Source organism: Pinus tabuliformis, chromosome X, assembly GCF_031772625.1.
Source record: "Pinus tabuliformis cultivar Carrire ecotype Pingquan chromosome X, CPIR1, whole genome shotgun sequence".
Lineage (NCBI taxonomy): Eukaryota > Viridiplantae > Streptophyta > Pinopsida > Pinales > Pinaceae > Pinus > Pinus tabuliformis.
In genome coordinates this window covers 1,708,264,738-1,708,336,826 of record NC_142308.1, presented here as the reverse complement: position 1 = coordinate 1,708,336,826, position 72,089 = coordinate 1,708,264,738, and the positions used below count along the sequence as shown (strand labels likewise).

The following is a 72,089-nucleotide window of genomic DNA, read 5'->3' as shown; positions in this document are numbered from 1 at the left end:
TCATCATTTTTCTGTACTCGCGCCACCCATCAAAACTGTCTTTATGTGTACCCCACCATCTTGTGGGTGTAGCACGCAATGCCAAATCCAAGGCTTGGAAGCGATGCTTCTCTGGTACTTCCTTTTCAAATGCATTCAAATATTTACCTACGTCAGTTAGACCATCATAATAAGGTAAACTTCTTATCTCAGACGATACGCAACGTAGTGATTTAGTCGTAATATTACAACGCATCATAGATACTTCGTTCAACCTATTATGCCAACATTCCAATTCCTCATCTGAATCTGATGTACAAGAACTTTCATGGTTTCATGAAATGTCTCCATCAGCTGTTAGATTAACCCAATATTGATCTCACGCTGTTATCTTCTAGATTTGGTCCAGATCATCGTCGCTCTCCTCATAATCGCAGACCGGTTCAGTATAGCACAGTCCTTCTGCAGGGTCCAAAGGTACTACATGGGGAGATATTTTCTTTCAAATGAAATCATCCACTTCTTTAGATTAATTACCCCATTCATGTCGATAGCCCAATCAATCCCAAGGAGCACGGGGTATGGATTGTTGTCATCAACAATCTCTATTACTTCAAAATTGGCCAACCTGCTCGGACCTTCTATGTCTACTGTTACTCCCTACAATATTCCCATGGGGATAATATTTTTTCCATCACCAATTGAATCGGAGACCACTGCAGTGCAGGTCTCCTCATTCTTTCCCACATTTGTTTAGGCAAAACGTTCGCATCCAACCCAAGATCCAAAATAACTTGATCCATTTCATACTCTCCTATTTGCATAGTGAACCTCATCTCACGCCTTTTTCTTGCCTTGTTCTTACCAATTTTTCTGACTATGCGAGGTCCTTCAGGAGCATTCTCTTTACTTGCACACTTATTTATCAACTCCTATAATCCTTTCACAACCTTGGTATCGCGTAGCAGCTCCATACAGGTCTCCAAGAAGGTAGTAAGCATGGAGGGGTCAACTTCTTCAAACAGCTTGTCCTGGCTTTCTAAGGTAGAAGCCTCAAAGAATTTTTTCTTTGCTTCCATGAACATTTCTTTCACACGCTCCGACTCAAACGCAACCTCTTTTTCTGTAGCTTTGCAGACCCACTCACTTTCTTTAGGTTGATTTACTTTATCCTCGCCAGGCGTCATTCCACTTCGCAGCATGATATTTACATTGGGATCTTCTTCGCAAGGTTCGACCCTCATCATCTGTGGGTTTTGGGTGGGCTACTCAAGCTGCAACCTCTTCCCCAGCATCTTAGCTATCAATACAGGGTAGTCTTCTATCGCGTGATCAAACTGAGTATAGTATCGGCACGACAAGCACATTTGGCTCGTACATTCCTGTGCGTAGTGTCCTGGCACTCCACAATTGTAGAAAATAACTTGTCACCGACCTCTACCAGGTCCTCCTACTCCTCGGCCTCGTCCACGGCCCTGATATCCTCCGCGCACTCCCCTGGTGCCTGATATAGAGGCCGAGTTCCTGTCTCCATCCGATATGCGGATTTTCTCTCCATCATCAACTCATAGCTACCATAGTTATGCTCATCGTGACACACCGATTTACAGAAGTTGCAGAATAACTGTTGCGGTGTCTGACAAATTTCTGCAAAAAGTGGCAATTGTCTGTTACATAGTTTCCAGCTGCTTGATAGATAGCACACCATAGCGTGGGCCCTGTACTTGGCCCTGCTTGAGTTTCCGGCCTTAGAGTAATTGGCCCTCCACTTGCAACGTAGTTTGTGGAGACAGGGCAGTGATGTTTATCATGCCCCTGGCTCTTACACTTCAAGCACCAAACTTCTTCACGCACCTCTCGCCGAGCTACTTTCTCCTTTTTCAAGATTTGAAACTCCAAACAGAGATTCTTCAACTCCACATGAATCTGTTGAACTCCCAACGTTGCGTCCTGGATAGGTGTCTCATGCAACCTCATTGTGATTTCCAGCACTTCCGCCTGAGTCCCTATCTTTTGCTGTGACAAGACAATTCTTAAGTGAGGCAAGAACGCGGATATAAACCAATCCCAGTGATGACTGTGTGTGAGATTCATATTTTCTTCATGGATTACACACTTCAGTATTTGATCCAACTCCCAAGATGTTTCACTGATTCTCATCACGATTTCCTTGAACCCCACTACCGACTGTATTTTAGACTTAGGCCTATCGAATTCCTTGTTCATCACAGTCTGAGTATCCTCTAGTGACTCCATCGAGTTATCAGTGTAGTACTTAATGTACCACGTCAACGTGTGATCTTGTAGAGCAGTAACCAACTGCACTTTCTTCATATGATCATCTGTAATATTCTATGCTTTCCACACGGCCTTCACCACGACCCAAAACTGGTCTGGGTCCTCATTTCCCAAGCCCTTGAAAACGGGAAACTTCATCGTATTCAACATATTGAATGGTGGTGGAGGTGGTGGTGATGTGGGTGGAGGTGTATGCTGTGGAGGTCAAGACGAAGGTGGTGTAGGCATATGAGGTATTCACGGAAACCCTTGTCTTATTAATTGGACATTGCTTTGTGGTGAAACCTGTGCTTCTCCCTCATCATCACTCAAAGGAGGCTCAATCAATGGGCTATATTCAAGGCTTGTTCTCCCTCTTTCCTTGAAAATCTTTCCACTTCGTGTAGCTCTAAACATCAAGGTAATGGCATAACATTCTTTTCACACAAGATAATTTTAATCCAAGTATTCAAAGATCTTAAATACTTACCTTGCGGTCCCTTGAAGAAGCGTCACTCTGCTTCATTATAGCTGACTGAGGTATCGACCGTGAATTCTATCACAAATCCTCCTATGATTCGATCAAGCCAGTAATCGACAACATGCGCAAGCTTATCTTCAAAAGCTTCCAATCTCCGCACTAGCTTCGGGGTCCACACTATTGGACCATCGAACCTCCACCTTCCCTGGTCATCTTCCAATTTAGCGATCCACTCATATAGTTGGATCGGGAAGGTGCATAAGAAGATTTCATGTATTTCTGTGTATAGGTATCTGAACAACCACTATTCTTTCATCAGGTGCGAATTTCTATTTTCTTGTGCCGCTAATTCATGGATCTTTCTATCTAACTACTCCTCAATTTCTTTCTTAGCTGAATTCCAGTGATGCGAAATCACACATCTCTTTATGCAGATCCCGGTATCCTCTTCGCAAGGTTCGACCCTCATCATCTGTGGGTTCTGGGTGGGCTGCTCAAGCTGCAACCTCTTCTCCAGCATCTTAGCCATCAATACAGGTTAGTCTTCTATTGTGTGATCAAACTGAGTATAGTATCGGCACGACAAGTACGTCTGGCTTGTACATTCCCGTGTGTAGTGACCTGGCACTCCACAATTGTAGAAAATAACTTGTCCCCAACCTCTACCAGGTCCTCCTCCTCCTCGGCCTCGTTCGCAGCCCTGATATCCTCCGCGCGCTCCCCTCGTGCCTTGATCCGGAGGCCGAGTTTCTGTCTCCATCCAATATGCATATTTTTTCTCCATCATCAACTCATAGCTACATCAGTTACACTCATCATGACCCACCGCTTTACAGAAGTTGCAGAATAACTGTTGCGGTGTCTGCACAAATTTCTGCAACAAGTGGCAATTGTTTGTTACATATTTTCTAGCTGCCTGACAGATAGCGCACCATAGCGCGGGCCCTATACTTGGCCCTACTTGAGTTTCCGACCTTAGAGGAATTGGCCCTCCACCTACAACGTAGTTTGCAGAGATAGGGCAGTGATGTTTATCATGCCCCTGGCTCTTACACTTCAAGCACCAAACTTCTTCATGAACGTCTCACCGAGCCACTTTGTCCTTTTCCAATATTTGAAACTCCAAATAGAGATTCTTCAACTCCACATGAACTTTCTTAACACCCAATGTTGCATCCTGGATAGGTGTCTCATGTAACCTCATTGCGATTTCTGGCACTTCCACCTGAGTCCCTATCTTTTGCTGTGACAAGGCAATTCTTAAGTGAGGTAAGAGCGTGGCTATAAACCAATCCCGGTGATGACTGTGTGTGAGATTCATATTTTCTTCATGGATTTCACACTTCAGTCTTTGATCCAACTCCCAAGATGTTTCACCGATTCTCATCACAATTTCCTTGAATCCCACTACTGACTGTGTTTCATACTTAGGCCTACCAAATTCCTTGTTCATCACAGTCTACGTATCCTCTAGTGACGCCATCGAGTTATCAGTGTAGTACTTAATGTAACACATCAACGTGTGATCTTGTAGAGCAGTAACTAACTGCGCTTTCTTCATATGATCATCTGTAATATTTTGTGCTTTCCACACGGCCTTCACCACGAACCAAAACTGGTCTGGGTCCTCATTTACCAAGCCCTTGAAAACGGGAAACTTCATTGTATTCGACATATTGAATGGTGGCAGAGGTGGTGGTGGTGTGGGTGAAGGTGTATGCTGTGGAGGTGATGACGAAGGTGGTGTGAGCGGATGAGGTATTCGCGGAAACCATTGTCTTATTAATTGGACAACGCTTTGTGGTGAAACCTGTGCTTCTCCCTCATCATCACTCAAAGGAGGCTCAATCAACGGGCTATATTCAGGGTTTGTTCTCCCTCTATCCCTGAAGATCTTTCCACTTTGCGTAGCTCCAAACTTCAAGGTAATGGCATAACCTTCTTTTCACACAAGAGAATTTTAATCCAAGTATTCAAAGATCTTAAATACTTACCTTGTGGTCCCTTGAAGAAGCATCGCTCTGCTTCGTTGTAGCTGACTGAGGTATTAACCGTGAATTCTGTCACAAATCCTCCTATGATTTGATCAAGCTAGTGATCGACAGCATGCGCAAGCTTATCTTTAGAAGCTTCCAATCTCCGCACTAGCTTCAGGGTCCACACTATTGGACCGTCCAACCTCCACCTTCCCTGGTCATCTACCAATTTAGCGATCCACTCATATAGTTCGATCGAGAAGGTGCAGAAGAAGATTTCATGTATTTCTGTGTATAGGTATCTGTCCAACCACTGTTCTTTCGTCAGGTGCAGATTTTTATTTTCTTGTGCCATGAATTCATGGATCTTTCTATCCAACTACTCCTCAATTTCTTTCTTAGCTGAATTCCAGTGATGCGACATCACACATCTCTTTATGCAGATCCTGGTCCCGGAAACGGAACCATTTGTTGGCTTAGTGGGTCCTAACCCAGGTTCAGAGTTAGTTTCGCCAAACAAATCCCTACACTACTGGCCCTTTCAGCATCAATCCGTAGAGCGCAAACTGAAGTCTCACCCGAAGCAGTATGGGGGGGTGCTGGAACCAAGTTTCCACACCTAGAGATGAGTGTGATGTCATTTATGCCCTAAATCTACCTTCCCATAGATCGATAAGTCTTTATGGCTTATCGATATAAATCTCTTAATCAGCCTCTAGACCTCCGCGAAGGTCTATGCCTATCTTTCACGGACCCTGAATAGGCAGATCAACTACGTACGTGCATCAAATATTTCCCTTAACCCTGTAATTACTCAAGTCGGCTTAAATGTTTGATAACTTTAACATGCAACAATATATTCTTCGCGTAAATAGTTAATATTATTTGTGTTCATATAACAATATATATCATGTAAATTCACGCATAAATACATTATTATCTCATAAACCCATCATTCATCACAACAGAAAAGCGCATTCATTCATAACATGAGTAAATAAACAAAAACGGGAATTCTAGGAATAATCTCTTTATTAATGCTTCAACTTTGCTTACAGACTCAAGACTTCCCTGTGCACTCAGCCCTAGGGGTTCGCGCACTCAGTTGCGGACTCTACTCTAGGCCTCTGCGCACACAGCTGCAAAGCCTATTTTCTACTCTAAGACTTCTTCGCTCTTCCCTCTATTGACCCTGTTATGAAACCAGCTCAAGAAAAAGATAGATCAACGCCTTAGAATTCAGCCTCTTCGAGGGGGCAACCTCCTTTACATTACATAAATGAACAATTCTTGGATGATACAAATGACAAAACCTCCTTTCTATATATAGGAGTCTAAGGAGTCACAATATAACCCAACCGACCTAACAATAATAATATAAAGCCACAAAAATAACAATAGAGGGATTCTATGGGGCACAGTAATAAAAATATGGGGACAATAGGGGCACAACAATATTAATAAGGGATACAACTACAATAGTAATGGGGTAATCACTAGTATTATATGGACCTATCATGCCCCTCTCCTTCAAAAAAAGTGGTGTCCTCAATGCTTGAGTAGTTCTGGATGCTTCTGTATAAAATTCTCATCCTCCCATGTGGAATCTTCAGTGGATAAGTTCTTCCACTTGATGAGATACTCCGAGATTGATCGATTTCATAGCTATCGAGTTCTTTTTTCTGTGACTGCTTCTGGTTCCAATATAATTTTTCCTTCCTCGTCAATTTCTGGAAATATTGTTTGAACTAGGAGCTTGTCGCCTATAACCTTCTTTAAACATGAAACATGGAAAACTGGGTGCACTCGAGATGTTGCAGGAAGCTCCAATTTGTATGCCATAGTACCAATCTTTTGCAACACATTGTACAGACCATAATACTTTGGTGATAATTTACTATCCTTCTTAGCTTGCTTGAGGGACATTTGTTTATATGGTTGTAGCCGTAGGAATACCCAATCACCTACATCAAAACTTCTTTCGCTTCGATGTTAATCTACCTATTGTTTCATTCTATTATGTGCCAACACGAGGTTATCCTTTAAGAGTTGGAGGACTTGTTGTTGATGCTCAATGTGATGTTCCACTGCTTGAACCTTAGAATTTTCTCTTAAATATGATGCGATGGATGGTGGCTGATATCCATAAAGTGCCATAAATGGGGTCATTTTTGTTGCTGTATGGAAGGAAGTGTTATACCACCATTCAACCAGAGGCAACCATTTGACCCATTGTGTCTGTTTATCGGATACAAAGCAACGAAGATATCCTTCCAAACATTTGTTTACTATCTCAGTTTGCCCATCAGATTGAGGATGATAAGATGAGCTATGAGCTAACTGAGTACCAAGAATTCTGTCCAAAAATTTCCAGTGAAAATGGGATCTCTGTCACTTACAATAATCTTTGGGTTTCCATGTAGCTTTTGAATTGTTTCCATAAATGCAGTAGAAATTGTACTGGCTTTCAATGGATGTGATAATGCACAAAAGTGTGCATACTTGGTAAGTCTGTCAACTACCACCATGATGACACTCTTTCCCTCAGACTTGGGTAAACCTGTGATAAAATCCATTGAAACCTCCTCCCAACGTTGGCTTGGAATGGATAAAGGTTGTAATAGACCCAGGGTCTTAATTGTTTTAACTTTATTTTGTTGGCAAACCAAACATTCCGCCACAAACTTTTGAATATCTAATTTAAGACCATCCCAAAAAAATTCCTTCTTAACCCTGTGGTAAGTTTTTAAAAATCCTGAGTGCCCTCCTAAGGGAGAAGTGTGCAATTCCATAAGAATATTTTGTTTGAGTTGCGAATTCTTACAGAGGTATAAGCAATCTTTGTACCATAACGAATCATTTTGCCAGCTAAATGTATCAGATGTACTGGAATCTTGTTGTAACTTTCGAATAATTTCCCACACTTCTTCATCATTCTTCCACTCTTCCCATGCTTCATTTATCCAATCTGACTGGATAATAGAAATGGCACACAACAACGCTTCCACATCCTCATCCTTTCTTGAGAGTGCATCTGCCACCACATTTTGCTTCCCATTTTTGTAGATGATTTCAAAGTCATAACCCAATATCTTTGTGACCCACTTTTTTTTGCTTTTCAGAGGATAATCTTTGTTCTAAAAAGTATTTAAGGCTATCATGATCCGTTTTTACCTTGAAGTGTCTTCCCATTAGGTAGGGTCACCATTTCTTAAGTGCATGTAGTATTGCCAACATTTCCTTCTCATAAATAGCTTTGTGTAAAAGCTTTCCCTTGATTGGACGGCTTTCAAAAGCAATGGGTCTTTCATCTTGCATTAAAATAGCACCAATTCCATTTCCTGAAGCATCACATTCCACAATAAAGGTTTTTGTGAAGTCCGGTGTAGCTAAGACCGGTGCTTGGCACATTGCCTCTTTAAGATGTTCGAAGGCCTTTGTTGCTTTTGGAGTCCATGAAAATGCATATTTCTTCAATAATGTTGTTAGAGGTGCTGCTATTTTCCCATAATTCTTAAAAACTTGTGATAATACCCTCTCAACCCGAGAAATCCTCGTAGATGCTTTATGGATGTGGGGATTTTCCATTCCTTAATGGCTTTAATTTTGCTAGGGTCTACCTTAACTCCTTCATGAGATACAATATGACCCAGATATTCCACCTCTTGTACTCCAAAGAAACATTTGGATCTTTTTTCATATAATTGTTTCTCCTCTAATAGTTGTAGCACCCTGTCAACATGTTCAACATGATCCTTCCAAGACTTGCTGTAGATTAGTATATCATCAAAAAATACTAAGACAAATTTTCTAAGGAAGGGTTTGAAAATAGAATTCATCAAACCTTGAAATGTAGAAGGTGCATTGGTAAGGCCAAAAGGCATGACCAAAAATTCATAATGACCCTCATGAGTTCTAAATTTTGTTTTGGAATGTCTTCAGTCTTCATTCTGATTTGATGATATCTTGAACGAAGATCCAACTTGGTGAAGTAAATTGATCCATGCAATTCATCCAATAATTCATCAATGACAGGAATGGGAAACTTATCTTTAATAGTGAGCTTGTTGAGCTCCCTATAATCCGGACACATGCGCCATGATCCATCCTTCTTGTGCACCAATACTACTGGAGCAAAGAAAGAACTTTGACTAGGTTGAATTATACCATCCTCTAGCATTTCTGCAACCATACATTCAATTTCACTCTTTTAGGCATAGGGATATCTGTATGGCCTGATGTTTGGAGGAACACTTCCTGGAATCAGATGAATAGCATGATCATGATCACGAATAGGTGGGAGACCTTTGGGAGTCTCAAATACCTTGGAATGATTGTCCAAGACTTTTTGGATATCTGGAGAAATAGATGATTCTGATGTGGAAACATCTAGTGAACATAATTGTGCAATTACACCTCTTTGTTCCTTTTTAGAAGCTTTGTCATACCGTTAGAGCTGATTATCTTTCCCGGTTTCCCTACAATACCCCTTAATTCAACTTCCTTTCCTTCTGCAGAAAATTTCATTAAAAATTCTTGAAAATTAAAAGCTATTGTACCCAAGGATTGCAGCCATTGGACTCCTAGTACAACATCAGCACCTCCCATTGGAATGGAGAGCATTGGGCTAGTCAATACATATTCTCCCATGGATAGCTTGATATTATGGCACTTTCCAGAGCAATTTATCATTCCTCCATTTGCAATCATCACTTGACACTCTGGTGCTGGATATAGGAAGCAATTCAATTCCTTTGCTACCTTACAATGAATAAAATTGTGGGTACTTCCAAAATCGATCAACACTATTACCTTTTTCTTCTTGATTTGCCTTTCTATATTTATGGTTTGAGGAGTGGTAATTCCAGCCAATGCATTAAAAGATATGGTTGGATTCATTTCTTCTTTATCTAGGATTTGTTCCTGGAGTATATCCTCTTCCTTTGACCTTTCTTGCTCCTTTTCTTCTTCCTCTTCACAATCTATGTAGAATAATTTCTTCTCAGCACACTTATGACCTTTAGTGTATTTGCTATCACAATTGTAACAAAGCCCTTTTGCTCTTTTTTCTTCCAATTATTGTGGTGTCAACCTTATAGGTTGTGGAAGGCTAGGGGTAACAACACTTCCATCTTTATAGTTGTGACTAGTATGCTTCTTGGTTGCCATAATTTTGCTTTCCATTTTTCTTGCTAACCTGAATGCGTTCTCTAATGAGTCAGGTTCCCTAAGGCGAACATCATGTTGGATATTATCCTTTAAAGTCCCTATGAACACATCAATCCTATGCTCCTCTGGAATATTTTTTTACCCTTATGTTCAATTTTTGGAACTCCTCAACGTGCTCCATTATTGAACCCTTTTGTTTGAGACTTATCAATTGGCTAAAAAAAAGTGTTGTTTTTTGTATCCTCATAATGTGTTGTCAATTCTTCCGTAAAAATTGCCCAAGACGAGAGCAAAGCCATTGATACCATACAAACTGATTTGGTTCCAAATATAAAGTTCAATACGTACCTTTTGTGTGTTTTTCACATTATTGAGATCGAAAAATTGCTCCATCTATAATATCCATGTTGCAGGATCCTTGCCATCAAACTTCCTCATATCGATTTTTGGAATATGGCGGGTCTTCGATCCAACATTAGAGTCTATGGAATCATGATTAACATTTATTTTTTTCTCATCATGAGTTTCCTTTACTACCCTTTCACCATTAGTGACCATTTCTTGTAGCAACTTATTCATATTTATCTTCAATTCTTCCATGTCTGTCTTCAAATCTATCTTCAAATCGTCCATCTTAGCTTCCACGTCATTCATCTTAGCTTCTACACCTTTCTTTAAACAATCCATCTTAGCTTCTACGCCCTTCTTTAAACCATCCATTTTAGCTTCTACATCTTTCTTTAAACCATCCATCTTAGATTCTATTCCTTTTTGTGCAAGTGACACTTGTTGCACTTGGTCTCGTAATTTTGATATATCATGTTACATTTCCTCCTCTTCGTCATGAGTCATGCTAGAGCTTTCAGGTTGCCTACTAGGTGTTTGCATTTTCTTTCCTCGGGGCATCAATTACTGATAATAATGCTTTACTATGCCCTTTGAATTCCTTCAAAATAAATTTTCAAACCAAGCTTATGCAAAAATTTAAAAAAACTACACACCTTTTTTCACTTTGTAGGAGCCTGATATTGAATCTAACGTATCTCTGTAATTTCATATCATCCAGTTCTGAAATTGCGATCTATAGTAGCCCTCTACGTCCTCTTTCCAATGCCACCAGTCTTATCCAAATTTGATTCTCCAAGAAAGAGTTATGCACAATCTCCCACAATGACCTGATTATAGACTAGTTTAGTAGAGCGAACTTGTACGATGTGCCACAAGTCACTGTTTCGACTTTTGGCTCTGAAAAATATATACAAGAAACTACAGTCTGTCCTCTTTCTATACCTTCTTACGAAATTTCAAGCCAATGCTCAGAAAAAAAGTTATGACGATTTTCCCCAGGTCACCTGTTTGGAATGTAATTTAGGACTCTACAAAAAGAACAACTTCCTCAGATCATATCTTCACAAATATAGCGTGAAAAGCTCTGAAAGTTGGACCCGAGATTCAGCGTGATTTCTTCTCAAATGGGTTTTTTTTTAGCTTCTGAAACGTCACAAAAAAAAGTTATAGCGCAAATGCCACGTTGACCTATTTGGAGCAGCGAAACCCTAGAATCCAAAGCTCTGATACCAAATGTTATGAAACCAGCTCAAGAAAAAGATAGAAAAGATAGATCAACGCCTTAGAATTCAGCCTCTTCGAGGGGGAAACCTCCTTTACATTATATAAATGAACAATTCTTGGATGATACAAATGACAAAACCTCCTTTCTATATATAGGAGTCTAAGGAGTCACAATATAACCCAGCCGACGTAACAATAATAATATAAAGCCACAAAAATAACAATAGAGGGATTCTATGGGGCACAATAATAAAAATATGGGGACAATAGGGGCACAACAATATTAATAAGGGGTACAACTACAATAGTAATGGGTTAATCACTAGTATTATATGGACCTATCAGACCCATTATATTTTTCTTCATTCTTATTCATCTCTCTATTAGACTCTCTAAGACACACCTACTTATACAATCCCATGGTCTATGGACCATTGGTAGATCTTCAAAAGCCAACGCTTTAACTATCTACGTTCTCCGCAACCACAATTTGCAGAGACTTTACATTTTATACAACAAAACTTGGGCTTTTGCCACAAAATTGACCCTAGGGAACACCATCCCAACGCACTTGATAAAAATAAATCAATTAACTAATTGCATGAAAGAAGATTCTAGCTATTTGTAAGAAATTATTGAAAGGAAAAAACATTGGACAAAAGGAAATTGACCTAGGTTTTACAAGGAACAAAATAAAAAAAAAATGAAATGAAAAACACACACACATAGAAATATAGCAAAGAGAAGAATAATATAGTGAAAACTCGACTTCTATTAATAAATAAAATAACACAACACTGTAGAACAAAAATTGGCTAGAATGGTGGTAGCTATCTCTAAAGAGAGATAGATGGTTATTATATGCATTTGTAAAAAGATATTACAAGAGTCCAAAAAATTGGCCTTTTAACATAAGAAAGAATCTTGCAAGTCCAAAACCATAACCCTAAACGATGAAGCACCAAAAGGTTTTTGGGCCCTGAGGTTGCTAGTTGGTATATCAACTTCCCAGGGGTGCAACTTTCACATATAATGTCCATTTGGGGCACACGATAACACATTTGAAAGAACTATCCAAGGAATATATCATTTGGCTATGGCCAAGGAGTTCCATGGCAACCTCAGCACCTTGAATAGCTGAAAATCATTGCTTGTGGCCTAAATTGGCCCTGGAAGTTTGGGATTGAAAAAACCATAAAAAAAATGCTAAGAAGATAACGAACCATTGAATCATTGGAGGAGGTGGTGGAAACTAATATCCACCTAGATCAATACTACCCACTTAGGAAGAAAAGCTATCCATTGTCAAGATCTCTCATCAAATAGGGAAACTTCTACTAAATTCAGCTCTTGGTGAGCCACTTTCCTTGGTGAAGAAGCCACCCTACTTTGATAACTCGATAGAGTTGTAGGTTTTACTAGCATGTATCTTTCATCTTGGTGTCCATAATGTAATATATTGTAGCATATTCAATGTATTTAGGATTGAATTATGTGAGGGCCAATTTCCTTAATGCCTTTGAAGTGTCCAACATGTTGAATAATGTGTTGTCATTGATGTAAAAGTCAAGAGAAACCCAAAGTTAGGGGGAAACTCATTCTAAACATTGGCCTCATAAATGTTACTAGTTCATATAATGAAGTGGAGTTGAGCAAGCACTAAGTCGGCTTAGCAAAGATTTAGATTAGTTGTATACAAATAAGATGTTTGTTGAGCGCATTAGGTCTGATTAAGTCAAAGAAACAATGTGATTTGAAGTGAGGAGCAAGAGTAAGGAATAGAGAATTTTGGAGCAATGAGGGGCAAGGAGCAAGGGGTGCATTTAGAAGCATGAGGAAGATCTAAGGCAGGGAGTAGGTCTATAGTGCTAAAGCTCATACATGGCATGAACTATATAAAAAATTTCAAAACCTCAAAATTTCATTATAACGTGAAATACCTCGAAATTTCAAATTTCTTAAGCCACTAATATTATCGATTAACAATAAAAAATTACTTATAATTGACAATCTTGAATCAAACAACTGGCATATATGGATTTTATACGAGATATGTTATTCCAATCTTATGATATTATGATGTCTATTAACACCCATTCACAAACCATAGTCACAAAGGCAGTAAGGTGTAGCACCTAAGGGTTAAAGGTCCTGAGCATATCACCATATTGGTGTTTTATCATAAGGTGCAGGTTCATGAATTTTCCAATATTCTCGTATCTAGAAGCCCCTGGTCATGAGGGTGCTAAGTTTTAGCACATAAGGGCTAAAAGGTATCAACATAACACCATATTGACATTTTTTCAAAAAGTGAATAATTTTGGTTTTTCCAACTTCATAATACCTAGTAATCCCTGAGTCATAGCCTTAGTCAAGAAAGAGCCTAGTTGTAGCATCGAGGGCTTAAGGCCCCTTGGCATATTTCCATATCAACGTTTTGTTAAAAGCACATAGTTTGTCAATATGTCGATATAGTCAACTAAGGGGAATTATTTCGTTAATTGAAGTCTTTCCAATGGGAAAAAACCATATTAGGAGTTTGATATAGTGATATTAATGGATTCATTGATATTTCAATATCTCAGTTCCCTATGACCGTCATTTGCAAGAAAGGTTTTCATATTATAAAAAAAAAAATCCATATTCCATACCCCTAGGAGTCTTGGTTTTGCGAGGATTTTCAATGTTATCCCATTTCGGGTGATTCTTGATATTGCGATATAAAATCCAAAATTCGTGGTTTTACCCTGAAGTGCCTAGTAACGTTGTTTTATAGGGATTTTGGAATAAATTGAAGATCATCACACTGGGAGCCCACCATATCAGAGTTTTTGGTTGTCCAACCATTTTGGATTTCTTTTTATCCTAATATACTGATATTTTTCAATTAACAAGTCCAATTGACAAATATTTTGTCGATATTGAAAAAAAATCCTTCTAAAATATACAAAAATATTGGATTTGCAAATGTTTCTAGTGCCAATGAATTTCAGGATTTTCTCTGATATACTGATATAAAAATGCTTGGACACATTATATGGGCATATGATATGTTTCTAGGGTGTATGATTGCTAATTCTTGAAATATTTTGATTAAAGGAAGTGTCAGTATTTCAAAGGGTAGTAAGAACTTGAGTATAGAGTAAGGTTGTATGTAGAGATTGTAAGTATGCATTTGGGTCCTATACATTGTGAACTAGCAGCAATAGATTTTTATGGTTAACATAAATCATTGGTTTTGTAAACTCCAAGTTTGCAAAGTGGGCTAAAGGAAGCGCCAAAATTACAAAAGTGTTACACTAATAAAGTATGTTTTTGAATAAGTGGGTTGAAGGAAGCACTTGATGCAAACTAACAAAGTAAAAGTGAAAACACAGAGATAAATAATATATTAGAATTTACAGAAGCATAGTGAACCATTGCAAAATAAATTGCATAACATATACCATAAGGGATTAGTGTCTCATGTAGGTTGATGTCTATGAATTCTTGAGGCTGAGGGGATTGGAGTCTCTTGCAGGTTGATGCCTACAAATTTGTGAAGAGTAGGGGAGTGGTGTCTCCCATAAATTGGCACCTCAAATTGTTGTAATAGTAGGTTGGTGCCTACAAATAACTATTATATAAAATTATTGTGGTTTTTCTCCTAAAAGGGTTTTCAAACATATCTTTTGTTTCATGAGCTACTTATGATATTATTTATTATTTTATTGAATGTCTAAATAAGTAATATTTATCTTATACAAGTTCATCCCCATCCCCTCCCAGTATAAGTGTGAATCCAATAATTGTTATCAAAGCAAGTTCCTTTGGAAGTATCCTAACCACTAGATGAAGGATCTCAGAGGGGCCATGGACATTCGCAAATAGAGCTCCACTATTTGATGGAAAAAATTATGAATTTTGGAAGGTAAGGATGAGTAATGTCTCTTGGTGTTAACACTTGGATATATGTAGTTGATAGTTATAAAGTTCTAGCAAATCTTCCATCTGATCAAGATGATAAAAGGATTTTTTGAATAATTAAAAATCAAGCAATGTCATCTTGAGAGGCCTATCAATGTCATATTTTGTCAATATAATGTACTATGATTCTGCAAAAGATATTTTAGACAAGCTTCAAAATAGCTATGAAAGAGATGAAAAGGTAAAGGGGCAAAGCTTCAAACTCATAGAAGACAATTTGAGAGTTTTCAATTGGATGATGAAGAAAACATTGCATACTTCTTCCTTCATGTGGAAATGATTGTTAATACTATCAAAGTGTAGAATTTCCCACTGTAGATCAATAGATTATGCAATATACTAAAGCAAAATACTAGATCTACTTCTATAACAAACTTGCAGAAGCTTAATCAATTTTGAACAAGATCAAATAGAACACATATAACAGAGAATGAGAAAGCAATCACACATGAGCACAGTAGAATACTCTGGGGAAAGCCTCAGCTAAAAACCCCGATCTCTGTAATATCATACAAGTGGAAATATGTCCAGATTACACAAAGCTTTAGCTCACAAGCTATCCAACTCTTAGTACAATCCTACAATGTTGCTCATAAACTGAAGAGACACAACATATGCCTTCCCTCAGTCCTCCAAGCCTCCTACTTCCTTGTGCAGTTTCTCTTGGGTTCTTTGGCTACCACCTGTGTGAATTGACCTCTCACACAACTCACCAAACTCAAAAGTAACTGCGCAATCTCCAAGGAATGAATTCCTTCTGCATGCAAGAGATATCCTCAATGGAATATTCCTGCAACTAGTAGTACACTGTCCCATCATCTGATCTCAACTGCGTCTCTGACTGAACTAACATGCATGAGTTATTTATGAGAGAATATTTAGTTATCTGAAGTGCAACAGTTACATGCATGCATGCATTAACTGACTGAACTCACAATCAGTACCACAAACTGTTTGGAACTAATCTAGCTGGACTTAACACAGTTAAATGAGCTAACTAATTACAACTCAAAGTACAACTCATCCTGATCTCCTTAATCAAGGGATAAATTCCTCAATCAAAGGGGAAATGGTTGCATGTCTTCATATAGACTTCATGTTTGATTTTCTACAACTAATTAACTCAAGATGAATTAATTAATTATTTTACAAACAGCTGCTAAGATCAAATTCTAATTTTAATTCTCAATTTTAGTTCAGGGACTAACTAAAATTGGAATGTATCCCAAAATGCTATTTATAGCAGCGCTATTTTTAGCACTTCTATTTTTAGCATTTCTTGTTGCTATTTTCAACACAAAGGACTTGGTGAAAATATTAAGGAAGCAAAGATTGTGCAAAAGGTGTTAAGATCTCTCCCCTTGAGTTTTAATGCAAATGTCTTAGCCATTAAAGAAATGAAAGGTTTAGAAAATATGAATATGAACGAACTACATGGAATCCTCACTACATATGAAATGAGAATAGAAAAACAAAATTCAAGATTAAAGGAAGTGGTTTTCAAAACATCAAATAAGACAAAAGGATAATGCAATGCCCATGACTATTCCATTTATGAATTAGATGAAGAAGAACCTTAATTTGTGAGAAATGTGAAAAGAGGATCTATCAAATACAAAGGTAATCTATCATTCAAATGCTTTAATTGTGGTGAATAGGTCATATTGTTGCTAATTGTCCCCATGTCAAATTGGAGGATAGTGATGATGAAAAAAAACATAAAAATAAAAGCAAATATTATAAACATAAAAAGGGAAGATATCTCAAGAGGAAAAGTATTTATTCCAAAGAAGATAGTATCTCATCAAAAGAGAGTGATGAATATGCATTTGATGATGATAAAGGAGAATTCTTATTCATAACTATGGGTGCTTAGAATGTTGATCAAAAAAATAAAGACAACACAAAAGAGAAAATATATTTCGAGGAAAGAGACATTGATGGGAAAGTAAACCTTAAAGTAGAACTTGTTGATTCATTAGAAGAAATAGATAGACTCAAAGGAAATATTAAAAAGAAGAATGAACTACTATAGAAATATGAAAAGAAAAACCATGACTTTCATGAAGCAACAATCATCCTCATAAATATATAGCCAGAAGAGGGAAAAAAATTAGAAGTAATGATAAGTCAGTTGAAAGAAAAGGAAGGAAATTGTGAGAAACTAGAAGGAAAGATCACTTCTTTGAGGAAGGAAATAGAAAAGGAAAAATTTCATTTTAATCATATCTTGAATTTAAAAAAAAAAAAAAAATCTAAAATCTTAGATGGCATTCTTAACTACCAAAGATCATCATTCATTGAAAAAGGTCTTGGGCATAAAGAAAATCATGGGACTTTCAACAGAGAATCGAGAACAAAGACGTCAACAAAGGAATGGAAAGAACAACCTATAAGCTATGCTAATATTCTCCAGCGTACTAAGAACAATGAAAGTAGCACTAGGAAAGAAAGCGAGGAACAATTGAGGCATGACATTTCCAAAGGCTCTATCAACAATATAAGCAACATAAAAAAGGAGGTGAGGGCTAGTAGATACATGGATTTTCAAAGTTATATGAGAAATACTAGTAGCATTAGAAATGGAGTTCAAGACCAACAAAGACTTGAGTTTTCTCACGAAAGCAATCAAAATGGGCTCAAAACATCTATTTCCCCAAGAAGGCCTTTCATATCCATTTATCAAAATCCTTTCTTGAGAAATTGATTGGCTTGCAATAATTTTGGTCATAAATTAATGAATTTTAGAGCTTATGTGTGAAATAATTATATGAGAGATAGATACATAGAATTTTGTAGGACTCCATGGAATGGTTATGTAAACAACAAACCTAGGAGTTTCAATGAGTGTTGTTAGAAATTACAATTCATTTTCTCCCCTTTTAAATCATGTTGAATGCTACAAGTGGAGTAACTATGGGCACAAGGAATGTGACTATAGATGTAGAAAAATAAGAGTTCCTCAACAAAACAAGCTAGAATAATTCACAAAACTATGCAAAAGGAAGCAAGAAAAACATGAAGAATGTGGACTTGTTTTATTTTCTCACAATAATGGAAGTCAATGGCATATTGATAGTCGGTGTTTGAAACATATGAGAGGCAATAAGAGAATATTTCTCTCTCTAAAGGAAAACAAAGGAGGTAGTGTCACTTATGCACGAGCAAGGATAATATGAAAGCGCACAACTAGTCTTGATATTAAAAAGATTAAAAATCAAAATGTCCTATATGTTGATGGTTTAAAATACATTCTTTTGAGTGTAATTTGATTTAAAATACAATCTCGGGCATTTCCCCTTGATAAAAAAATGGAAAGGGTGAAATTTTTATGTCTTGATATGGAAAAAGGACTCTTGCAGATGATGGAAAATAATTGGCATCCTATCAATTGATGAGATGGAATGCCACATGGGTGCCATGCGGCAAAGCGAGGTGATGTGGTAAGAGGTTATTGGTCAGACCTGTAAAAGGTCATATCTTTCGATTTAGAAGTTGGATTGAAGAAAAATTTATATTGCAAAAAAACTCTCGACGAGACAGACACAATGGTAATGTTTATTTCAAGTTTTGAGGAATTTAAAAAATGATGAAATTTTGAGACCCCATTACCATGACAAGACTATTGATGTCATGTCAGTGACAGTAACACCTCCTTTTACGCTTAGGATGGGCTAGGTGGTATGCTTACAATGAAGTATTCAACATTTTCCAAAATTTTGTAAATAAAAAAATGTCATTTTAGTGATACTATAGAACTTGAAGATGAAAAAGACTTCATACGTGCACCCACATTAAATCGAAATTTCAAAATATTTACTACAATAACCACATTTCTAACATTTTAACTCATCATAACTTTGGTGATCTATTAAAGCTTTTCAAAAATAAAAATAAAATTATAAGCAATTCAATTAGTTTCTTTCCTTTCTTCTTGTTTAATAAACCAAATTTAGTTTTAATAAAGGTTAATTGTCGTCATCATCATATAAAGTAAATTTACATTTTTCAAAAATTTAATTTATAAAGACTTCATGTATATAACTATGACATAAGTCAATTGAGTAGAGCTTGGGTAGCTGGGGAAATCATTGTCATCCTCTTCAAATATGTTGAAGTCCTGTAAGTTGATTTTTTGAAGTCTTGTAAGTTGAGAGAAAAGTCGATTTTTTGCTCCAAAATTTATCATGGAAAAAAATCTAAATATAGCATAAATCTAAATTCTGAATTAATACGTCAAATTTATAATCATATATATTTTAAAGTAAAGTGATGTATTCACATAACATATATATATATATTTTAAAGTAAAGTGATGTATTCACATAACATATATATATATATATATATATATATATATATATACACACACACACACACACGTGCGGAAACCCCAAGAACAAGAGGATTTTTTCTCATACAAAATGGAAATAATTTCCATGAATAATATATAAATATGATTTTGCCAATATCATCAATAAAAAAAATGTTCCATATTGGGTCGATCAGGGTAAATAAGAAATGGAAGTTACCACCTTGGTAAAATCCAACTTTATTGAAAAGTTTAAATTCATCCATATTTGGAATATGAAGTAAGTAGATGGATATGAACAAGGATCATGAGGAAGTCTTCGATTTATCTATAACTAGAACCAATTTCTCCATAACTAAAACCGAAAATACTTCAAAATTATGTCCAGATCATCTGTGAAATATGAAACTTGATATTCATGACCTTTCTCTCATTGATCATTATCTCTTCTCTTCATACGCACATCTGTATATGTATTTTCGGACAATTCGCACCATTATGGTCAAAGGTCAATTCGGTTCCTTGATTTCATTCATGAGCTATATATATATATATATATATTTGATGGAATTTTGCTATTTTTTTGGTGTATTTATCATTACTAATATGTATAAATATATATTTATCTAAATATATTGTAAATATTTTAATCTCAAAATATAAACTAATATTATAATTGTTATTGCAATTAATAATAATAATAAATTTATATTAAATTATTTCAAAAACTAAAAACACAATTTTATTAACCAAATATTAATATAAATTTGTACAATCTTTTTTTAAATTTCAATAAAATAATTAAAATTTAAATATAATACAATTTATTAAATAAATTTGATATATATATTTACTAAACTTCAAACATAATAATAAACTAATAGAATTATCTTAATCACTGAATTGTATTTTCATAAATAAAAAAATTATTACAATGAATGATAAACCTAAAACAAATTGTTATAAATAAAATAAAACTAAATGAAGATAATTAAAATTAAAATTTTATAGGTAATAAAATATCACTAATATAAAAATGAACATGATTGAGCGTAGACGTTCATTCTATAGCCAAGTATGATATTATGACCCTCATCAAAATTGAAATTTTGCTCATATCAACCAAAAAAAAAAAATTAACTATACAAAACATTTAAATAATATCGGCTCATAAAAAAATTTATAGGTGAAAAAATTGGATACCTCTCAACTCATATTAGATCCATATTTAAGATAGATCTAGACTAATTAAAATTCAATATGTACCAGCTAAAAATATCCCTACCCCTATATTTAAAGGAAATGCCCCATTGTACTCCAAAACCTGAAATTTTCATAGAAAAACAATCTTCAATAAAATATGATTGTCTCAAAACAATCAAATTTTCCTTTTTTTAAGGTTTACAATTGGACTAGGAATAATAATTGGCATATTTCATTGTGGAAAAATACTTTGAAAATACTTTTTCCTCTCCGTCATACTATATTGAAAATTTGAAACCATAAATTTCCAATGTGAAATTCATTTTATTACAAATATTTTAAATATAATTCTTAGTAATATTGAGAGCCCTCCATTAACGTCTGAATATTGGAGACATTATTGAAATAGATTGAAGACCTATGACAAGATTCTTATTGCTGAGATTGCATTCCTCTACAATTCTATGCAACAACCAACAACAACCTTTGGCTAAAAAAGTTATATAACTCTTGAATATGGTAATCTCCTTAGTGGAAGGATTCTATCTGTTGCAGGCAGATGAAAAACACTTCATATAGGGGAGCAGGCATATTTCATGAGTTGTCATGGCATGTTGGGCATACATGGGATTGTAGGATGATTAGCCTACTTTGGTAGGAGTTGGTAGGAGGAGGTGGCATCAGCAGGCCACCAGACAGGGTATTGTATGGAGACGGTGCTCTCTCACTAGTATATTGGACACCAGAGCTATTGAGGATAGGCTCAGTAGTGTTATTCACATTAGCATGTAAAGAGTTAGGCCGCTTAGGTCTATCTGGGCAGATGAGGAGATATAGCTCACATCGTGGAGGGCTTACCAGTAGAGTGGTAGTAGAGATGGTGACCCTGACAGGATGCAGGAGGATGCCTATGGACTCAGTCTTAGACCTTGATATCCAGGGGTGTATACAGGTATGCAGTGATGCACAACAATATGCGAAGGAGCACGAAGGTGTGCAGTGGTGCGCAGTGGTGTGCAGGGTTGCATCGTGGTGTAGGAGGAGTGGATCATATATTAATGCATTCCCTCATAGGGTGAAAGATACATCGATACAAGAGGGATACCAGTTGATCCAGGATGATGTAACAACATGTAGTAGGGTTCAATGGTGTATAGAGATGTGTGATTGGGTGCAGTTGTATGCCAGGAGACATGGGGATACATGGTTATATGCAGTAGTGTATGAGGTTTCACTATGAATAGAGGGAGTGCTACTAGCAGGGAGATTCCTTAACGAGGATGTTAGGTATGTCATTGGGGTGGACATACCTAGGTTGGGAGAGAGAATTGGTCGCAGGATGGGTCAGGAGCATCCACATGGGTTCTTAATCATACTCATTGGAACCCACACATCTTCCACTCATTGGCACCACGTGCAGTTGAGGGGAGCCTTGTTGTGTTTGATCCAGGCCCATAGTGTGGATAGAAGGACTTGTGGGATTTTCCTAAGATGACGCTATGAGATTCAGTGCCATAGGGGCATGATAGATATTCTACAATGGAGAAGCAAGGTCGTGTGCGAGTTGATAGCCACAGGTTGGGAGATGAGGGGATATTCTACAAGGGTGATACATCGTTCATCACTGAGATTATACCTTGGGAGCTGGTCATGGGGGAGACATGTGCCACTCTTTCCACAAGGCATGTTGGGATCCTGCATGAGCAGACGATACCATGTATGATTGAGGAAATTTTCCAGTGGGTTTCCAGGCTCTAGACATTATATCGGCACATTATCGAGAGGGTGGGTGGAAAAATTAGTGGTGATGGTTGGTAGGAGCAGGATGGATCCACACACATTGAGTCAATTGTGAGTATCAGAAACCCATTTATTGGCTGCATTCAGGGGGTAGCTATTTGGCACCTGCAGTTTTCAGTGGTCATCAATAATATGCAGTGGCAGGAACAGGGAAATTTAGCATGCATCAGATTAGTTCATGATATATGGAGCATATATATTGATTGCATGCAGGGACTAGAGATGAGGCACGGATGGATTCCAACAGTTGTCAGAGCTATGTCGTAGCAGGTCTAGCTATGGGATCCGGGGATTTAGTTGGTTGATATATCACTCTGTCTCATGATGAGCAGAGTCATGGCAAAGAGTGATCTAGTTCACTCTTCGGTTGACACATGGGGGTTCGTGGAGGCCTTCATCGTATGGAGAGGTAGGTTTTCCCTATTGTTGCACAGGTTCGGGGTTACCTTTGGATGGGTAGGCTTTGGCATCATGGAGATGCCTGGGCAGGATGTATTTGACATTTGTCAGTATTTCACTATTGGGTTTCAGGAGAGGAGGATACGATATGTGCATGATGGGCAGTCAATTGTAATCAGAGTGGTGCAGCATCGACATGGTGGCATATTTTTTAGATTATCATGGGACCCTGGTATCAAGGGATTCATTTATGATAGGATGGTGCAGGGATTTAGGGTGACTCAATGGCATGTTTGGGACCCCAGTATTGTTTGCGGTGATAGTTTGGTCAGCAGAGAGAGAGCACTTGTTCAAGCATTTCTTGAGGATAAGCAATTTTTGGTGGGGAGGACTGTAATATCCCCAATTTTTTGAGCATTGACCTAAGGAATTTTACCCAATTTTAGTATATTGATTAAAAGGGGGCAAATATTATTGGAAAAAGGTGGCTAGTATTACTTTATCATAGAATAGCGGAAAATTATTATTTTTTTAAATGGTGGCAAAAGTGACTTAGTAGAAAATAGCCCCCGCCAATAAAATAATATTAAAAGAAAAAAATTCTAGAGGAATGAGGAGAAATTATAAAAGGAGGATGGACTCATTTTGTGGATTATCTTCTACATTTGCAAACAAACACTCACTTATACACTTTGTTGTTTAGAAAGTATACTCGTTGTTTAGCCACGAATCTCTCATGCGGGAGATTCAACCTCTACTTCAGGGGACCATCCATGCCCTCCCTAGGGAGGTTGTTCTACAGTAGATTTCAGGGAGTTAGGGGCAGCAACACACATCAGTCACCAATGCATAGAGAGGGAAGTGTGTATTTTTAGGCAGCTAGAAAACACGCTGAGGGAACTAAAGATCAGCAGGAGACTCATTTTTTGTCGGAAGATCCGGGAGTTGAGGAGGCAGCATAGAGCAGGAATTTTCGTTGGAGTTTGCAGCTAGCTGAGCCAACTACCAGCAATTCACATTTCTGAGTAGAGGGACAGTGCAGAGGCCACCCAACAGATTTTCGTGGTACTTGGGAGAAACTAATTCGGGCCAAGAGATCATCCAGGAAGTCATGAGTGGGATAGCAGGGATGAACTCAAAATTTTGGAGGAGTTTTCAGCTGGATTTGCAGGCAATTTGCAGCAAGTCGAATTTGGCAGCCATAGCTAGGGCGAGGCTCCAAGGGGGTCGAAAATCAGAAGTCAAAACCAACCAAATTCTCTTTTGGGTTTTGTTGGCTTTTTGACAAGGATCACAGCCCTAAATTTTCATAATTATATGGGAATTTTTTAGGGGAAAAATCGAGGGGCCAAGTCAGCTAACAGTGTAGAAAAACTAGGCCAATCCCCAAGGGGTCGAATTTTGCAGGTCAAAACCAGGGAAAACCCTCTCTGGGTTATTCTGGGTTTTTTGAGAGGAGGACATCCCCAAATTTGCAAAAATTTCTGGGTTTATTTGAAGGGGTATATCAGAGCTTGAAGTCAACTAGTAGTATAGGTAACTTCAAATTCACAACAGTTGTGCACTTTGTATTGATCACATGAGGCTTGTAGCTTGCCTTGTGCAAGCCTAGGTGCACCTTATACAACTTTTATTGTACTCTAGTTTATTTATTAATGAAAAATGAGCTGATTTGGATGTTGTTGAGAAATTTATGTTCATATGTTCTTACTGAAATAAAATTTTATTGTGAATGTTATTACTTGCCTTTGTTATCACTGCAAATTTTCCATAAGGAATATTACAATTTTCTTCCCTTGCCACTGTTGATTGGTACATACTATGCACCCCAAACAAATTACACACTCAATTGAACATATTTGTTTAAGACTTCGAATGTAAATGAAAATGAATAAACTAAATGACCTGTGGCTATACAAAAACAGAAAACATTATATATGATCAAGGTGGATATTGGTTGCCACCCACCAATTACACTTGGACCCCCACCTTTGCTTCTTTCAGTTTTTCAGTTTCCTTAATTGTAGCACAATTTACTATTTTAGGAGTTTTTTGGGTCCTAAACTTCCAGAGCTGTTTTGAGGCCCTAAACGACGTTTTTTTGGAAATCTATCGCCAACGATTGCCTATTTAAAATCGTCCTCTCCATCATAGTCCTCGGAGATTCGGGTTATCATGCGCGTCAAACGGAGATAATATGACCAAGTCACGACCCCAGGAAGTTGGTTGTCCAACTCACCCCAACGGGGCCCATACACTCTTGGTGTTACATCTCCTCGGGTTAGGGTTTTGGTTGTTTAGGGCTTGCTCTTATTGTTCAATAATAAAAAGGCCCTTGAGCCTCATTATAAGGCATTTCAGAGGCATGTAGCCGCCACATCTCTTCTCAGAGATAAGCTACCATTGCCCTAGCTGGTTTATTTCCATTTCTGTTTGTAAGCATATTTCAATATTTTACATTAATGAAATGAAGTATTATTTCCACTGCATCTCTGTGTTTATGGTTATCTTTGTAATTTGTTGCGTTCCTGTTTAAATCCGGATTAGTGGTATCAGAGCGGTCTGCTTTTTTTTTCTCTGTTTTTCTTTGCATGTCCCCAACGAGGTCGGGATATAAGGAATTAGGGCTTGAACTGGTCGAACCTTTGCAAGACCAGCCTCGTAAATCCTGATGGCCTCCCATGGCGGATGAAAAGAAAGATGATGGGGCAGGAGATCCTATCAAAATCTTGCTTGAAGAAGCCCTTGAACGACAAAGGAACGCGATGATGGACAGCTTTGCCCCTCCTTCAGTGGCTACCCAGGGGCGATGCATCGGCTTCCAACAAATACTTTGGAAATGCCACACCATTTAAGGTACAAGTTAATTTTGAAATCCCCATATGCGAGGGTTAGATAGACACAGATGTCGTCGATAAATGGTTAAATCTGCTAGAGGGTTATTTTTGTGTTCATGATTTTTCTAGTCAAGAAAAGATTATTCTGCGCTCTTATCAAAGCAGCCCCCCACGTCAAGGACTGGTGGGAAACCTACTGCGAGAAGAAGGATGAAAGCATAGGCTCACTATTTTCAGCTGCATGCACTTGGAATTCATTCCGAGATGCCATCAAGGAGTAGTACTACCCTGTCGGAAGCTATGAGGATTAATACATAAAGTGGACCATGCTGTAGCAGGGAAGGGACCAAGACGTGCTGGAGTTTACCAATATTTTCCATACCCTTCGCACAAAGTTGGGTATCAAGGATTTGGAGTAGCATTTGGTACTCAAATACCGTGGCTGCCTGCACAAGTACATCCAAGAAGAAATAGAATTCCTGAAAATCCCCTCGTTCGACACGACATACCGATATGTCATCAAGGTCAAGCAAAAGTTTAAACAGAAGAAGCGAGACTTTGGATCTACGAATCTGAAGCAAGGGAAAGGTGCCCCCAAACCGCATAACAAAGGACAAAGCCAAGGCGGGGTGACCCAAGACAACTAGCCAAAGTTGCAAGCAAAGAACAGCACCGTGAAGCCGAAAAAGGACACAGGAAAGTGGTGTGAGTTCCATAAGATCTCCACTCACAACACAAGTGGTTGTCGAGTCAAGCAGTCACTGGTGGCCAAGCTAAAGGTTTCAAAATTAGATGAATGACAAAGGGAAGCATATTATCGATGCGGATCCCAATGCCACTATTGCCACCACGAAGATCCAAAAGGAGGAACCTGAAGATCCAAAGGAGGAGGAGTGTCTCTTCCACTCCCAGATGTGGGTAAAGGGCTCCCCGCTACAGTTCATTGTCGACAGCGGGAGCCAAAAGTGCCTCATTTCGACAGAGGTCGTGAAGTGGCTGGGCTTACCAACCACAGCACATCCACAACCATACACCATCGGGTGGCTTCACCAAGGATGGGATCTTTGCGTGATCCAGTAATGTCGCCTTCACGGATGAGGTATTGCGTGACATTACTCCCCTCGAAGTTTGTGATGTATTATTAGGACAACCATACTTGTGGAAGTGACATGCTATGTATGAATCAAGGCCTCGTGTTGTTATTATTACTTTGGGAAATAAGTTTTATAGGATATCGGAGGTAGCACCACCTACCGCCATCTCTTTGGTTACTGCAAAACAATGCAATAAGCTCATTTCCAAAACCGGGAAATTTGTTTTCCTAATGATACGCCCTCAGGGAAAGAAGAATATGATGGCCATGACCTCCAGACAGAGCCCCTCCGCATGACATCTATAGATGGACAAGGTTGTGGAGGAGTACGAGGACATCTTCACCTCCCCTGCAGGGGTTCCTCTGCACTGTCAGGTCAAGCACTCTATCGATCTGACCCCAGGTGCATCGCTGCCCAATGGACCAATCTATCGGCGCTCTATTCTGGAGAATGATGAAATCAAGAGGCAGATTCAAGAGCTACTGCAGAAAGGTCACATCCGTCTAAGTTCATTGCCCTATGGAGCCAAATCGTGTTGGTACAGAAGAAGGATGGGACTTGGAGACTCTCTATTGACTATCGGGCGCTGAACAAGATCACTGTCCATAATAGGTACCTGATCCCACGGATTGATGACCTCCTGGACCAACTGAAGGGGGAAAATATTTCAGCAAGATCGGTTTGAAGATAGGATATCACCAGGTACCAATCGAACCCTCTGATGTGTGGAAGACTGCCTTCAAAGCCAAGGAGGGCCTTTTCAAATGGTTGGTTATGCATTTTGGATTGATGAATGCTCCTATAACCTTCATGAGGCTAATGGATGACATCTTGCAACCATTCACCAACTCATTTGTAGTGATATACTTGGATGACATCCTGATCTTCAACCAGAGTTGGGAAGAGCACCTCCACCACATCCGATAGGTTCTCCAAACACTGCGGCAACACAAGTTATGTGCCAATTTGGAGAAATGCACTTTTGGCATGACCCAGGTTCAATATCTGGGATACATTATTAATGAACAGGGGGTGCATGTGGATCTAGCCAAGATCTAATTCATTCGGGATTGGCCATACCCAACCACTCTGACAGAGCTCCACAGCTTTCTAGGTCTTGCCAACTTCTACCGCAAGTTTGTGTTGGGATTTTTTCATATCACTTGGCCCTTGAGTCAAGTCACCAAGGGAGGAGTGAAAGAAATATTATTTTGGTCTAAATCTTAACAGAAGGCATTCACAGATTTGAAAGATTGCCTCTGCTCAGCACTAGTGCTTGCATTACCAAACTTGCAACAACCATTTGAGGTCGAGACAGATGCCTCTGACTATGCTATTGGGGTAGTCCTTACTCAACACGGGCATCTAGTGGCATATCACAGTGAGACACTTTCAGACACAGTCTAGAAGTATCCCACTTATGACAAAGAGATGTATTCCATTGTGCAGGCCTGCCAACAATGGAAGCATTACATTTTGGGGAAGGAAACAATCATCCACACAGACCACTGACCCCTGCAGTTCATACAGACCCAAGGGAAATTGCAGAATGATCTCCATCAGAAGTGATCCACATACCTACAACAGTTCCATTTGAATATAAAGTATAAGAAGGGCAGCACCAATAATGTTATAGATTGCCTCAGTCGACCACCGATCATGGCATTAACCATTGTGATCAACTCTTATGAGCACGAGACTTCTGATTGGCCACTTCTCTAAAAAAGCGACCCAGAATTCGGCCACACATAAAAGAAACTCTTGGAGGGTCAGCATGTTCCATATTTTCACCTCCAGGATGCCCCGTTATGCCACTTGGGTCACCTTTGTGTTCCTTCAAGCGAGCATGCCAAGATGATTTGGGAAGCACACTACAGTCGGGCTGCTGGGAATTTCAGGGTCGAGAAAATGGTGGCAGTACTGCAAAAGTATTTCCATTGGCCGAATCTTCGAGAGGATGTTAGGAAGTACATCAAATCATGCACTTCCTGCGCCATTGCCAAACCGACCATCAAGAAGCAAGGCTTCTATACCTCGTTGCCTACCCCTAGCCGACCTTGGGAATCCATCTCCATGGATTACATGTCAGGCCTTCCTTCGACTAAGCATGGAAATGACTATGTTTTTTTGGTCGTCGACAAGTTCTCGAAGATGGCCATTATGGCAGCCTGCAAGAAGAATATCACAGCCGAAGCCACTACTAAACTATTCTTTGAACGAGTGTGGGTGCACTTTTGGATCCCACTGTCTATCATCGCAGATCGGGATAGCAGGCTCCACAGTACATTTTGGTCCAGTCTCTGGTCAATGTTGGACACTAAACTCACTAAGTCCACATCCTTCCATCCTCAAACTGATGGCCAGACAGAGGTTGTCAATAGGATGATCGTACACATTTTGCGCGTGTACAACTCAAAGCATCCACGCACATGGGACAAGAGCCTCCCCTATGTTCAACACAGCTACAACTAGGCTCTCCACAGCTTGACTGGCCACAACCATTTTCAGGTGGGCTTGGGATTCCAGCCACTGTGTCCCATTGATGTGGCCATGCTATTTGCAACTACTCACGCAGATTCGGCTCATGTCCAGTCCGAAACAGATAAGGCAAACAACTTCATTGAGCACATCCAACATATTTTCCAACAGGTCCATGACATTTTGGAGAAATCAAATGCCAAGTACAAGCAGTGACATGATCAACATTGGGTGCCACACAAGTTTCAGGTGGGCAACAAAGTTTGGTTGCATTTGCAAAAGGAACACCTTACTGGAGCCTATCGGAAACTTAGACCACTCCGATATGGTCTTTACACCATTACCAAGGTTGTGGGAGACAATGCATTTGATCTCAGAATTCCCCCATTCCTTGGCCTGCTCCCAGTGTTCAATGTGGACCGCCTTCAGCCATACTTTCCACAATTACTAGACACATCCGACATTGCAAAATAGCTCAAACCCACATAGTTAAATCCAAATTGCATGGAACAAGCTACAACTGATTGGATCATGGACACACAGGTCAAACACACTCACCAGCAGAATATCCAACTGTATTGAGTTGTCAAAGCAGGCCAACTCCTTCACCAGTGCAAGTGGCTCACTAGGGACCAAGTTCAGCAGAAGTTTCCTCATCTCATGGAGGAACTCAACGCAATGGGGACCATTGCTTCCTAAGGGGGGAGGAATGATCCAGGTGGATATTGGTGGCCACCCGCCAATTCCACTTGGACCCCCACCATTGCTTCTTTTAGTTTTTCAGTTTCCTTAATTGTAGCACAGTTTACTATTTTTAGTAGTTTTTCGGGTCCTAAACTTTCAGAGTCGTTTTGAGGCCCTAAACGACGTTTTTTTTGGAAATCTACCGTGAGCAATTTTTTGAAATTATCTTTTCCTTCGTAGTCCTCGGAGATATCTTTCCAATGGGTTATCATGTGCATCAAATTGAGATAATATTACCAAGTCACGACCCCAGGAAGTTGGTTGTCCAACTCACCCCAACGGGGCCCATAAACTCTTGGTGTTACATCTCCTCGGGTTAGGATTTTTGTTGTCTAGGGTTTGCTGTTATTGTTCAATAATAAAAAGGCCCTTGAGTGATCCGGATTTAAACAGGAACGCAACAAATTACAGGGATAACCATATACACAAAGATGCAGCGGAAATAATACTTCATTTCATTAATGGAAAATACTGAAATATGCTTACACCAGAAATGGAAATAAACTAGCTAGGGCGATGGTAGCTTATCTCTGAGAAGAGATGTGATGGCTACATGCCTCTGAACTGTGTTACAATGAGGCTCGAAGGCCTATTTATTGTTGAGAAACAATGGAAAACCCTTAACATTCCAAAACCTAACCCTAGGAGATGAAACGCCAAACTGTGGGCCCCGTTTGGGGGTAAGTTGATACATCAACTTCCCGGGGTCGTAACTTTAGCATATGATCTCCGTTTGATGCGTACAATAGCTCATTAGAAAGACCTATCCGAGCACTATCATTGTTGGAATGGGCAACATCGGTCCATTACATGGACCCATGTTGCCCCCGGATTCCCCAAAAAACGTCGTTTAGGGCCTCAAAACGGCTCCGGAAGTTCAGGACCCAAAAAACTGCTAAAAATAGTAAGTTGTGCTACAATTAAGGAAACTGAAAATGCTGAGAAAGAAAATGGTGGGGGTCCAGGTGGACTTGGCAGGTGGCCACCAATATCCACCTGGATCATTCCTCCCCCCTTAGGAAGCAATGATCCCCATTGCGTTGAGCTCCTCCATGAGATGAGGAAACTTCTGCTGAACTTGTTCCCTAGTGAGCCACTTGCCCTGCTCGAGGAGTTGGCCTGCTTTGACAACTCGATACAGTTGGATATTCTGTTGGCGAGTGTTCTTGATCTGTGTGTCCATGATCCGATCAGTTGCAGCTTGTTCCATGCAATCTGGATTTAATTCTGTGGGTTTGAGCTGTTCTGCAATGTCGGATGTGTCTAGCAATGGTGGAAAGTATGGCCGAAGGCGGTCCACATTGAACACTGGGTGCAGGCCAAGGAATGGGGGAATGCTGAGCTCAAATGCATTGTCTCCCATAGCCTTAGTAATGGTGTAAGGACCATATCGGAGTGGTCTCAATTTCCGATAGGCTCCAGTAAGGCGTTCCTTTTGCAAATGCAACCAGACTTTGTCGCCCACCTGAAACTTGTGTGGCACCCGATGTTGATCATGTCGCTGCTTGTACTTGGCATTTGATTTCTCAAGAATGTCATGGACCTGCTGGCGAATATGTTGGATGCGCTCAATGAAGCTGGTGGCCTTATCTGTTTCGGACTGGACATGAGTTGAATTCATGTGAGTAGCTGCAAGTGGCATGGCCACATCAATGGGGCATAGTGGCTGGAATCCCAAACCCACCTGAAAAGGGCTATGGCCAGTGGAGCTGTGAAGAGCTCGGTTGTAGTTGTGCTGAACATAGGGGAGGCTCTTGTCCCATGTGCGTGGATGCTTTGAGTTATACATGCGCAGAATGTGCACAATCATCCTATTGACAACCTCTGTCTGGCCATCAGTTTGAGGATGGAAGGCTGTGGACTTTGTGAGTTTGGTGTCCAGCATTGACCAGAGACTAGACCAAAATGTGCTGAGAAACCGACTGTCCCGATCTGAGATGATAGACTGTGGGATCCCAAAGTGCACCCACACTCGTTCAAAGAAGAGTTTAGCAGTGGCTTCTGCTGTGATATTCTTCTTGCAGGCCACCATAATGGCCATCTTCGAGAACCTGTCGACGACCACAAAAACACAGTCATTTCCATGCTTAGTGGAAGGAAGGCCTGACATGTAATCCATGGAGATGGATTCCCAAGGTCGACTAGGGGTAGGCAACGGGGTATAGAGGCCGTGCTTCTTAATGGCCGGTTTGGCAATGGCACAGGCAGTACATGATCGGATGTACTTCCCAACATCCTGTCGAAGATTCGGCCAATAGAAATAATTTTGCAGTACTGCCACTGTTTTCTCGACCCCGAAATGCCCAGCAGCCCGACTGTAGTGTGCTTCCCAAATCATCTTGGCACGCTCGCTTGAAGGAACACAAAGGTGACCGAGGTGGCATAATAGGGCATCCTGGAGGTGAAAATCTGCAACCTGCCGACCCTCCAAGAGTGTCTGGTATGTGTGGCCGAATTCTGGGTCGCTTTTGTAGAGAAGTGGCCAATCAGAAGTCTCGTGCCCACAAGAGTTGAGCACGGTGGTTAGCGCCATGATCGGTGGTCGACTGAGGCAATCTGCAACATTATTGGTGTTGCCCTTTTTATACTTGATATTCAAGTGAAACTGTTGCAGGTATGTAGACCACTTCTGATGGCGATCATTCTGCAATTTCCCTTGGGTCTGTATGAACTGCAGAGGTCGGTGGTCTGTGTGGATGACCGTTTCCTTCCCCAAAATGTAATGCTTCCATTGTCGGCAGGCCTGTACAATGGAATACATCTCTTTATCATAAGTGGGGTACTTCCGGACTGTGTCTGAAAGTGTTTCACTGTGATATGCCACTGGATGTCCATGTTGAGTAAGGACTGCCCCAATAGCATAGTCAGAGGCATCTGTCTCGACCTCAAATGGTTGTTGTAAATCTGGTAACGCGAGCACTGGTGCCGTGCAGAGGCGATCCTTCAACTCCCTGAATGCCTTCTGTTGAGATTCAGACCAAAAGAATTTTGCTTTCGCCCCGCCCTTGGTGACTTGACTCAAGGGCCAAGAAATATGAGAAAACCCCAACACAAACCTGCGGTAGAAGTTGGCAAGACCTAGAAAGCTGCGGAGCTCTGTTAGAGTGGTTGGAGAGGGCCAATCCCGAATGACTTGGATCTTGGCTGGATCGACATGCACCCCCTGTTCATCAATGATGTATCCCAGATACTGAACCTGGGTCATGCCAAAAGTGCATTTCTCCAAATTGGCACATAGCTTGTGTTGCCGCAGTGTTTGGAGAACCTGTCGGATGTGGTGGAGGTGCTCTTCCCAACTCTGGCTGAAGATCAGAATGTCATCCAAGTATACTACTACAAAGGAGTTGGTGAATGGCCGCAAGATGTCATCCATTAGCCTCATAAAGGTTGCAGGAGCATTCGTCAATCCGAAAGGCATGACCAACCATTCGAAGAGGCCCTCCTTGGATTTGAAGGCAGTCTTCCACACATCGGAGGGTTTGATTGGTACCTGGTGATATCCTGACTTCAGATCGATCTTGCTGAAATATTTCGCCCCCTTTAGTTGGTCTAGGAGGTCATCAATCCGCGGGATCGGGTACCTATTACGGACAGTGATCTTGTTCAGCGCCCGATAGTCAATACAGAGTCTCCACGTCCCATCCTTCTTCTGTACCAACACGATCGGGCTCCCACAGGGCGATGAACTCGGACGGATGTGACCTTTCTGCAGGAGCTCCTGAATCTGCCTCTTGATTTCATCGTTCTCCAGAACGGAGCGCCGATAAATTGGTCCATTGGGTAGCGGCGCACCTGGGGTCAGATCGATGGAGTGCTTGACTTGACAGTGCAGAGGAACCCCTGCCGGGGAGGTGAAGATGTCCTCGTACTCCTCCACAATCTTGTCCATCTGTAGTTGTCGTGCAGAGGGGCCCCGTTTGGAGGCCGCGGCCACTGTCTTCTTCTTTCCTTGAGGGCGTATCATCAGGAAAACAAATTTCCTGGTTTTGGAAATGATCTTACTGCATTGTTTTGCAGTAATCAAAGAGAGGGCGGCAGGTGGTGCTACCTCTGGTATCCTGAACAACTTATTTCCCAATGTAATAATAACAGCACGGGGCCTTGATTCATACACAGCATGTCGCTTCCACAAGTATGGTTGTCCTAGTAATACATCACAAACTTCAAGGGGAGCAATGTCACACAATACCTCATCCGTGAAGGGCTTGATGTTGTATGGAAGGCGACACTGCTGGCTCACGCGAAGATCTCGTCCTTGGTGAAGCCACCCAATGGTGTATGGTTGTGGATGTGTTGTGGTCGGTAAGCCCAACCGCTTCACGACCTCTGCCGAAATGAGGTTCTTTTGACTCCCGCTATCAACAATGAACTGTATCGGGGAGCCCTTTACCCACATCTGGGAGTGGAAGAGACGCTCCTCCTCCTCTGGATCTTCGGGTTCATTTTTCTGGATCTTTGCGGTAGCAACAGTGGCGCTGGGGTCCGCATCAATGATCTGCTTCCCTTTTTCATACCCCTTATCGGGTTCTGACTCAGAGTCGGAACATGCATCTGATTCTGAAACCTTTAGCTCAGCCACCAGTGACTGCTTGGCCCGACACTCACTTGTGTTGTGAGTGGAGCTCTTATGGAACTCGCACCATTTTCCAGTGTCCTTTCTCGGCTTCGCGGCACTGTTCTTTGCTTGCAGCTTCGGCTGGTTGTCTTGGGCTGTCCCGCCTTGGCTTTGTCCTTTGTTCTGTGGTTTAGGGGCACCTTTCCCCTGCTTTGGATTCGCAGATCCAAAGTCTCGCTTCTTTTGTTTAAACTTCTGCTCGACCTTGACGGCATACCGGTATGCTGCGCCGAGCGAGGGGATGTTTAGGAATTGTATTTCTTCCTGGATGTACTTGTGCAGGCAGCCACGGTATTTGAGTATCAAATGTTGCTCCAAATCCTTGATACCCAACTTTGTGCGAAGGGTATGGAAAAGATTGGTGAACTCTGGCACGTCTTGGTCCCTTCCCTGCCGCAGCGTGGTCCACTTTATGTATTCATCCTCATAGCTTCCGACAGGGTAGTACTGCTCCTTGATGGCATCCCGGAACGAATCCCAGGTGGGTGCGGCTGAAAATAGTGAGCCAGTACTTTCATCCTTTTGTTCGCAGTAGGTTTCCCACCAGTCCTTGACGTGGGGGGCTGCTTTGAGGAGAGCAAAAACAATCTTTTCCCGACTCGAAAATTCATGAACAGAAAAATAACCCTCTAGCAGATTTAACCATTTATCTACGGCATCTGCGTCTATCTGACCCTCGAATATGGGGATTTCGAAATTAACTTGTACCTTAAAGGGTGTGGCGTTTCCAGAGTAGCTGCTGGAAGCCGATGCGTTGCTTCTGGGTAGCCGCTAAAGGATCTGGGCAAAGTTGTCCATCATCGCGTTCCGTTGTCGCTCGAGGGCTTCTTCGAGCAAGATTTTGATGGGATCTCCTGCCCCCTCGTCTTTCTTCTCGTCCGCCATGGGAGGCTGTCGGGATTTGCGAGGCTGGTCTTGCAAAGGTTCAACCAGTTCAAGCCCTAACTCCTTATATCCTGACCTTTTTGGGGACATGCTAAGAAAAACAGAGAAAAAGCAGACCGCTCTGATACCACTGATCCGGATTTAAACAGGAACGCAACAAATTACAGAGATAACCATATACACAAAGATGCAGCAGAAATAATACTTCATTTCATTAATGGAAAATACTGAAATATGCTTACAACCAGAAATGGAAATAAACTAGCTAGGGCGATGGTAGCTTATCTCTGAGAAGAGATGTGATGGCTACATGCCTCTGAACTATGTTACAATGAGGCTCGAAGGCCTATTTATTGTTGAGAAACAATGGAAAACCCTTAACATTCCAAAACCTAACCCTAGGAGATGAAACGCCAAACTGTGGGCCCCGTTTGGGGGTAAGTTGATACATCAACTTCCCGGGGTCGTAACTTTAGCATATGATCTCCGTTTGACGCGTACAATAGCTCATTAGAAAGATCTATCCGAGCACTATCATTGTTGGAATGGGCAACATCGGTCCATTCCATGGACCCATGTTGCCCCCGGATTCCCCAAAAAACGTAGTTTAGGGCCTCAAAACGGCTCCGGAAGTTCAGGACCCGAAAAACTGCTAAAAATAGTAAGTTGTGCTACAATTAAGGAAACTGAAAATGCTGAGAAAGACAATGGTGGGGGTCCAGGTGGACTTGGCAGGTGGCCACCAATATCCACCTGGATCATTGAGCCTCATTGTAAGGCAGTTCAAAGGCATGTAGCCGCCACATCTCTTCTCAAAGATAAGCTACCATTGCCCTAGTTGGTTTATTTCTATTTATGTTTGTAAGCATATTTCATTTTTTTACATTAATGAAATGAAGTATTATTTCCACTGCATCTCTATGTTTATGGTTATCTCTGTAAATTTTTGCATTCCTGTTTAAATTTGGATCAATATATCAATCAAAATTCAATAGAAGTTGTAGCAGGTACAATGTGTTTCGATCCTTTGATCTCGTCTCTCCAGATGCTAAAAGGTCAAGAATCACTAGATGCCAAAGGTATGTAGAGCCATCTTATGTTGTTGTTGTGGGAGAGGTTGAACTCATCAAGCTCAATATGAAAATGATGTCAGTCATACTTAAGCAGAGGTTTCACACTCAAATTTTCAATTTGAAATCTCTGAGGTGCTATTTGAAATTTGAAATCCTGATGCACGGATATGATTCAATGCATATAAATTAACTTCTAATCCACCAGTTCTATTCACCTTAACGTCTAATCCACCATCTGTATTCACTTGGGATTGTAATGTTGTTGCTTAATAATCCATGTCTATGTATGACCATCTATAAACTTTTATACTTTCATAATAGCATGGACTAAGATAATCATTTGCTTAGTGCATGTTGAATAATGTTTGTTCAGTTTTGATGTTTATTATGGATTGATGATTATGCATATTTACTAGCTATTTGATTTATATGGTTCCCCTACAAAAATACATATTTCGGATTTATAAAGTAAAAATAGTGTTAATGAGTTTTAAATGATTGGATAAAAGTTCTAGCATGAGCACAAGGAAACATGTTAACAATGGAGACCCATAGGCATGTGGTAGGAGTGGAAGATTGCCTCTTTATGGACTAGTAGTGGGTCATTCCAGGTTCCTTAAATAATGGTGATAAATCAACCCATATTTAATGTCAGTGGGTCAAGTGGTGTGGTTTCCTTGAATAACAATGATGAATTAACTAACATTTCTCAATAACAATTAGGAATTATTATCCTCATTACAAATTGTCAATTAAATTAAAATAGAATACAACCACTATTACACCATACACAACTTTTCATAAATTCTACTAGCAGGGTGATTACAACATGCTCTAGAGACTTGAACAAAGATAAATAGTGGGGGGAACAAATTTTTCACCAAACTAAAACCAAAATCCTTTAACATAAAATAAGAATTTTTACAACCCACATTTTACTTTGATTTAAAAAAAATAAGAAATTGGTATATGAATTTAAAACATGAATCAGTATAATGATATGTAGGAATATGTTTCCAAAAAAAAGATTTAATGGTTTGGGGAGTAAAATTTAGAGAATTATATCGGAAAATGAAGTCGTAAGTTGATTTTTATAAGAAAATATTTTAATAAATTAGGTGTGATGGTAAAAACCTCATTCACCATTATTATAGGACCACACACCTTTTTAATACTTACACGCACACACACACACACACACAAAACAGTGGGAAAGCATGTCATAACTTAGTTGTCAAACCACGTAGCATAGAATGACCTACTGGTCGTGTTTAAGGGGGCGGGTTTTCACTCCTGCTAGATTCCTTTGGGTCTTGGTCGTTTGTAAGGGGGCAAGTTTTCTATCCTGCTAGATGCCTCTAGGTCTTGGTTCATTAACTAGTTTCCTTATGTCCAAAGAAGATAAACTCTTAGCCAAACAAAAATAGTTTTATGGCATACAAAATAGTTATAGGACATACTTCAGGCTCAATTATTATTATTCTTCTTAAAAGATGTTTAAATTTAAAATAATCAATAATAATTATAATCATTATTTATCTAAAGAAGATGAACTCTTAGCCGAACAAAAGCAGTTTGAGAGCATATAAAAGTAGTTTTAAAACATACACTAGACATACAGCTTGAGTGGGCCTAATGGTTAAGAGCATGAGTTTCCTCCTAAGAGGTCACAGGTAGAGTATGTATGCTTTCATAGACTTAGAAGTCAAAATCGATAGGCAGAAATGGGTCCCTTGTCCCACAAACAAGAGGGTCTCATACACCAATTTGGTGTCTGTCTTGGCCATGACATTAAGATAATACTAATAATAGTTATTATTATTCTTTTAAAATGTTTAAATTCAAAATAAATAATACTAATTATAATAAATATTTATTCTATTACCCCTATTCTCATGGATGACTCCACCAATGATCTGCCCACGACCTATGATCTGCCCACAGCGTGCCTGCCTATGGTGCCCAGGGTATGGATATTATTAGTGAAAGTTAGGAATAATTAAAAAACGAAAAAGGGCACTTGAAGACTTTTCATTTGAAAAATATATGGACCGGTAGATTGGGCGAGGCGAGGGGCCGCATATAGCCCAGATTTTGACGTTGTGATGTTGGTGGTCTCCTGATTTTTTTTATTTATGATTGAGAATCAATATGCCATAAATAATATTTTTCCTTTATGATTGAGATTGATGTGCCATAAGGAATGTCGTAGTCAAACAATTATGCTTTTTTGCCCTTAAAGTTATGGAAATTCCGACCATATTTTAAAAAAATCCGGCAGGGAATTTTGTAAATCCAAGTAAAAGTTGTTAGACTTCACATTTTTAGGTTCCCTAGAAGTTTTTGACAGTGTTGAATCCATTTCCACCATCAGAAACATGATTTAAACACTACCTCTATAAGATTTTTTGAATTTTTTTTTCCCAGGTTCCTGCCACTTTTAACTGTCCGGGCAATTCCTCTGCCTCCATAGACGACTTAAAGGAATTAGTGAAATTTGAATTGATAACTAGATAAGAATTCAATCCCACATGCATGAACTAACTCACGTAATTGTATTTTCACCACTTTTAAAAATTAATATGCATAAACCATAGTTACCAAATTCGGTCATACTGACTTTTTTTTTTTGAAAATTTAGGTATTTGATACGGTTAGTGGTTTAATATGCCTCTTGGAAATTTGGTACATATATATCCATGGCTTGACATTAAATAGATAATGTCTCCTCGTGGCCCACCTACTATTCAAGTGTTTCGGATCCATGACATGGTATATGTTCTAGCATTTCAAATCTACTATTCAAGCATTTTGGATCCATGATCTCTCCCCACCCCCTCCTCTCTCTCTCTCTCTCTTCCCCTTCTCTCCCTCTCCTCCGCTTCTCTCTCTTTTCTCATGTTGTCCTCTCTCCCTCTCTCTCCATCTTCCTTATCACTCCATCTCTCTCTCTCCATCTTCATTATCACTCCCTCTCTCTCTCTCTCCACATTTCTCTCTCTATGTATTTCTTCTTACCTCCCTCTCTCTCCCCCTCCAACTTCATCTCTCTTTCCCTCCCTCTCACAACCTCTCTCTCCCTTTCTTTCCTGCCTCTCTCTCTCTCTCTTTAACCTCCAACTCTATTACTATATCCCTCCCTCTCTCCTTCTCTCTCATTTTCTCCCCATTTCTCTCCATCTCTCCTTATTTGTCTCTTTATCTCAGCCCCAAACATACACACTCTCTCTCAATCTCTCCGTTGTCACTCCCTCTCTCTCTCCACTTCTTACTCTTCCCTCCCTCTCTCCCCCTCCAACTCCATCTCTCTATCCCTCCCTCTCTGCTCCTCTCTTGATCCCTCTATCTTCCTCTCTTTCGTCCTTCTTCTCTCCCTCTCTCTCTTTCTCTCTCTCTCTTTCTCTTTTCCCTCAAATCATTTTTCTCTCTTTCTTTTCCCTGCAATCCTCTCTCTTCCCTATCTCTTTCTCTCTCTCTCCGACTATGTTACTTTATCACTCCCTCTCTCCTTCTCCCCCCCTTCTCTCCTTCTCTCCCCCCTTCTCTCCTTCTCTCCTTCTTTGTCTATTTATCTCACCCCTAAACATACACACTCTCTTTCCATCTCTCCCTTGTCACTCTCTCTCTATTTCCACTTCTTACTCTCTATGTATTTATTCTTCCCTCCCTCTCTCCTCCTCTCTCTCAAGTCTTTTTTCTCGTCCTTCCTCTCTCTCCCTTTCTTTCCTACCTCCCTCTCTCTTCCCCCATCTTTCTCTCTCTCTCTCTGCCCAACAATCCTCTCATTATCTCCCTCTCTCTCTCTCCTTCTCTCTCTCCCCTCTCCATATTTGTGTCTCCCTCTCCCTCTCTTACCCTTCTCTACCTCTCTCACTCCTCTCCTTCTCTCTCTTCTTCTCTCTCTCCCCTCTCCATATTTGTGTCTCCCTCTCCCTCTCTCTCTTCATTCATCTTCTCCTGTCTCCTTTAGTTTATCTCCATCTCTCCCTTGTGACTCCCCATATCTCTCCACCTCTATCACTCTATGTCTTTGTTCTTCCCTACCATATATATCTAGAGTTAATATATATCATGATATATTATAATATAACACATTTAATGTTGTATTAATCTAAAGTTATTAAATCAATAATATTATTATTATTATATATTAAAATGAATATTAGATTTAATAATAATAATAATATTAATCTTTTATATTAACATTATTGTTAATAATGTTTTCTTGCATGGTATTAATAATAATTTGGTCCATAGGCTTCACCTAAATAAAACCTCTTTTTTGAGTGTTCATAAATATAAAATGGATTATGGAATAAATATAAAAATAAGTTTATTTTTATTTTTATTTATTTACCATGGCATTTGGTCCATAGGCTTGATATATAATTAGATGTTGATATCTAATTCTATTTGATATATTTTTATTTATTTACCATAACTCTTTATACCTCTTTTATATTTATTTATTTAGCATACCTCTTTTATAAATATGGTATTTGGACCATTGTATTTAGCCCATAGTATTAAAATGGTATTTGGGCCATAGGCTTCACTTTATTTTTTTACTTTTTTCGTAAATATAAAGAGGGTTATGGAGTAAATATAAAAAGATGTTTTATTTATTTACCATAAGTCTAGTTTATTTTTATTTTTATTTATTTATCATACCTTTGGAGTAATATAAAAAGATGTTTTATTTATTTACCATACCTCGAGTTTATTTATATTTTTATTTATTTACCATATCTCTTTTTTGAGTGTTCCTAAACCTTTTTATGTTTTAAATTTATATTGTGGTTATACATAATAAAAATTAGATTGAATTTTAAATAGGGCCTACATTAAATTAAAAATGTTAAATGTTAAACATTACATGTTAAATGTTTATGTACACGTCTACCTTTAAATGTGTACTTGAGATCTTAGGTGCAAAAATAAATATTAAAAGCTTTTGGAGCAATATTTTCTATTCTTTTGTTGAATTAACATTTTCTCTTTGATTTAAGAAATGACATTAACTTTAATAATTTACTATCCATTCAAATACATAGTTATATTTTAATAATTAATGTTAGTCCATTAATAAGATCAAATTTTTTTATATAATTTAAGATTGGCCGACATTCATTAAAATTATTTTTGTTACATACACATTGGGGTTATATTGGTCTGTAGAATGCCCCTCTTGACACAATGAATACAATTTGTTTTAAAAATTGTTATTTTAATATCAAACTATGCATTTTGTTCTAAGATATAATTCTACTTGCAATATTTATCACTAACAATAATTTAAAAAAAAAAAAATTAAATGTCTAACATTATAATCATGTATTTCATTTTATTTTAAATATTGAAAAAATAATATAAAATATTAATAAAATATATACTCCCAAATTTTATCCTTATTAAATTTTAAATAATCAAATTTTTACCTATCAAATCAAATTCATATTCAAATTAAAATTAGAATTTGGTAGCTATAGTGTAAACAAACTAACTTAATTGTCTTTTCACTACATTTGAAAATTCACACAGCTTGACTGAGTTTTTAAACTCTTTACTTCAATGAAAGTCTATTCAAATCAATAAGATGAAAACGCGTATGCTTTAATCTGGACCCATACACATTAACAAAAGTTCATTGCAATTTTCAAAAGTAGTTCATTTATCATGGTACTGGACTCATACTTTAAGAAAAAGTTTATTCCAATTTTCAAAAGTGGTTCTTAGTTTATTGCAATTTTCACGGTGGTTCCTAATTTAATGATGGTACGGGTGAGATGCCATTATCTGTGTGTCTTTCTGTCCATCTCAATTTTTTCCACATAGACACTTGTCAATCTTATACGATACTTGCTGAATGAAGCCTGCCACGTGTTGTGGTGAGAACATTTAAATTCGCAGCTACCTCGCTGTTGAGAGTTTCATTCCGTCTGTAAGTTTTTAGAAATGGTGTTTTCCAGCTAATAAACAAGAAGACGATGCGTACGTTCCAATAATAGAAGAACGTTAATCCCGCGCTTGTTTGAAGGTGGGCCTTAAATTCATTTATTCTTCTCCTCTTACGCGTGCAATTTTCATGGTGGGTTTTGTTTGAATTATCGTACTAAAAAGGATTTGTTCTACTTACATGAAACATATTTAAGTTTGAAGGGATGGTTAACCCAAGGGATAGTATTAAATATAATTTTATGCTTAAAATTATTGTAAGAATAATATCTATATGTAAAGTTTTTAGGTATGTAATTAGTGTTTAAAATTTTTTTTACAGTTATATTGTATTTCATGAAATTGTCAAAATGAATTTTAATAAAATTAAAGATATTATGGAAAATGGAATCACTAATTCTCAAATTTTTAAAGGATATTATCGTATATTTGTGAAGAATTATGGTCAAACAACATTTTTATCAATTTTATTAAAAAATGAAATATTTTCTTGAACTCTGGAAGAAATCAAAGATTTTGAAAAACTTAAGAAAGTTAGTGGTACAACTCTGCCTTAGAGCATGACATGATCCAATTTTAATGTGAGAAGGAAAGCCAGGAAGACCCTTACCTTTAAAGTAAGAGGGAAGACACTTACCTTTAAAGTAAGAGGGAAGACCACAAAGACCCTTGCCTTTGAAAGAAGCGAACTTATAAGTAAATAATTTACTCAAAACTATTTATGAAAACCAAAAGTTGACAATATTACCTTTAGTTAATATTCAAAATTCATTTTCATACAAATGAGATTTATAAATGTTGAACCCAAAACTTTTCTTGGGATTTAAGTTCTTCTATTAATCTCAAGGAATCATCATATAATAAAACATAAAATCCCAAATAAAACTACGCTGTCCATCCATTAAGACCTAAACTATTTTCCTTTTCAAAAGAGTCATGTACTACTTTAAGTATTTTAGTGACTTTCATTTCAAGAACTTCACTTTTATCCTCCTTAACAAAACTTTAGAATATAATAATTTAATTTAAAAATTTCTACTATATTTTCCCTTTTCAATTTTAGAAATAACCTTTGAAAAAACCCTACTCTTTTCTTACCAATTTCTTCAAATCTTCTTACCATTTTCGTAATATTTCTTATCTCCTATACTGTTTTAATGTTTTTTCAATACTTTACATAATAATTAAGAAAATAAAAATTATATTCTTATGATCCTCTACCAACCACATTTACATACTTTTCAGCCTCCATTTTGCGTCATCTATCTCAACAACATCCTTTTTATGCCTTTTAAATATTATAATTCATTTTTCTCTTTATTTAAAAAAATACCTTACTTTTTTTCCCAAAAAAAAAAAAAAAAAAAAACTTCTTAGCCTCTATAAGCTCTGCTTTAGATTTTCGTTACCTTTGCTTTCAGAATTATTCTACTATCCTTTTTACTTTCTTTAAGTTATTCACACTAATACATGGTAAAATTTCTTGATGTGGGTTCACATTTCCTCTCATTTTGACTTACAAAATTTATGAAGTTTCCATTTTCAAACCAATTTATAGGTCTTCTAATTTCCTTCCTAATTTCTTCATAAATATAACTAGACCACTTGTGCATTTAATTATCCACTAGAGATTTGTATTATGTGGGCTCTTGTGCATGGTATATGTAAAGAAAACTATTCAGACACTATTTTAGTTATTATTCTGTAGTTATGGGAGGAACCATGATGATCACAAGAAGGGAGTCTTTAGACTTTCCAACAAGGTCAACTGAAACTAAGACTACCCAAATGAAATAACAAACTCCCAAAATGAACTCAACTATAGAAGGAAAGGAGTTATTCTAATTCAATTTCCAACTAACTATTCAACTGACTAATGAAATCGAACTTGCATGAAATAAAAATTAAACTACTTTGTTCTAATGACTTTAAAAACTTAAGTCTACTTGCAGGAAGGAAGATTCACACTACCTAAAACTAAACCAATTAACTAATTGCATGAAAGAAAATTTTAACTATTTGCAAGAAAGTCTTGAAAGGAAATAACTTTGCATAAAAGGAAATTGACATGGGTTTTACAAGGAAAAAAATGAAAAAAAAAAAAGGAAATGAAAAACACAGACATAGAAATATAGCAAACAGAATCATAATATAGTGAAAACTCAATTTCTATTAATAAATAACATAACATGATACTCTAGAACACAAATTGGCTAGAATGGTGGTAGATAGATGGTTTCTATATGCATTTGTAAAAAGATATTACAAGAGGCCAAAAAACTGGTCTTTTTACATAAGAAATAATCTTGAAATTCCAAAACCCTAACCCTAAATGATGAAGCACCAAAAGGTTTTTGGGCCCCGAGGTTTCTAGTTGGTATATCAACTTCTCAAGGGTTCAACTTTCGCACACAATGTCCATTTGGGCCACACGATAACCCATTTGAAAGAATTGTCCAAGGATTATAACATTTGGCTAGGGCCAAGGAGTTCCATGGCAACCTTGGCCCCTTGAATAGCTAAAAAACATTGGTTATGGACTTAAATTGGCCCTGGAAGTTTGGGACCGAAAAAAACTATAAAAAAAATTGCTAAGAAGATAGAGAACCATTGAATCATTGGAGGAGGTGGTCAAAACTAATATCCACCTAGATCAATACTACCCACTTAGGAAGCAAGGATATCCATTGCCAAGTTCTCTCATCAAATAGGGAAACTTCTACTAAATATGGCTCTTGATGAGCCACTTTCCTTGGTGAAGAAGCCACCCTACTTTAACAACTCGATAGAGTTGTAAGCTTTACTAGCATGTATCTTTCATCTTGGTGTCCATAATGTAATATATTGTAGTAGGTTCAATGTAGTTAGGATTGAATTATGTGAGGGCCAATTTCCTTAATGCCTTTGAAGTGTCCAACATGTTGAATAATGTGTTGTCATTGATGTAAAAGTCAAGGGAAACCCAAAGTTAGGGGGAAACTCATTCTAAACATTGGCCCCATCAATATTACTAGTTTGTATAACGAAGTCGAGCGGAGAAAGCACTAAGTCGGTTTACCAAAGATTCAGATCAATTGTATACAAATAAGATGTTTGTTGAGCGAATTAGGTGTGATTAAGTCAAAGAAACAATGTGATTTGAAGTGAGGAGCAAGAGTAAGGAATAGAGAAGTGTGTAGCAGTGAGGAGCAAGGAGGAGGGGGGTGAATTTAGAAGCATGAGGAAAATCTAATGCATGGAGCAGGTCTATAGTGCTAAAGTTCGTACATGGCACGAAATATATAAAACATTTCAAAACCTCAAATTTTCATTATAACGTGGAATACCTCGAAATTTCAAATTTCTTAAGCCACTAATATTATCGGTTAACAAAAAAAAAAAAATTGCAATTGCCAGTTCTTCAATCAAAACCATTGACATATATGGATTTTATACGAGATATGTCATTCCAATTTTATGATATTATGATGTCTATTAACACCCATTCACAAACCTAGTCACAAAGGTGGTAAGGTCTAACACCTAAGGGTTAAAGGCCCTAAGCATATCACCATATTGGTGTTTTATCATAAGGTGCAGGTTCATGGATTTTCCAATAATCTGGTATCTAGAAGCCCCTGGTCATAAGGGTGCTAAGTTGTAGCACATAAGGGCTAAAAGCCATCAACATAACACCATATTGACATTTTGTCAAAAAGTGAATAATTTTGGTTTTTCCAATATCCTAGTACCTAGTAATCCTTGAGTCATAGCCTTAGTCAAGAAGGAGCCTAGTTGTAGCACCGAGAGCTTAAGGCCCCTTAGCATATTTCCATATCGACGTTTTGTTAAAAGCACATAGTTTGTCAATATGTCAATATAGTCAACTAAGGGGAATTATTTTGTTAATTAAAGTCTCTCCACTAGGAAAAAACCATATTAGGAGTTTGATATAGCGATATTATTGGATTCATTGATATTCCAATATCTCAATTCCTTATTTCTATAATTTGACAGAAAGGTTTTCATATTTTTAAAACAGTCCATATTCGATACCCTAGGAGTCTTGGTTTTGCGAGGATTTTCAATGTTATCCCATTTCGGGTGATTCTTGATATTGCAATATAAAAGCCAAAATTTGGGGTTTTACCCTCAAGCACCTGGTAACGTTGTTTTATAGGGTTTTTGGAATAAATTGAAGGTCATCACACTAGGAGCCCTCCATATTAGAGTTTTTGGTTGTTCAACCATTTTGGACTTCTTGGTTTCCTAACATACTGATATTTGTCAGTTAACAAGTCCAATTGACAAATATTTTTTCGACATTGACAAAACAAATCCTTCTAAAATATACAAAAATATTGGATTTGCAAATGTTTCTAGTGCCAACGAAATTTAGGATTTTCTCTGATATACTAATATAAAAATGCTTGGACACATTATAGGGGCATATGATATGTTGCTAGGGTGTATGATTGATAATTCTTGAAATATTTTGATTAAATGAAGTGTCAGTATTTCAAACAGTAGTAATCACTTGAGCATAGAGTAAGGTTGTATGTAGAGATTGTAAGTATGCATTTGGGTCCTATACATTGTGAACTAGTGGCCATAACTTTTTATGGTTAACATAAATAATTGGCTTTGTAAACTCAAAGTTTGCAAAGTGAGCTAAAGGAAGCGCCAAAATTACAAAAGTGTTACACTAATAAAGCATATCTTTGGATAAGTGGGTTGAAGGAAGCACTTGGTGCAAAGTAAAAGTGAAAACACAGAGATAAATAATAGATTAGAATTTAGATGAGCATAGTGAACCATTGTAAAATAAATTGCATATCATATACCATAGGGGATTAGTGTCTCATGTAGGTTGGTGTCTATGAATTCTTGAAGCTGAGGGGATTGGAGTCTCTTGCAGGTTGGTGCCTAGAAATTTGCGAAGAGTGGGATTGGCGTCTCCCATAAATTGGCACCTCAGATTGTTGTAATAGTAGGATGGTGCCTACAAAGAACTATTATATAAAAAATATTGCGATTTTTCTCCTAAAAGGGTTTTCACACATTTCTTTTGTTTCGTGAACTATTTATGATATTATATTATTATGTTATTGAATGTCTACATAAGTAATAATTATCTTATAAAGGTTCATCCCCATACCCTCTTAGTATAAGTGTGAATCCAATAATTGTTATCAAATCAAGTTCCTTTGGAAGTATCCTAACCACAAGATGAAGGATCTTAGAGGGGGCATGGATATTCTCAAATAGAGCTCCACTATTTGATGGAACAAATTATGCTTGTTGGAAGGTAAGGATGAGTAATGTCTCTTGGTCTTGACACTTTCCTATATGTAGTTGATAGTTATAAAGTTGTAGCAACTCTTCCATCTAATCAAGATGATAAAAAGATTTTTTTAATAATGCAAAATCAAGCAATGTCATCTTGAGTGGCCTATCAATATCATATTTTGTCAAGATAATGTAGTGTGATTCTGCAAAATACATTTGGCACAAGATTCAAAATAGATATGAAGGAGATGAAAAGGTAAAGAGGACAAAGCTTCAAACTCATAGCATACAATTTGAGATTTTGCAATTGGATGATGAAGAAAACATTGCAGCCTTCTTCCTTCATGTGGATGTGATTGTTAGTACTATCAAAGGATTTGGTGAAAATATTAAGGAAGCAACAATTGTGTAGTACATGTTGAGATCTCTCCCCTTGAGTTTTAATGAAAATGTCTTAGCCTTTAAAGAAATGAAATATTTAGAAAATATGAATATGGATGAACTATGTGGAATCCTCACTACATATCAAATGAGAATAGAAAAACAAAAGTCAGTGTTAAAGGAATTGGTTTTCAAAACATAAAATAAGACAAAAGGACAATGCAATGCTCTTGACTATTCCATTTATGGATTAGATGAAGAAGAAGCTTAATTTGTGAGAAATATGAAAAGAGGATCTATCAAATACAAATGTAATCTACCATTCAAATGCTTTAATTGTGGTGAATAGGTCATATTGTTACTAACTGTCCCCATGTAAAATTGGAGGATAGTGATGATGAAAAAAAACATAAAAATAAAAGCAAATCTTATAAACATAAAAAGGGAAGATGTCTCAAGAGGAAAAGTATTTATTCCAAAGAAGATAGTATCTCATCAAAAGAGAGATGAATATGCATTTGATGATGATAAAGGATAATTCGTATATAACTATGGGTGCTTAGAATGATGATCAAGAAAATAAAGACAACACAAAAGAGAAAATATATTTATAGGAAGGAAGCATTAATGGGAAAGTAAACCTTAAAGTAGAACTTGTCGGTTCATTAGAAGAAATAGATAGACTCAAAGGAAATATTAAAAAGAAGAAGGAACTACTATAGAAATATGAAGAAAAAAAACCATGGCTTTGATGAAGCAACCATCATCCTCTTAAATATATAGCTAGAAGAGGAAAAAAAATAGAAGTATTGATCAGTCAGTTGAAATAAAAGGAAGGAAATTGTGAGAAAATAGAAGCAAATGTCACTTCTTTGAGGAAAGAACTAGAAAAGGAAAAATTTCATTTGAATCATATCTTGAATTTTGAAAAAAAATCTAAAATCTTAGATGGCATTCTTAACTGCCAAAGATAACCTTTCATTGAAAAAGGTCTTATGCATAAATAAAATCACGGGACTTTCAACGGAGAATAGAGAACAAAGACATCAACAAAGGAATGCAAATAACAACCTATAAGTTATGATAATGTTCTCAAACGTACTAAGAAAGAAAGTGAGGAACAACCGAGGCATGACCTTTCCAAAGGCTCTATCAACAATATAAGCAACATCAAAAAGGAGGTGAGGGCTAGTAGATACATGGTTTTTCAAAGTTATATGAGAAATACAAGTAGCATTAGAAATGGAGTTAAAGACCAACAAATACTTGAGTTTTCTCACAAAGGCAATCAAAATGGGTTCAAAAGAAGGTCTTCATATCCATTTATCAAAATCCCTTCTTGGGCAATTGATTGGCTTGTAATAATTTTGATCATAAAGTAATGAATTGTAGAGCTTATGTGTGAAATAATTATATGAGAGATAGATACAGAAAGTCATGCAGTACTCCATGGAATGGTTATGTAAACAACAAACCTAGGAGTTTCAATGAGTGTTGTTAGAAATTACAATTCATTTTCTCCCCTATTAAATCATGTTGAATGCTACAAGTGGAGTAACTATGGGCACAAGGAATGTGACTATAGAAGTAGAACAATAAGAGTTCCTCAACAAAACAAGCTAGAAGAATTCACAAAAGTATGCAAAAGGAAGCAAGAAAAACATGAAGAATGGGACCTGTTCTATTTTATCACAATAATGGAAGTCAATGGCATATTGATAGTCGGTGTTTGAATCATATGAGAGGCGATAAGAGACAATTTCTCTCTCTAAAGGAAAACAAAGGAGGTAGTGTCACTTTTGGAAATAATGCATGAGCAAGGATAATAGGAAAGGGCACAATTACTCTTGATATTAGAAAGATTAGAAATCAAAATGTCTTGTATGTTGTTGGTTTAAAATACAATCTTTCAAGTGTAATTTGATTTAAAATACAATCTCAGGAATTTCCCCTTGATAATAAAATGGAAAGGGTGAGATTTTTATGTCTCAAGATGGGAAAACGACTCTTGTAGATGACGGAAAATAATTGGCGTCCTGTTGAATGATGAGAAGTGATGCCACATGGGTGTCATGTGGCAAAGCCAGGTAAGAGGTTATTGGTTGGATCTGTAAATGGTCATATATTTCGATTCAAAAGTCAGATTGAAGAAAACTTTATATCGCCAAAAAACTCTCGATGAGATAGACACAATGGTAATGCTTATTTCAAGTTTTTAGGAATTTGAAAAATGATGAAATTTTGAGACCCCATTACCATGACAAGACTATGGATGTTAGGTCAATGATAGTAATGCCTCATTTTACCCTTAGGATGGGCTAGGTGGTGGAAGGGGGTATGCTTACAATGAAGTATTCAACATTTTCCAAAATGTTGTAGATAAAAAAATTTCATTTTAGTGATACTAGAGGACTTGAAGATGAAAAACACTTCATACGTGCACCCACATTAAATCGAAATTTTAAAATATTTACTACAATAACCACATTTCTAACATTTTAACTCATCATAACTTTCGTGATCTAATAAAGCTTTTCAAAGATTAAAAAAAAGAAATTATAAGCAATTCAATTAGTTTTTTTTCCTTTCTTGTCTAACAAATCAAATTTAGTTTTAATAAACGTTAATTGTCATCAGCATCATATAAAGCAAATTTACATCTTTCAAAAATTTAATTTATAAAGACTTCATATATCTAACTATGACATAAGTCAATTGAGTTTAGGTTAGTTAGTTGGGGGAAATCATTCTCATCCTCTTCAACTAGGTTGAAGTCTTGTAAGTTGAGAGAGAAGTTGATTTTTTCCCAAAATTTGTGAGGGAAAAAAAAAAAATCTAAATATAGCATAAATCTAAACTTTGAATTAATAGTTCAAATTTCTAATCATATATTTTAAAGTAAAATGATGTATTAACATAACGTATTTGTTTATATATATATATATATATATATATATATATATATATATATATATATATAATTTTGCTATTTTTTTAAATGTATTTATCATTACAAATATATATAAATATATATTTATTCAAATATATTATAAATATATATTTATCCAAATATATTATAAATATTTTAATCTCAAAATATAAACTAATATTATAATTGTTATTGCAATAAATAATAATAATAATTTCATATTAAACTATTTCAAAAAATAAAAACACAATTTTATTAACTAAATATTAATATAAATTTGTACCGTCTTTTTAAAATTTCAATAAAATAATTAAAATTTAAATATAATACAATTTATTAAATAAATTTGATATATATATTTATTAAACTTCAAACATAATAATAAACTAATAGAATTTTGTTAATCACTTAATTATATTTTCATAAATAAATAAAATTATTATAATGAATGGTTAACCTAAAATAAATTGTTATAAATAAAATAAAACTAAATGAAGATAATTAAAATTAAATTAAATAAACAAAATTAAAATTGTATATGTAATAAAATATCATTAAAATAAAACTGAATCAAGGTGATTGAGTTCAGAGGCTTATTTTATAGTCGAGTATATACTAGGACAATTATCAAAATTGAAATTTTGCTCATATCGACCAATAAAAGAAGCTAAAAGTAAAAATAAATTAACTATATAAAACATTTAAATAATATCCATTTATAAAAAATTTTATAGGTGAAGAAATTGGATGCCTCTCGGCTCATGTTAAATTCGTATTTAAGATAAATCTATATTAATTAAAATTCAATGTATACCAGTTAAACATATCCCTACCCTTATATTTAAAGCAAATGTCCCACTATACTCCAAAACCTCAAATTTTCATAGAGAAACAATTTTCGATATAATATGATTGTCTCAAAACAATCAAATTTTCCTTTTTTTTAAGGCTTACCATTAGCAACGACATTGGCATCAGTTTTGTACTAATTGGCACATTTCATCCTGGAAAAATACATTGAAAATACTTTTTCCTCTTAGTCATATTATATTGAAAATTTGAAACCATAAATTTCTAATGTGAAATGCATTTTATTACACATATTTTAAATATAATTTTTAGTAATATTGAGATCTCTCCATAATATTGGAAACATTATTGAAATAGATAGAAAACTTATGACAAGATTCTTATTACTGAGATTGCATTCCTCTACAATTCTATGCAACAACCAACAACAGCCTTTGCCTTTGGCTAAAAATTTTATATAACTCTTGAATATGGTAATCTCCTTAGTGGAAGGATTCTATCTGTTGCACACTCTTTGTTGCCCTTGCCACTGTTGATTGGTACATACTATGCACCCCAAACAAATTACACACTCAATTGAAGATATTTGTTTAAGACTTTGAATGTAAATAAAAGAATATGGTAATCACCTTAGTGGAAGGATTCTATCTGTTGCACACTCTTTGTTGCCCATACCACTGTTGATTGGTACATGCTATGCACCCCAAACAAATTACACACTCAATTCAACATATTTGTTTGAGACTTTGAATGTAAATGAAAATGAATAAACTAATTAATGACGTGCGACCATACAAAAGCAGAGAACATTATATATCAATTCAAAATTCAATAGGAGTTGTAGCAGGTACAGTGTGTTTCGATTCTTCGATCTCGTCTCTCCGGTCGCTAAAAGGTTAAGTATCACCAGATGCCAAAGGTATGTAGAGCCATCGTATGGATTTCTCGTACATCCGCCGCTAGTTACTCCATGCCCATGTTGTCTTTGCGGGAGAGGTTGAACTCATCAGGCTCAATATGAAAATGAGGTCAGTCACACCTAATCGGAAGTTTTACATTTAATTTTTCAATTTGAAATTTAGGAGGTGGCATTTGAAATTTAAAATCCTGATGCATGGTTAAGATTTAATGCATATAAATTAACTTCTAATTTATTATTTCAATTCGCTTGAATATCTAATCTACTATCTGTATTCACTTGGGATTGTAATGTGGCTGCTTAATAATCCATGTCTATGTATGACCATCCATAAATTTTTATACTTTGATAATAGCTTGCAGTAAGCTAATCATTGGTATAGTAAATGTTGAATAATGTTTGTTGTGTTTTAATATTTATTATGGATGGAAGATTATGCATATTTACTAGCTATTTGATTTATATGGTTCCATTATAGTAATACATATTTTAGATTTATAAATAAAAATAGTGTTATTGAGTTTAAAATGATTGGCTAAAAGTTTTAGTTTGAGCATAAGGAAACATATTAACAATGGAGGCTCATAAACATGTGGTAGGAGTGGAAAATTGTATCTTTATGGACTAGTAGTGGGTCATTCCATGTTCCTTAAATAATGGTGATAAATCAACCCGTATTTAATGTATGTTGTGGTTTCCTTGAATAACAATGATAAATTGACTAACATTTCTCAATCACAATTAGGAATGATTGTCCTAATTACAAATTGTCAATTAAATTAAATTAGACTACAACCAATTTATAATACTTTCTTAATTAATAAATGAATGTAAAATAACAAATGAGAATACGTGGAGAATGGATAACCATTATTACACCCATACACAAATTTTCATAAATGCCATTAACAAGGTGATTATAACATGTCTCTAGAGATTTGAACACAGATAAATAGTGGGGGAAACAAATTGTTCACCAAACTAGAACTAAAATCCTTTAACATAAAACAAAAGTTTTTACAACTCACATTTTACTTTAATTTTAAAAAATTAAGAAATTGGTATTTGAATTTAAAACCTAATCATTATAATGATATGTAAGAATATGTTTAGAAAAAAGAGATTTAATGGTTTGGGGAGTAAAATTTAGAGAATTATATGAGAAAATGAAGTCGTGAGTTGATTTTGATAAGAAAATATTTTAATAAATTAGGTGTGTTGGTAAAAACCTCATTCACCACTATCATAAGATTACACACTTTTTTTAATACTTTTACATATATATATATTAAGAGTGGGAACACATGTCATAACTTAGTTGTCAAACCATGTTGCCTGGAATGACCTACTGGGGGTTTGTAAGGGGGTATGCTTTCACTACTGCTAGATGATGGCCCAGCCCTACCTTTTGTTGGCCCAGCCCTTCTACCACTTGTCATTTTATGATTCCACCGTACGAAGGTAAGCGAATTAAATTGGGCTCGTACAGCTTCGGGATATTTCGATTTTTGGTTTACCTGTGGTACAAGTTACCAACGCCACCTGCCGGTTCAGGCCTTGACCTCCTCCCGCCTTTTGTCACTAACCCTAGTCCACTTACTTGTCATTTTCACTATGCAATTTCTCGGTTCTGCTCTGCGAGTTTTCTTGGCGCCTCTGCTCCTCGCTCCGCCGCGGATTCTTCTGTTGCCTCCGTCTGTTCTGCTCCTCTATTCGTTGGTATGGTGAGAATATCCAGCTGTTATTACTCCTCTCTGTAAATCGATTAACTTGCTGTTCCTCTGGTTATTTTCCTGCTGCAACTAAGTTTGTTTTCGCTCTGTCATCTCACCTCGGTTATCATGGCAGGTTCTCTTGGTTCGAGCTCCAGCGAGTCGCTCCGCCTTAATCCGGGTTTCAAGGTAAGTTAGGGTTCTATGTTAAACCCTGTTTATCCACGTCTTTCTGTTCCTAACAGATCCGCTCCTCTGCTCTTCAGGGTATTATATTGCTCGCTTGCAATGCCACACTTCAAACCCAGGTAATAATAAAAAACAAAGTTTAAATGTGGTTGTCTGTTCTTTTACAGTTTCCCCTTATCGTTGCCCTTGTCTCAGCACTGACTCATGCCAATTTGTTTTCGCAGGTTAGCTTGGGCGGTTGGCCGCTGTGGCTCGTGCTCCCTGTGCGTTTTGGATGGAACCCTAAACCCCGTCCAACTTTGGTGTAACCGGGTAGGATCTTGCCCAACTCGGGTCTGCTTGTTCGTTTTGTAAATAGTCTGAGGGTTTGTGCTTTGAACGAGCTCGGCTCTGTAGCTAGTGTTGTAATTAATCTGTAGTTGCTATATTTAATAATCTCGGCCTTCGTTTGCTGAATGTGCAAGCCCTCTGTGGGGTTTTCTGGATCTGTAAATGAACGTTTTATTTGTGTCCTTTTTCCTGAGGACCGTTATATATATATATATATATATATATATATATATATATGGGAACTCTCGTTTTTTTATCTGTAATGACCTGGTCCATCTTGTTACTGTGATTCCGTCTTACAATAACTTCAATGGTTAGGGAACAGTACTTTCTGAGTGTTCTTATGGTGCGTTTCTTTTATGCATAAGGGTTTCATTCGATAACCTGTTGATATACTGTGCATCCGGCATTTATACATCTAATGAAAAAAACAGTTAAGGTTGTTTGCTTGTACCTGCTTTACTGTGATGTCGGCGGTCGTTAGTTTGCTCTTCTCTACGTGTGATGGCTCCCCGTAGCCTTCTCCTTATTGTCTGCTAATTTCCAGTATGTGCTCAATATTATGTGTCTCGTCCGTGAGCTTGTTGTATAAGAACTGTAATGATTTCTTCAACAAATGACATTAATCAAATAATTCACAGTTTTCCAGTTTTAGCTATGTCTGTTATAGCCCTCTTTCAGTAAAAAGATATTACAGAAAATAGTAACAGTATGGTTATGTGACAGTGGTTTTTGTTTTTGTAAACAATACAACTTTGCTTTCGTTACTTGAGGAAAAAGTATCTGTCTGTTTTCTTATTTCCGGAGAGAGAGTTTTCATTGTCCTCTTCCCTCTGTTTTACATCTGGGTAGCGTAACTGCTCCCACTTGCGGTTAAACTGTTTACCAGAATTCATCCTAACTAAACAACAGTTTCTTATATTAAAAACTAATCTACAGTTAACTAATTTCCAAACTTAAAAGCAAGATACAGTTTCAATTTACCATGGTCTCTAAATGACCTTCTGGGAAAAACAAACAACTAGTAAAGAAAATTTAAAACAAATGACAACTTCCGATAACCTGGTTCCCTCCATAAGACAGTCAACCTTCTTCTGTCTCCTCGGAGCTGGATGCTCCTGCATCAGGCTCCCGGGGTGGCAAGAAGTCATGGCTCCGTTCCATGAGGTCGTCGACAGAATAGCCTGCCTTCTGTATCTGCGTCGCATTCAGCCACGAACTGTCCTCTATCAGACGGTTCTTCCACTTGACCAAGTACCGCAGATATTCCTTCCTGCGCGTGCGCTTAGCTACCTGTGTGTCCAGAATTCCTTCGATCTCAAGAGGTGGTGCCATCGGCATCTGTCTTATCCACGAATGTTCCTCACAACCGGTGTCCCGCGGTGGCTCTGCTGCTGCATTGTCTCCCGAATCTGCGACATAGGGAAACAGATCTGCCACATTAAATATGGGAGAAATACCAATCCCGGGCGGCAACTGTAACTCGTAGGCGTTCGCAGAAAATTTCCGAAGGATTTTACAGGGACCAATCTTCTTGAACTTTAGTTTGTTGTATCCCCGTTTTGGAAAACGCTCCTTACGTAAATACGCAAGGACTTCGTCCCCAACGTTGAACTGAACTTCCCGGCGCTTGGTGTCTGCCCGTTGCTTATATTTGTGACTGTTGTCCTGTAATTTCAGCTTAACCTGCTCATGAAGATTACTCATTGCTTGAGCGAAATCTTCACCATCCGCACTTCGTTTCTCAAGCTTTCCCAAATCTCGTAACTCATGCACGCCTCGCGGATGCATGCCGTACAAAATCTGGAACGGACTGTAACCAGTGCTGCGGTTAGGTGAGTCGTTGTATGCGAATTCCGCCTGAGCTAGTACACGGTCCCATGTCCGGGAGTTCTCACCTGTTAAGCTCCGAAGTAAGTTCCCCAAACTCCGGTTCACAACCTCCGTTTGGCCGTCGGTCTGCGGGTGATAAGCGGAACTGAACTGTAGCTGAGTGTTCAACTTTTTCCACAGGGTTCGCCAAAAATGACCGGTGAATTTCACATCCCTGTCGGAGATGATGGACCTTGGAAGTCCATGTAGTCGAACAATCTCATTGAAAAACAGATGTGCTACATAAGTAGCATCGCTGGTCTTCCTGCAAGGTACAAAGTGTGCCATTTTTGAAAATCGATCTACCACAACCATCACTGAATCGAAACCCCGCTGTGTTTTAGGTAAACCCAAAACAAAATCTAAACTGACGGAGTCCCATGGTCGGTTCGGAATGGGCAATGGCAAATACAAACCTGTATTCTGACTGTGGCCCTTTGCCAGTTGGCAAATCTTGCACCTACTCACGTACCTTTGTACATCCCGCTGTAATTTCGGCCAGAAATAAAAATGTCGTACCTGTGCTACCGTCTTATCTACACCGAAGTGTCCAGCCAAACCCCCGCTATGTTTCTCCTGAATTATGTTTTCCCGCATAGAGCAGTGGGGAATACATAGCTGCCCGCCTTTAAACAGCAATCCCTCCTGTAAATTATAATCCAACCATAGACTGTTGTTCCTTAACAGAGGGTTTTGACAAGCCTCATAGGCTTCTTTAAAATCAGCATCCGTTTGATACAACTCTTTCAGGTGATCAAAGCCTAGAACCTGCATCGTACCTTCCTGCAAGAGTAGTATCCTTCTACTCAGCGCATCTGCCACCTTGTTTGCTTGCCCACTGATATGTTTCAGTACAAACGTAAAATTTTGTAAATATTCCACCCATGCTGCGTGCTTGTGGTTCAATTTATGTTGCTGCATAATGTACTGTAACGCAGAGTTATCTGTAAACAGAACAAACTCATTACCCAACAGATAGTGCCTCCAATGTTTTAACACCTGAACAATTGCATAGAATTCCTTGTCATAGGTTGAGTATTTATGTCTACTCTCGTTCAGCTTTTCACTGAAATATGCAACTGGTCTATCCTCCTGACTTAATACTGCCCCAATGGCTGTATTACTGGCATCACAACGAACCTGAAAAGGTTTGTTAAAGTCAGGCAGCCTCAATATTGGCCTTTCAGTAATCTTCCTCTTCAAAGTCTAGAAACCTCTTTCCGCTGCCTCAGTCCAGTGAAATGGCTGATTTGTCTTCTTGATCGTATCCAGCATAGGTGCGCAAATCTCGCTGAAATTCCTGATGAATTTCCTGTAGAAGCTCGCTAATCCATGAAAACTGCGGACTTCAAATAAACTTCCCGGTGAAGGCCAGCTAACTATAGCTGCCACCTTTTCTGGGTCCATTTTCAGCTCATTTTCTGCAATTACAAAGCCCAGATATATTAACTCCCGCTGAAAAAAAGTACACTTTTTCAGATTGATCAGCAGTTTATTCTGCTGCAACTTCCTCAACACATTTCGTACATGCCTGAAATGTTCTTCTTTAGTTTTACTAAAAATCAAGATGTCGTCCAAGTAAACTATCACAGATTTTCCAATAAACTCCTTCGACGCATGAACGTACTGGGAGCATTGCTCAACCCAAATGGCATCACCAGCCACTCATATAAGCCTTCGTTCGTCTTGAAAGCTGTCTTCCACTCATCTCCTTCTCGAATTCGAATCTGGTGATATCCACTTTTTAAGTCAATTTTCGAGAAATAAGCTGCCCCGCTCAGACAATCCATCATATCGTCCATTCTTGGTAAGGGAAATCTGTACCTAACCGTAATTTTGTTTATGGCTCTGGAATCTGTGCACATTCGCCATTCGCCTCCCTTCTTTGGAGCCAGCACGGTCGGTACTGCACAAGGGCTCATGCTCTCTCGAATCAACCCTTTGTCTAGTAACTCCTGGACCTGCTTCCTGATTTCCTCATGGTCCTTAGGACTCATTCGATAAGCTGCTTTGTTTGGCAGACTTGCCCCTGGTATAAAGTCAATGCAGTGACTAATACCTCTCCTGGGTGGAAGTTCATCCGGAAGGTCATCCACCACAATGTCCCCAAATTCCTGCAAAAGCTTCTGGATTTCCTCGGGCAAATCTGCAATCTGTGTATGTAATATCACCGCTTTTGGTCTTCGTATGACAGCAAAATTTACTTCACTGTCCTCCATCTGTTTTATAAATTCTTTTCCGCCCATCAGCAGTGCTTTCACTCCACTAGCTTCTGCTGTATTTTCCTCTTTGATGGGTACAAGCGTGTGCTTGATCCCATCTTTGACAAACCTGTAACAATTGGTTTTGCCATCATGGACTGCGCTCCTGTCAAACTGCCAGGGTCGTCCTAGCAAAATATGACAGACATCCATCGGCATAACATCGCAGATGATTTTGTCCTTGTACTTGCCTATCTGAAACTCCACCTCACACTGTTCATCCACCAACAGTTGGTGTCCCTTCTGCAGCCATGACACCTTATACGGAGTGGGATGTTTCAGCTTTTTCAGACCAAGTTTTTCCACCATCTCTACCGCTACCAAGTTGTCGGTACTTCCACTATCGATGATCAGCTTGCAGCACTTGCCCTGTGACTTGCAAACAGTCCGAAACAGAGCTTTTCGCTGATCAGGTTCTGCAATTTCTTTTGCTGGTTTTAACAGCACCTTATTCAATACCAAAGCCTCGCCTGTCTCTGGGGCATTCTCCACTTCTTGAGGTGCTGCTTCAGCATCCTCTGAATGAGCAACATAAGCTCCTCTTCCACCTACAGGTTCACCCTCAGGACAGTCATAAGACTTGTGTCCCAACTTATGGCAACGATAGCACTGGACAGTTCCCCTGCCCCGACCACTTCCTCGCCCTTGCTGAGCTGGTCGTCCTCCTCTAGTGCTATTGTCCCTCTCTGCTGTGCCAGCAGACTTAGAGCTGCTGCCCTCTTCATTGGAACCTGCACTTCTACCTCTACCAAAAACTTTACCTTTTCCCCTGCCAGTTCCACCTCCTCTCCTGGCGTTTTGCTTCCGGTTAATTTTCTCCTCTGCCTTCAGTGCAAACTGGTAGGCTTCATCCAATGTTCGAGGTGAAAGGATACCGATTTCATCCAGTATTTCCCCCCTCAAACCATTCACAAATCTGGCTGTTTTTTCTGGGGTATCTTCCACATACCCTGCCCGCAAATTCAACTTATAGAACTCCTCTGTAAACTCCTTAACAGTCATTCCTCTTTGTTTCAAATTCTGTACCTGTCTGTACAACATAATCTGATAATCTTTTGGTAGGAATTTTTCCTTCAGTTTGGCCTCCATTCGGGCCCACTTCTTTATAGGCTGTTTGTGTTGCCTCTTTCTTTCCGCCTGCACGCTGTCCCACCACAAGGACGCATGTCCTTTCAGCTTTGTGGCGGCGAACTTCACCTGTTTGTCCTCACTGGTTTCCTCAAACTCAAAATATTTGTTTACTTCACTTATCCAATCCAATAACACGTCTGCAGACAGACTTCCGTCATAAGTGGATAGCTCATGCTTCGGCTTATGACTAGACAGCAAAACTGATTTTAATAACCGGAGTTCCGGTGTCACCCCTTCAACCTCATCTTCTGGTTCTGCCACATCCTCATCGCTTTCATCTGCTGGGTTCCTTCTTCCCCCAGCTTCTACCACTGCCAATCTTTCTCGTAAAACGTGGATCTCCTCACGGAGTCCCTCTTCTGCTATTCTCTGGATCGCTCTTCCTCTTCCTCTTCCTCTACCACCCTCCATTCTTCCTATTTGTCAACCTGCTCTGATACCACTTTTGATGGCCCAGCCCTACCTTTCGTTGGCCCAGCCCTTCTACCACTTGTCAATTTTGATTCCACCGTACGAAGGTAAGCGAATTAAATTGGGCTCGTACAGCTTCGGGATATTTCGATTTTTGGTTTACCTGTGGTACAAGTTACCAACGCCACCTGCCGGTTCAGGCCTTGACCTCCTCCCGCCTTTTGTCACTAACCCTAGTCCACTTACTTGTCATTTTCACTATGCAATTTCTCGGTTCTGCTCTGCGAGCTTTCTTGGCGCCGCTGCTCCTCGCTCCGGCGCGGATTCTTCTGTTGCCTCCGCCTGTTCTGCTCCTCTATTCGTTGGTATGGTGAGAGTATCCAGCTGTTTTACTCCTCTCTGTAAATCGTTTAACTTGCTGTTCCTCTGGTTATTTTCCTGCTGCAACTAAGTTTGTCTTCGCTCTGTCAACTCACCTCGGTTATCATGGCAGGTTCTCTTGGTTCGAGCTCCAGCGAGTCGCTCCGCCTTAATCCGGGTTTCAAGGTAAGTTAGGGTTCTATGTTAAACCCTGTTTATCCACGTCTTTCTGTTCCTAACAGATCCGCTCCTCTGCTCTTCAGGGTATTATATTGTTCGTTTGCAATGCCGCACTTCAAACCCAGGTAATAATAAAAAACAAAGTTTAAATGTGGTTGTCTGTTCTTTTATAGTTTCCCCTTATCGTTGCCCTTGTCTCAGCACTGACTCATGTCGATTTGTTTTTGCAGGTTAGCTTGGGCGGTTGGCCGCCGTGGCTCGTGCTCCCTCTGCGTTTTGGATGGAACCCTAAACCCCGTCCAACTTTGGTGTAACCGGGTAGGATCTTGCCCAACTCGGGTCTGCTTGTTCGTTTTGTAAATAGTCTGAGGGTTTGTGCTTTGAACGAGCTCGGCTCTGTAGCTAGTGTTGTAATTAATCTGTAGTTGTTATATTTAATAATCTCGGCCTTCGTTTGCTGAATGTGCCAGCCCTCTGTGGGGTTTTCTGGGTCTGTAACGAACGTTATTATTTGTGTCCTTTTTCCTGAGGACCGTTATATATATATATATAGGAACTCTCGTTTTTTTATCTGTAATGACCTGGTCCGTCTTGTTACTGTGATTCCGTCTTACAATAACTTCAATGGTTAAGGAACAGTACTTTCTGAGCGTTCTTATGGTGCGTTTCTTTTATGCATAAGGGTTTCATTCGATAACCTGTTGATATACTGTGCATCCGGCATTTATACATCTAATGGAAAAAACAGTTAAGGTTGTTTGCTTGTACCTGCTTTACTGTGATGTCGGCGGTCGTTAGTTTGCTCTTCTCTGCGTGTGATGGCTCCCCGTAGCCTTCTCCTTGCTGTCTGCTAATTTCCAGTATGTGCTCAATATTATGTGTCTCGTCCGTGAGCTTGCTGTATAAGAACTGTAATGATTTCTTCAACAAATGACATTAATCAAATAATTCACAGTTTGCCAGTTTTAGCTATGTCTGTTATAGCCCTCTTTCAGTAAAAAGATATTACAGAAAATAGTAACAGTATGGTTATGTGACAGTGGTTTTTGTTTTTGTAAACAATACAACTTTGCTTTCGTTACTTGAGGAAAAAGTATATGTCTGTTTTCTTATTTCTGGAGAGAGAGTTTTCATTGTCCTCTTCCCTCTGTTTTACATCTGGGTAGCGTAACTGCTCCCACTTGCGGTTAAACTGTTTACCAGAATTCATCCTAACTAAACAACAATTTCTTATATTAAAAACTAATCTACAGTTAACTAATTTCCAAACTTAAAAGCAAGATACAGTTTCAATTTACCATGGTCTCTAAATGACCTTCTGGGAAAAACAAACAACTAGTAAAGAAAATTTAAAACAAATGACAACTTCCGATAACCTAGTTCCCTGCATAAGACAGTCAACCTTCTTCTGTCTCCTCGGAGCTAGATGCTCCTGCATCACTAGATGCCTTTGGGTCTTTGGCTATTAATAGGTTTCCTTATGTCCAAAAAAGATAAACGCTTGGCCAAACAAAAACAATTTTATGACATACAAAAATAACCTTATGACATAGTTCAAGCCCAATTATTATTACTATTCTTTAAAGATGTTTAAATTTAAAATAATAATTATCATAAAAAATGAACTCTTAAGATAACAAAAGTAATTTTAGAACATATAAAAATAATTCTAAAACATACTAGACCTAATTATTATTATTTAAAAAAATAATTAAATTCAAAATAATAATTATAATAGAATAATTTTAAAAACATGTAAAAGCCATTCTAAAACATACTCTAGACCTAGTTATTATTATTATTCTTTAAAATATTTAAATTTAAAATAATCAATAATAATAATACTAAATATTTATCCTATTATCCTTGTTTTCATGGAGAATGGATAACCACTATTACACCCATACACAAATTTTCATAAATGCCATTAACAAGGTGATTATAACATGTCTCTAGAGATTTGAACACAGATAAATAGTGGGGGAAACAAATTGTTCACCAAACTAGAACTAAAATCCTTTAACATAAAATAAAAGTTTTTACAACTCACATTTTACTTTAATTTTAAAAAATTAAGAAATTGGTATTTGAATTTAAAACATAAATCATTATAATGATATGTAAGAATATGTTTAGAAAAAAGAGATTTAATGGTTTGGGGAGTAAATTTTAGAGAATTCTATGAGAAAAAGAAGTCGTGAGTTGATTTTGATAAGACAATATTTTAATAAATTAGGTGTGATGGTAAAAACGTCATTCACCACTATCATACGATTACACACTTTTTTTAATACTTTTACATATATATATATATATATATATATATATATATATTAAGAGTGGGAACACATGTCATAACTTAGTTGTCAAACCATGTTGCCTAGAATGAATTACTGGGGGTTTGTAAGAGGGTATGCTTTCACTCCTGCTAGATGTCTTTGGGTCTTTGGCTATTAATAGGTTTCCTTATGTCCAAAAAAATAAACACTTAGTAAAACAAAAACAGTTTTATAACATAAAAAATAACTTTATATGACATAGTTCAAGCCCAATTATTATTATTATTCTTTAAAGATGTTTAAATTTAAAATAATAATTATTATAAAAAAAATGAACTCTTAAAATAACAAAAAAAAATTTTTAAAACATATACAAATAATTCTAAAACATACTCAGACCTAATTATTATTATTATTTAAAAAAATAAAATTAAAATAATAATTATAATAAAATAATATTTAAAAAAAATTAAATTCAAACCAATAATTATAATAGAATAATTTTTAAAACATATAAAAGTAATTCTAAAACATACCCCAGACCTGATTATTATTATTATTATTCTTTAAAATATTTAAATTTAAACTAATCAATAATAATTATAATAAATATTTATCCTATTATCCTTGTTCTCATGGATGACTCCACCAATGATCTGCCCACGGCCTGCCGGCCTATGGCCCCCAGGGTATGGATATTATTAGTGAAAGCTAATAATAATTAAAAAACGAAAAAGGCGTCGGAAGACTTTTGATTTGAAAAAAAAACGGATCGGTGGATTGGGTGAGGCGAGGGGCAGCATATAGCCCAGATTTTGAGGCTGTGACGTTGGTTGTCTCCTGTTTTTTTTCTTTAAGATTGAGAAGCAATATACCATCAATAATTTTTTCCTTATGATTGAGATTGATGTGCTATAAAGGAATTACAGACATTTGAATTGATAACTAGATAAGAACTCAATCCCACATGCATGAACTAACGCACATAATTTGTACTTTCACGAGATTTAAAATTTAAAATGCATAAACTAATTGTATTTTCACAGCCTTTAAAAATTCACAGAGCTTGACTGAGTTTTTAAACTCTTTACTTTAATGAAAGTCTATTCGAATCAATCGGATGAGAACGCGTATGCTTAATCTGGACTCATACTTTAAGAAAAGTTCATTGCAATTTTCAAAAGTGGTTCTTATTCTAATTATCATGGTACCGGTCTCATACTTTAAGAAAAAAAATTTAAAAGTGGTTCTTAATATAATAATTATCATGGTACCGGTCTCATACTTTAAGAAAAAAAATTTAAAAGTGGTTCTTAATATAATAATTATCATTGTCCTCGATTCATACTTTAAGAAAAGAAAAAAAAGTTTATTTTAATTTTCAAAAGTGGTTCTTAATCTAATTATCATTGTCATGGTTCTTAATATAATAATTATCATTGTCCTCGATTCATACTTTAAGAAAAGAAAAAAAAGCTTAATATAATTATTATCATTGTCCTCGATTCATACTTTAAGAAAAGAAAAAAAAGAAGTTTATTGTAATTTTCAAAAGGGGTTCTTAATCTAATTATCAATGTCATTTTAATATAAACTCATGCGAAGTTTATTGCAATTTTCACGGTGGTTCTTAATTTGATGATGGTAGTCATAAGTTTTTAGAAATGGTGTTTTTTCCGGCTAACAGACAAGACGATGCGTACGTTCGAATAATTGAATAACAACGTTAATCCACGCGCTTGTTTGAAGGTGGGCCTTAAATTCATTTATTCTTCTCCTCTCACCTTTTATCAATCCACTTGTTTCGTTTTAAGGAGCAGTCTATTGCAATTTTCAATGGTGGGCTTCTGTTTAATTATCTCAGGGAGAGGGCTTTATTCCACGTACAAAAGAGGAGGACGCGTATGAGCTTCTTTGGCAATGAATATCGAGTAGAATTATTTGTGAAGGGTTAGTTAATTAAAGGATAGTATTAAACATAAATTTTAGGCATAGAGGTTAATTTTATACTTTAATATGATTTATAAAGATGTTTGTCTTTCAAGTGATCACAGTTGAAATTTTGTTATATTCACTAAAATAAAAAAAATTAAAAATCTAAAAAAAATAATTATATCAAATATTTGAATAATATTTAATCATAAAAATTAAATCTCTCTCAATTCATATTAAATTCGTACTTAAAATAAATCTATACTAATAAATAAAATAAAACTTTCAATATTTTAATAAAAAATTTTGAGTTATTTGTAAATACCCATCTTACATAAAATAGAACTTTCAATATTTTAGTAAAAAATTTTGAGTTATTTGTAAATACCCATCTTATACAAAGTGGTGGATTGGGCAAAACGAAGAGCAACATGTAGCTTAGATTTCGAGTCACTGAAGTTGATGGTCTCCTGAGTTTTTGGTGGTCTCCTGAATTTTTTTTCCTCATGAGTGGTATTCAATATGCCATAAATATTTTTTTTCTTTATGATTGAGATTAATGTGCCGATAAGAGCGAATAAATCCCACATGCATAAACTTAATTGTCTTTTCAGGTCTTTTAAAAATGAACAGAACTTGACTGAATTTCTAACTACTCTACTCTTTACTTTAATCAAAGTATTTTCAAACCAAAAAGATAATTTAGATAATTGTATTTTCACTTAACTGAGTTTCTAACTATTTTAACCTTTACATAAAAGTCTGTTCGAACGCATATGCTTTAATTATTTTAAAGCAATCAGATGAGAACGTGTATCCTTTAATCATGGTCCTCGAGTCATACATAAAGAAAAAGTTGATTACATTTTTCAAAGGTGATTCATAATATAATTATTGTAAAGTCATGAGTTTCAGAAATGGTGTTTTACAGCTAATAAACATGACGACGCGTACAGAAGCATTAATTATTGTAAGTCACAAGTTTTAGAAATGATGTTTTCCAATTAATAAAGTGGACGACGATACATATGTTTTAATATTGGGACTGTTAATTCCAAAATATATGGTATCACGCGCTTCTTTAAGGTGGGCCTTAAATTCATGTATTCTTCTCCTCTTTACAGAGCTTCACTGAGTTTCTAATTACTCTACTCTTTACTTTAATGAGTCTTTTCAAACTAATAAGATAATATAAATAATTATATTTTTGCGATTTATTTTGACGACTGAACAAATCTTAATTGATTTTTTCTAATTATTTTAACTTTATTTTAATGAAAATCTATTCAAACCAATAAGATGAGAAAACATTAAAGATGAGAACGCGTATGCTTTCATTACTCTAAATCTCTAACCTTTAGTTAAGTCTATGCAAAGCAATAAAATAAAATAAAAACGTAATCATGGTGATCGAGTGATACATCACATTTTTCAAAGGTGATTCATAATATAATTATTGTACTTCAATGAAAGTCTATTCGAACCAATCAGAATAAAAAGCTGATCACATTTTTCAAAGGTGATTCATAATATAATTATTGTAGAGTCATAAGTTTCGGAAATGGTATTTTACAGCTAATAAACATGACCACGCTTATAGGGAGCGTTAATTATCGTAAGTCATAAGTTTTGAAAATGGTGTTTTCCGATTAATAAAAGAATTTATTTTAAATCAATTGCCAACTAACTATTCAACGTACCAATAAAATTGAACTTATATAAAAGAGAAAGTAAATTACTTTGTTCTAATGACTTCAAGAACTTAAAGTCTAGCCAATGAAATAAAACTTGCATGAAACAGAAAGTAAACTACTATGTTCTAATGACTTCACACTTGCTAAAAATAAATCAATTAACTAATTGCATGAAAGAAGATTTTAGCTATTTGTAAGAAATTTTTAAAAGGAAACAACTTTGCATAAAAGGAAATTGATCAGGATTTTACAAGGAACAAAATGAAAACAAAAAAGGAAATGAAAAACACACACATATAAAAATATAGTAAAGAGAACAATAATATAGTGAAAATTCGTCTTCTATTAATAAATAAAATAACATAACACTATAGAACACAAATTAGCTAGAATGGTGGTAGCTATCTCTGAAGAGAGATATATGGTTGCTATATGCATTTGTAAAAAGATATTACAAGAGTCCAAAAAAATGGCCTTTTAACATAAGAAAGAATCTTGCAAGTCCAAAATGTGGATGTGATTGTTAATACTATCAAAGGACTTGGTGAAAATATTAAGGAAGCAAAGATTGTGCAGAAGGTGTTGAGATCTCTCCCCTTGAGTTTTAATGCAAATGTCTTAGCCATTAAAGAAATGAAAGATTTAGAAAATATGAATATGGATGAACTACATGGAATCCTCACTACATATGAAATGAGAATAGAAAAACAAAAGTCAGGATTAAAGGAAGTGGTTTTCAAAACATCAAATAAGACAAAATGACAATGCAATGCCCATGACTATTCCATTTATGAATTAGATGAAGAAGAAGCTTAATTTGTGAAAAGAGGATATAACAAATACAAAGGTAAGCTACCATTCAAATTCTTTAATTGTGGTGAATAGGTCATATTGTTGCTAATTGTCCCCATGCAAAATTGGAGGATATTGATGAGGAAAAAAAACATAAAAATCAAATCAAATCTTATAAACATAAAAAGGGAAGTTATCTCAAGAGGAAAACTATTTATTCGAAAGAAGATAGTATCTCACCAAAAGAGAGTGATGAATATGCATTTGATGATGATAAATGAAAATTCTTTTTCATAACTATGGATGCTTAGGATGTTGTTCAAGAAAATAAAGACAACAAGAAAGAGAAAATAGATTTTAAGGAAGGAGAAATTGATGGGAAAGTAAACCGATAGACTCAAAGGAAATATTAAAAAGAAGAAGGAACTACTATAGTAATATGAAAAGAAAAACCATGGCTTTGATGAAGCAACAATCATCCTCATAAATATATAGCTAGAAGAGGAAAACAAATAGAAGTATTGATAAGTTAGTTGAAAGAAAAGGAAGGAAATTGTGAGGAACTAGAAGCAAAGGTCACTTGTTTTAGGAAGGAACTATAAAAGGAAAATTTTCATTTGAATCATATGTTGAATTTTGAAAAAAAAAATCTAAAGTCTTAGATGCCATTCTTAACTGCCAAAGATCTCCTTTCATTGAAAATGGTCTTGGACATAAAGAAAATCACAAGACTTTCAAGGAGAATCAAGAACAAATACATCAACAAAGGAATGCAAAGAATAACCTATAAGCTATGCTAATGTTCTCAAACATACTAAGAACAATGAAAGTAGCACTAGGAAAGAAATTGAGGAACAACAGAGGCATGACCTTTCCAAAGGTTCTATCAACAATATAAGTAGCACCAAAAAGGAGGTGAGGGATAGTATATACATGGATTTTCAAAGTTGTATGAGAAATACAAGTAACATTAGAAATGGAGTTAAGTACCAACAAATACTTGACTTTTCTCACAAAGACAATCAGAATAGGTTCAAAAGAACTCTTTCCCCAAGAAGGCCTTTCATATCCATGTATCAAAATCCCTTCTTGGGCTATTGATTGGCTTGTAATAATTTTGGTCATAAAGTAATAAACTGTAGAGATTATGTAATGAATAATTATATGAGAGATAGATACAAAAAATCTGTAGGACTCCATGGAATGGTTATGTAAACAAAAAACCTAGGAATTTCAATGAGTGTTGTTAGAAATTTCAATTGATTTTCTCCCCTCTTAAATCATGTTGAATGCTACAAGTGCAATAACTATGGGCATAAGGCACATGGCTATAGAAGTAGCACAATAAGAGTTCCTCAACAAAACAAGCTAGAATAATTCACAAAAGTATGCCAAAGGAAGCAAGAAAAACATGAAGAATGTGGACTTGTTCTATTTTCTCACAATAATGGAAGTCAACGACATATTGATAGTCAATGTTTGAAACATATGAGAGGGGATAAGAGAAAAATTATCTCTCTAAAGGAAAACAAAGGAGGTAGTGTCACTTTTGGAAGTAATGCATGGGTGAGGATAATTGGAAAGGGCACAATTAGTCTTGAAAATAGAAAGATTAAGAATCAAAATGTCTTGTATGTTAATGGCTTAAAATAAAATATTTTAAGTGTAAGTCAAATGTGTGACCAAAGATTTGATCTCATATTTCATTCTAAAGCACATGAAATAAGGAAAGTAGGATCAAGAAGATTAGTGGCAAGTGTAACAAGGACCTCAAGAAATGCATATATCGTAGGCGATGTTAAAGAAAAATGTTGTAAGGGAAAATTGGATGAAAGTTGGTGATGGCATAGAAGGATGGTTCATATCAGGTTTTACCATTTAGTAAAACTCAACCAAAACACAAGTATCAAGAGACATACCAAATATCTCAAAACCAAGTGATACTATTTGCAAGCCATGTCAGCATGGGAAACAAACTAGAGTCAACCTCAAGACAAAAGAGTACTCACCAACAAAACCATTGGAACTTGTTCATACAAACCTCTGTAGTCTTTCAATAACAAAAACATTATGAACTGAGAGATACTTTATGCTTCTAATTGATGATTATATAATAACAACATGGGTTTCTTTCCTTAAGGAGAAATTTGAAGCATCAAAACATTCAAAGCCTTGGTTAAGAATGAAATTGATCTAAAGCTCAATTGCTTGAAATCAGATGGGCGAGGTGAGTTTACTTATGATGAATCCAATGAATTTTGTGAAAAACATGGTATTAGAATACATCTTACAATAGCTTGAATGTTGACAAAATTTATAAATCCCTTCAACGAGTGAGTAGTGACTAGGTTGATCTAACTAATGTTTCAATTATGTCCCTTTATAATTTGGTTTAGACGATTTTCATGACATATTATATAATATCGGTCTTTTTACAATTTTACTATTATTATCAATGTATCATGATAGAAATGGGATTCATAAAAATGGCTGACAAATCATCTTAGTTAAATTGGAATCCCTACGATGGGCCCATTAATAGAGACAAACATTACAAAATCACTTTCAAGTGGAACTCTGGACTCAAAGTTTCGGGAGCATTCTTCATAAATAATATGCATTCACAATAATTATTTCTAAATTTTTTAACTCTTGATATCCTTGGTCAAGGTAAAATGTGCTTTAAGTGCAATTTTTGGATTACACCCTATGAGATCGACAAAAATGATTGTATTTTCTTCTCTAATAAGGTATGGGATATTATGCACTTCTTTTCAAGTTAATAATTTATAGTCTTCATTTACAATCAATAATGAGTATTTACTAGTTTTTCCTATGATTAGAGCTACCTACCCGAGGATACATTAGAAGGTTTAAAGAAACTGAGGGAGCAAGATATGGTGGAACTACGAGGAAATGGAACATGAGAGAGGAAATTATTTGATCATATATATGATTATGACGCCTGCAACGATATTAAGGACCCAAACAACAGTCTAGCACTACTGAGACCAAGGTTGGCTGGATCCAATTACTTATTATATCTTAGAAGATTCAGGACGAGTTCTCCACCAACTAAAACATGTTTAACATTTAGTTTGTAGTAGCATTCAAATTACATACGCATGTTGCCAACCTTTTTATCAAATTCTAGTTATGAAATTTATAAATTTTGACCTTCCTTTTAGGGAAGCAATGAATGTTAAGGCCAAAAACCCTTGGGGAAAATGTGTCGGTGTGAAACCCATCCATTAAGGCATCAATATTTAGAAATTAATATCTATCCAACTAGGAGGAGCCACAAAATGTGCCACTTATCAAATGAAATGGATTGACAAAGGCTACCAAACTAGGAGGTCCTTGCAACCAAATTCACTTGATTTGTGCACACAAATCATCAAATTAATGTTGTCCCATTCACCCTTTAACATCAATGAAAAATTTTCCAACAACAAAAGCCCCCAAAAGTTTTAGCCTGTACACCTAAATTTTGGGTCCCCCTCGCTTTACAAGTTTTCATGGATATCTCTGTCATATGATTTAGAATAATTCATTGAAATTCCCTAATCATCACTTAATATAACTCTCAAATGAAAAATGGTCATAATAGGTTTTCTTGTCAACCTATGGTTTCTACAATATCATTTGATAATTCACCTTGAACCTATGTAAAAGGGAACTCATATTCATCTTTGAATATTAATTCTGATGCGGGTATTTAAATTGTTAAGTTCAACCCTTAAAGGATCATGACCATGATCATGAAATTGTACTAAATATTTCCAGCTACCTTGAACTCGTTTAGATCGAGCCACATCTTGTGA

At 37.0% G+C, this 72,089-nt stretch overlaps 3 protein-coding genes across 3 annotated transcripts; 2 read left to right on the top strand and 1 right to left on the bottom strand.

Annotated features, from left to right (window-relative positions):
- Positions 1–21,812: 21,812 nt before the first annotated feature.
- Positions 21,813–55,508, top strand: LOC149146568 (uncharacterized). Its single transcript, XM_089452807.1, has 5 exons — positions 21,813–21,887; positions 54,652–54,846; positions 54,971–55,023; positions 55,101–55,142; positions 55,253–55,508. Exons 1-5 carry the CDS (start codon positions 21,813–21,815, stop codon positions 55,329–55,331), a joined length of 444 nt encoding a protein of 147 aa, XP_089308933.1. The 3' UTR covers positions 55,332–55,508.
- A 609-nt stretch (positions 55,509–56,117) lies between these two features.
- On the bottom strand, positions 56,118–61,028 carry LOC149146567 (uncharacterized). The gene is made up of 5 exons (XM_089452806.1): positions 59,557–61,028; positions 59,055–59,406; positions 57,397–58,365; positions 56,542–57,312; positions 56,118–56,231 (listed from the first exon to the last, which is right to left on the bottom strand). Exons 1-5 carry the CDS (start codon positions 61,026–61,028, stop codon positions 56,118–56,120), a joined length of 3,678 nt encoding a protein of 1,225 aa, XP_089308932.1.
- A 37-nt stretch (positions 61,029–61,065) lies between these two features.
- On the top strand, positions 61,066–62,035 carry LOC149146566 (uncharacterized). The gene is made up of 4 exons (XM_089452805.1): positions 61,066–61,398; positions 61,522–61,574; positions 61,652–61,693; positions 61,799–62,035. The coding sequence occupies exons 1-4, from the start codon at positions 61,066–61,068 to the stop codon at positions 61,926–61,928; spliced, it is 558 nt and encodes a 185-aa protein (XP_089308931.1). The 3' UTR covers positions 61,929–62,035.
- Positions 62,036–72,089: the final 10,054 nt, after the last annotated feature.

Excerpts from the sequence above, each read along its gene's own strand:
- LOC149146568 (XM_089452807.1), top strand. The coding sequence starts at position 21,813 with ATGGTGACCCTGACAGGATGCAGGAGGATGCCTATGGACTCAGTCTTA. Across the intron at positions 55,024-55,100 it reads GCCTTAATCCGGGTTTCAAG|GGTATTATATTGCTCGCTTG; the intron begins GTAAGTTAGGGT and ends TCTGCTCTTCAG. Across the intron at positions 55,143-55,252 it reads ATGCCACACTTCAAACCCAG|CTTGGGCGGTTGGCCGCTGT; the intron begins GTAATAATAAAA and ends TTCGCAGGTTAG.
- LOC149146566 (XM_089452805.1), top strand. The coding sequence starts at position 61,066 with ATGGCCCAGCCCTACCTTTCGTTGGCCCAGCCCTTCTACCACTTGTCA. Across the intron at positions 61,399-61,521 it reads CTCCTCTATTCGTTGGTATG|GTTCTCTTGGTTCGAGCTCC; the intron begins GTGAGAGTATCC and ends TTATCATGGCAG. Across the intron at positions 61,575-61,651 it reads GCCTTAATCCGGGTTTCAAG|GGTATTATATTGTTCGTTTG; the intron begins GTAAGTTAGGGT and ends TCTGCTCTTCAG.
- LOC149146567 (XM_089452806.1), bottom strand. The coding sequence starts at position 61,028 with ATGGAGGGTGGTAGAGGAAGAGGAAGAGGAAGAGCGATCCAGAGAATA. Across the intron at positions 57,313-57,396 it reads CCATCATCTCCGACAGGGAT|ACCGACGGCCAAACGGAGGT; the intron begins GTGAAATTCACC and ends TATCACCCGCAG. Across the intron at positions 56,232-56,541 it reads ATGCGACGCAGATACAGAAG|TTTAACCGCAAGTGGGAGCA; the intron begins GCAGGCTATTCT and ends TCTGGTAAACAG.